Below are 72,089 nucleotides of genomic sequence, written 5' to 3' on the forward strand. Positions count from 1 at the left end.
GGATTTTCACTTTTGCTGGAAATGTTTTTCATCTTTACATCACATTGTAGATTTTTGTTTGCACAAAAAAGGATTTTCATTTGGGTTTTTAATTTTAATGAAATACAGACAATGCTTTCTTACTCTGACTATAGTTATCTGTTACTATCTGTTACTACCCTGGGAAATCTTCAGCACTGAAGCATTGTTTTCCTCACAAAGCAAATGCCAAGGATCTAAGAAAATTCTGAACTCCAATGCAGTATATAACTTCCCTTTCATTATAGTAATCTTCATTACTTACATTACTTATGCATTTATTATAACTCTTAGGTTTTGTCATATTTATTGGAACCCTTAGATTCATATTTGATAATACTACAGGGATTAGTAGGTAGTGTACATTGCATAGATACATTTCCTTGCGTATCTGTTGTGAAAATGATTAAGTTCTGGTTTATATGGACCTGGATGGCAGATTATATATACTAAAGTGTGTTTGAAATTATATAAGGCAACAGATAAATATTATCTCAGGATCTATGTAGTTTGAGATAGTGTGTATAACAATAATAAGAAGACTGCAGAATTGGTGTTCTCCTATTAGAGTTTGTATAAAACTTCCTAGGTTAGAAATGAAATAAATAATTTGATAAAAGAGCAACAAGCTACAGAAGAGTTTCTCTGCCTGGGTTCTGGAGATGTTCTGGATTGCATCTTTGAATGGTTTGGATCCTCTTTAGAGGATAAGTATAGTCCAGAACCTGACTAGGCTTCTTGTGTTAATATATCCAGTATGCCTTAGGAAGGTTACAGGGGGAAGTCTAGCACAGTTAACAACATGGGAGAGTGTTACTTTGTGAAGCTGATTCAATTTATATGTCTCTTTTGGGCCTCCTTTTTGTTTCACCTTCCAGACTCAACCCTTTTAATGGTTATCTTTGCCTGCCTTAATCTGTCATTCAATAACTTACTCCTCTTTCCTATACAGGTACGTGCTGCTTGTTTTCCATAACTTCACTGAAGGGGTGTAAAGCTGAAATTTTACAGTTTAGTTATAGACTTAGATATAAAGCTTTTGCCTAGGCAAAGGCTGTCTTTGGACAGCAGAGTTGTAGATGCTGGCTGGATGGGGGTTCTGTCCAAACCCTACTCAGAGCAGCACCAGTTTAGACGTTCAGATATCTCCCTTAGGAGCACAGGATTCTTGACCTAAAGAAATAATCCAGTATTTTCCAAACTTTTTAAAAAGTGATCCTCACCCTCCCTACTTTTCTAATGCATCATGTGTATGCAGCCAATTATTTAAGAAGACAAAATGTCAGATAAGTGACTTAAATTAAGGCACTACTAGCATTCAGACCTCTCTTTTGAAAACTTTCACTTCTCCTTTTATAGAGCAGAGCAGGACTAGATGATTTCCAGAGGTCCCCTTCAGCCTATATTTTTCTGACTCCATGATTCTCTGTAATTTCTAATTTTAATTTCTAATTCATCTTTCTATTTTATTTCTTTGTAGGTTGTTTTTATTAAAAGATGGCTAGTATTTGGATATTGCCCATGATGATATAAAGGTTATTCCTAATAACATCAAGAACCTCAGTTATCTAAACAACAGAAAATGAAAACAGATCTGTACATCATAATGCTCTGGACCATATTTGGATATTAATTATGCCAATGAATACATTCAAAAGATTCACTGCGCCCCTCTCCATCTTCTTACTCCTGTCCTATGTGAAAGTCTCATTGAAACAAAAACAGTAGATGATAATTGCATACCAGAAACAGCTGTGGGTAGTGTAAACCCAGCCACTATTTGCAAGAATCTTGATGATAGCTGCAAGTCAAATATTCCTGTGCAAAATATAATCATTCCCTCAACTGGCCATATGTGTTCACCTACTCTTGATTTATGTGATAAGGAAAGAGAAGATGTATTTCTAAACCATGAATGTTTTTAAGCAGTGTGAAGTGTTGGTAAGATAAAAATTAAAATGGGAACCCACCCCACAGAACCTGTAGGAAAAAAAATCTTCATACAAGACTTGTTCTTTGATGACCTTAACGTTGATGTTATCTGTATACACATGTCTAATATATTCAGATGCTCACATTCCTGTTTTTCCAGATCACCCAGGTATTTAAACTATCATTATAAAATACCGTACGTACAATTGTGTCTAGAATGTAAAGTGCACTATGAGAAACACATAGCATTTTTTATGTACATACCAGCTTAGTTTATTAATTCACCTAATAGGAATTAGGACAACAAAAATGTGGTCAAGGTTGGATATGATGTGAAGAGCCCATAAATACCTAGTGATCCCTCAAGTTACTAAAAATCAAGCATTTGAACACTGAAGAGAACCAGCTCTCTGCTTTGCTACCTGGGATTTTGAATCTTCCACTAAAATTCCTCTGAACAAAAAATAACTTCATGCACACCTTTTCCTGAAATAATAATATTCAGAATTAGCCTGAGATCCTTGCTCATGTGGCTGCCATTTGCTTCTCCAGAAAGAACCCAAAGGAAAAGTGCCTAGATATTAAAGATGGAAAAAGAAAAAATTATTGCATGACTAATACAGAAATATGTCCCATTTTCTTGCCTCCCTAAGGAGCATTGTAAACAAGAAATATGTGGAGATGACCCTATCAGTAATTGTACAAGTAATAGGAGAGTGGAAGTTCATGAGTGGTCCATTCTTTCACATGAAGTTAATGCTGATCAGAGGTGACCATTATGTAATATGGGGTATGTCATGGTTTGCTTCAATCCAGATATCAAGTGTAACTGAATGAACGTGACACCACTTTCAAGGGAGATTTATCAGGCATGCAAATATTTCCTCGTATCTGAAGTTTCCTAGGATTTTACACTGCCACCTATCCTCCAGACAAATGTGTGTTACAGCTTCACGTGGCCGTGTGTCAAGCAGTCTGCTCAGCAGGGGGATGGACCTGAAACTCACAGCTGAGACAAAATTATGTCAGCTCCATTACTGGGAATTGCAGAATCATTTTCTCCCCTTTCTCTCCACCTCACTCCACTGTAGAGCACATCTTTCTATTTTTGACACACCTGCCTCCTTCCCCACGGGAGCCATGCAGACTGTGCATTAAGGCCAGAGTAATTACTCCTCTGCAGCAGTGTGAGCCTACACTGAAGTGGAGCTGGAAAGTTTAAGCACCTTCTCTAGTGATGAACCACAGCCATTTTGAGGCCAGATAATTTCTTTAATCTGCATTTGTGAGTGAGGAGGTTGAGCTGCTGTGGGTGTGTGCACATAATTTTAGAAGGATGATGCAAAGTTTTTGACCCATTTTTCTTCTCCAGCAGAGTTTTTCTGTCTGTGCTGCAGTGGACCTTGGCACGGCAAAGGACTTTTGCTCGTCATTACAGGAACATGCTTAGATTTGGAAGATTTCCCTTTTGTTTCCATGCTTGCTCATCATCATACTACAGAAACCCCATGTCTCAGACTGAGTCTTGTCTTTTGTACCTTGTGAAAAATGATCTGGATTGCAGCAGAGGAACTGTGAATGCAATAAAATAGTTTAAAGATACAAGATCTCATGTTATGTTGTTCTGTTGTACAACCTGGGACTCGGCTGGAGCAGTTGATGGTATCAGGGCTTTCAGCTCTGAAAGGTCTGTTTTGTATAATGTATAAATAGTTGAATCAAATTGAAAGGCAGACTCAGCCCTATGTAAAATCAATGAATTTATATGCTGATCATGTGTTTTCTCCAGTGATACTTGGAGAGGGATCAGATTTTTTCTGCTAGCACTATGTCATTTTACATCATAAGGCTTGTCCAAAAAAAACCCAACAAAAAAAACCAAAAAAACCCCCCAGACCAACAACAATACAAAACAAAACCAAACCAAAACAAAACAAACTGATTACTTTATTCCTGGACCACAAATTACATATAGGACCTATTTGTCAAAACTGCAACATTTTTGCAAGCTATAGAAGGTCTTGCAAATAAATCTTGGCATTTCTTGTAAATACGTTTTGTTTATTATAGGAAGAAAACCTGAATTTTTCATGAGTTGCAGTCCCCAAATCTGAAATGTCTGATGTTTTTCTACACTCTAAGACCTCAAACAAACAAAAGCACTTTGCCTAAGTGCCTCAATGATGAAGATAGCCTGCAACAGAAAACAGATCAGAGCTCCAGCTTCTGATCTGCTACCCCTTAAGCACAGTACTGCTCAGTGAGGGCTTAGTTGGTTCTTCTTGTTGTTTCCCACATGGTATCTGTACCAGTGATACAACACACAAACATAGTGAAACTCAAATGCTTTTTTAATTTTGAAAGATCAAACCCCTCTGATTTTATTACAATGCACTTAACAAGACATTATTATTAAGTGTGACAGATTTTAATATGTTTGGTTAAATTTAAAAATCCAGCATTTTTTCACACCTACAGATGAAGGGGTTTGTTCTGATCTCTGTAATAAACATTGTACTTTTGCCTATTCCAAAGCAAAAACATTTTCTATATTGAAAGATTTATACCATAGGTCTGTAACAGACTTTGGGCTCTGGTGCACTGAATCCAGTGCCTGAGTCTTCCCTGACTGTGGAAAACCTGCAGCTACAACCTGGACTAAACAGGAGAAAGGGGTTTCCCAGTATGGCCCTTGTCCAAACCTGGTGTTTTTATAACCTTCAGCTGGAAGAGCCTTGGTTTTGTTATGTGTCTTGATTGTCAATAATGGAAATTGTCTTAACAGCCAATATTGTTTGACTTGAGGCTGGAAATTCTGGAAATGGCTTTTCACAGATTACCCAGCACTATAAAAGCAGGTGGGACTCCAAGACAAGAGGAAAATACTAAAGGAGAGCTGAAAAACTGGTGACACAGATCTTCTTTGTATCCAAGCACTCCTATGCACAGATATAATCCTCTGTCCCAGTGATGGGAACACAGTATTTGTCCCAAAATAGTTGCTGGATAAATTTCATCAGTAACATCAAGGGCAGAGCTCTACAAACGGGCCTGCTGCTTGTCTAAGAATTGGGAAAAAAAGGCAGGTGCTTTCTGCTGACCTCTCTCTCTGGCCCCACAAATCTTGCATGCCTGTGTAGCCATAGTAGCCCCCATTTCTCTCCCTGCCACCCTTTCTTCTTTCCAGCATATATCACTTCCTTCTCACTGACCTGTGGCTGGTGAGCTCTGCTCCATATGGTCACCAGGAGTAAAACCACCTCAGCCAAAGAAGGAATGCTTTTCACTTCCTGATGAGTGCTCCAACTTCTGCTCAGCTGTGCAGACACAGTTTCCCTTCTCCCCTTCTCCTTCTCAATCTCATGGGAACTCAGTGTTGTCCTTGTGTGGTTCCCACAGAACAGTAACCCATATGTGTGTGCAGCAGGGCGTCTTCAAGTGCATTGAGGAGCTGCAAGGAGAATTTAGGTGCCTGTGGACAAATGCCAGGCCAAGGATGCAGCGAGGTTTCACTCTGTTAACACACCCAAAATCTTGTTGCTTTGGAGCTGAAGGATGGAAGTAACTTTGTAACTCTTTCTCCACTTGCTGTACTAATTGTAGTAAAAACTCAACTTCTTGTTTCTGCTGGCATTTTCACTGGAGTCATTAACCTCAATTACAAGTACCCAGCTACATGCTGCCAGAAATAGGGAAATAGGGACAGACAGCAGTGAGGCATGGCAAACAGCAGTGGGGACTGGGAGTGAAACTAGAGACATTTAAATGCAGAAGCAGAAAATGATGTAGCAGAAAGAGAACTGCAAGAGGGAATTCAGAGTTTTAATAGAAGTCATGGACGTTGCAGAGAAGAGAGAAAATCTGAAGGAGTTTTTGCAAATTATAATAAGGATTATTCAAATACAGGGAAATGTGTCATTTGCAAGAAGATTTCCATTGGCTAAGTGTTAAAGTTTTAAGTTTCAGTGCTTACTGTGGAACAGGTAGTCTGAACAACCACTCCATGATTTTGAGGAGAGGAACAGGAAAGGAAAATCTCCATGGTACAGAAATAAAAGAGAATTTTCTTTTCCTTTAAAGTTTTTTCCAGAAGATTTGTGCATGGCTGAAATTCAAAATAATCCAGAAACTAGAAAGATGCCCAGTAAAATTAACAGTGACCTTTGGCTTTGTCTCATCTGTTGCTGGCTGCTCATGGTGAGTAAAATGAACTCTGCACTGCAGAGTACAGTACAGAGCACAGAGTACAGCAGGCACTTCTGCAAAGGGGCATGCACACACAGATATACACATATACACAGACATGTGTGACCGTCTGTGCTTGGAGCTGGCTGGCAGAGATGGAGCTGTGAGCTGCAGTGACATTGCCTTCCATGCTACTGTAGTAGTAGAAGTAGTAGTAAGAGTACCTCAAGTGCAGCACTGCTTCACTCTGGCTTCTAAGTGAGAGTTTGGGCTGTGCCAGGAGCAGGAAGGAACCACCATGTGTCAGATCCTGCCTGAGCAGATATGCCTTTAAGGAACAGTAGTCCTGTGTGATCCAAAGGAAAAAAACATTCACTAACACTTAGCTGCTCTAGGCATAACTTTAAACATTTTCTTCCTTTATTTTAGGAATGGCTGTAAAGCTTTCCAGGATTAATTAATAGGAAGTGTCTCCAGACTGAAGGAGCTCCAAATGCATTCAGGATTTCTGTGCCAGACTCCTGGCCTCGGTGCCAGGCTCCAGGGGCAGGGATGTACTCTGCATTCTAACGTGGCAGCAGCAGCAGAGAGCTGGCACTCGGCGTGCCTTTCACAAAACGTGAATAATACAAGAAGTTAAGGGAATACAGGAATAGAAAATACAGGAATACAGGAATACAAGCTGGCAGAAACGAGAAGGTGCCAAGCTGGGTGTGAGCACACGGTGCAGCTGTGTCCTGCAGCCCTAGAGATGCTGGGGGCTGCGGGCATCGCTTCCTCGGGATGAGCCTCCGCCCGTCTCCAGCTCCGAGCGGCTCTGCAGACCCACCTTAGGAACCGAGAGCAGCACGAACACAGCGGGACAGCGCTGCTGGGGCCAGCAGCCTGGTCCCGGGCAGGGTGTGCGGTCTGCTCGCCCCCGGTCCCTCCCGCGGCGCAGGAGCCGCCGCAGCCGCGGGCGGCCGGCGCCCTCCAGCGGCACCGCGCCCGCCGCGCTCGGGCGCTTCTCGAGGCTCGACTCGGTTCTGAACTTTTATACTACATGGCATAACGTGCTGTGACAAGATAGCGACACAGAATCACAGATTCGGAGAGATTTAAGCTGTTTGACTCGCCTGCAGTCTCTCTTACCTTGCATAGGGAGCAAGTCACCTTCAGAATTTTCCGTGGTGGAGTGAAATGAAAATAACGATCAGAGCTGCTGCTTGGGAATACACAGCTCTTCAGTTCACCACTAATGCTTCTCTCTCCTCCTCTGTGAAAGCCTTCAAACCTCCTTTGCCTTCCTCTTCATTCAGGACACTCCCTAACCCCCCCATTTACACCTTTAAATGTAAAGCTAATATTAGATGAGATCCATCCCCTGGAACTACACTTGTGCATTTTACTAGCAGTATTTATTGCAGTGCAACTCCAGACATCTGACCCACATGCATCATATTTTGCATGTGATGGCCTACATACAAAGCTCATGCTTACACAGTGCCTCAAACAGAAGATTGGAAAATATAAAAATTACAGCCAGTTTGTGCTGGGGACCTCAGTTTGATCTTTCCACTAACTCAGGATTTTGAAATTGTGTACTCTGGAGGCAGAGGACCAAGGTTAGGTGAGGTTAAAAGTTTTTTTGCTTTATGTTTTATCCGGAGATCACTAAAAATATAATTCTGACTTTCACATCATGTTTAGATATTGTGGAAAGCACTGACTACTGGGTGATAAATACACAGCATTCTTGCTTCTCAGATGTGGCCTGATTTGAGACAAGACATAATTTAGTCAAAGCTAAAATTGGCATTTCTTGATTGTATTGCACTGTGTCCTGCTCCTTTACACATGTGGCTCTGTGTGTGCATGCATGTAAAAGCAGGTGTGTGCAGACAAACCTGTATACAGGCAGGCAGGGCGAGAGGGGAAGGAAGCTTTTTGTTGCTAATCCATTCTCAATTCACAGCTCTTGTCAGCTGAAAGGAGTTGTAAGTGTGCAGATAATAAGGATGGTGAGGCAAGGCACCCTGAGAGCTCCTGCCTTTGCATGGAGGGTAGGGCAGCTGTGAGTGATACACATTCATGCACTGATATTGCACAGCCAGTGGGGAGAATTTGGGCCACAGTTAATAACTGCAGCATGTCCTCTTCCATAGCTTTCAGAGGAAAAGCCAGTGACTGAGGGCTGTCTACTGCATTCCTTGGCTGTGTGGCTACACCTGTGGCATTTTGTAAATGTAAAATACAGACAGATTTCTAGGCCAACACACAGGGCTGGTCACTGGACCAGCTGAAGCATGCAGTGTGGTTTCCTGGTTCATTCTGGAGTGTGTCCCCCTCCCAGGAAACAATTGTTTGCTGCAGCCCAGTTGTGTGTTAGGCAAGCACAGGAAAGATGTCTGGGAATGAAATTGAGCTTACAACAGAAAAAACCTGCAATCATCTGTGCTTAACAGCACTGGGCTGTTGCCCCATCACATTTACAAAACTCCCAACAGACTTGCTCCTGCTGTTCTGCATGTTTGCTTTTCACTCTTACCTTCTGTCTTCTCACTGAGCTCAACACACTTGGCTTTCTGTCACCTGCAACAGCCCCATTTCCTGTACCATCTATAGTGTCCTTTGGAGTCCAGCTGAGGAAGACTCTTCCAGCTCTCACGACTGAGAGGAAAGGTGAGGTTTCTGTTTCATTGATTGACACTGGTGGAAAGGGAGGTGAACAGATTCGAGTCACTGCTTTCCCCATTCTTCCTGCCTGTGAACTGCGGTGGTGTGTTTTTCTTTCATTTGATATTTGTTTAATATCTGTTTCCCCCCCCCAACCCCCCTTTCCCTGCCCCTTTCCCTAGAACCTTCCCTGTCATTCATTCTAGCCCCCTCCTCAGCTTCCAGATGTTAGTTCTGCCCTAAACTCCTCCCCTGCTATTCCCTCATTGGTTACTGTTCCTACACCCGTCCTCCTGAGTTCTGTATAAAACCTTTGCCCCCCCGCCCGCCGGGGTCTTGGGGCTCATGGAATAAAACCATCTCGTTCCCCCCCAAGTCCCGTGTCGCCTTCGTCTGTCCCTGCGCGCCACGAACTGAAACTGCAGAGCTTGCAGGGGGAAGCGGCCGCCCGTTCTCTTCCCTCACCGCCCAGCCTGGCACGGCTCGGAGTGCCGCGGCGAGGAGCGCATGCCGCGCCTCAACATATGGTAGCGGAGGATGGTTCCCTCCTTCGTCTTGTAAAAAAAACGGGCAAATTTGTGGGGGCGCCCGCCTCACAGAAGAAGAAGGAGGGAAGAGGAACATCTACGGCCGTAAAAGCTCTGCCTGATGCTATGAGGAGCTGAGCGCCGAGCGAAAAAGATTGAGGCTCCGGGACCTCTTTGTTCTCGCCATCTTCCCGCCCGGGAGCAGCCGCGCTGCACGGGCAGCCGGGCTGCAGAGCTTTTTGGCGGGCAGACTTACCCGAGAACACAGAGAGCGGTTTTGGCAGCGGCTCGGGGGAGCCTGAAGAGGGGCTGACCGAGAAGAGGTTCATTCCTCGGTCAGCATCTGCAGCGAGACCACCGGAGGCTGATAGTGGCCGAAACCAAGGCTTCGGGGACGAGTCTTGGTTTAACGGGAACACCCAGGCTTCCGGAAGGGCCAAAACCGGGAAGGAACATCCCCAGTTTTTAGCGCGACTTTTCCATCGAGTCGAGGAGAAGATTCAAGCCATCTCCGTCCGAGCCTGCAAGGTAAGGTGGGCTATACGGGTGCGGGGTCGCCCCGACGGACGGCTGGGTCTGTCACTTTTTTTTTCTCGCGTTTTAACCCCCGTCTGCGCCCAGACTGGGGCTGTAGCCGTGCATGTCCCTGGCAAGCGGGTGGGTTTTCTTTTTCTGGGAGAAGCTAGCACTGAGTGCTATCCTTCGCCTAGTCTTCTGTGGGGACCTAGATTAGATCGCTTTTTCTTCTCCTCGAAAAAGTTGTCTTCTCTATCCTCCCCTCCCCATTCTGGGCTGGACGGAGGGGGTAGAAAAGACACCAGTAGGGATCAGCTAAGAAGACGACACGTTAGCTATAGGAGAGTTGTTAAAAGGGGCCCTTTACACCCACGCATTGCGCCGACATCCAGCTGCGTCGGGCGGCCCCCCCCCCCCTCCTATAAATTTCCCCTTTTTGCTTCTGTGAAGCTCCCTATGCCCCCATCCCCTCGGACTTTCCTAAAACCCTTTCCTATCCTCCCTTGGGGATTGCTGTGGCCGAGCCGCCCCAAGTGCCCTGTCGGACACTGCTCAGGCCAAGTGCAGTGTGCCCGGCACCCCTCCCAAGATGGCGCTGGCCACGCCGCTCGGGACCCATTTCCCACCTTGACCCTTCTTTTCCGCCCCTGGCTTCCCGCCAGTCCCATCTCTCCCCCAATAGCCCTGCACCGTCCCTGCACGAGGCTAGTCCCTGTTGGGGGAGGCGGGGTTGGATATTCCCCCATCCTTCTTCGGGCTCTTCCTCCGGGGGGAGGGTCGGGAGGGATCTTCTCCCGAGGAAATGGAGCCGAAACCCGGGACTGAGGATCCGTCATTTTGTCTTCCCCCTGAAATGGCGGCGCCCCGGTCCACCCCTTACCGATACCCCCTGTTAATCATGGCAATCACTAATTAAGTGATTGTCTGATTCCCCTATCCTATTCCTTAATGTACCCTACCCAATACTCCTTTTTATTTAACTACAAATTCCTCTTTTTGCTTTTGATTATTTTTGAATAATCTGTTTGTTGAGTTATATTTTATAGAAAAAAAAAAAAATCATCCCAGTTAATTATTACTCAAGATATTATGCCCACCTCTCAAACGGACATTCAAATTGAACAAACCACATCGCTATCCGCTGACTCTGCTTTAAAACAAGCGCCGTTATCCGCTGACTCTGCTTTAAAAATTTAAGAAGCTGAACATCGCAAACGCCGCGACGCAGCAAATTCTAAATCAGATGAAGTCACAAATCCTGCTGTGCTTTGTACCCTTAATTTGGACTCTCATTTAGGACAATTTTATATATTCCAGATGAAGTTTTTATATGTTTCATATGTTGTAATCACAATTAGTTTATCATTTTCTAATGTCTTTCAATTTATGTTTTTTTAATAATATGTAATGTTACAATTTGATTTTATATTAAGTTGTTTTGTTGTAATTATAATTAATTCAGTCTTTTCTAATATTTTTTGACTTAAAGGCTGTGTTTAACCATTATTACTACAGGAATCACTCAGCTACTATATCGTTTCAGGCTTGCTGCATTGCTGCGAAATTTAAAAATTTATTAGTTATATTTAGTTGATCTTTTATTATATTTAATTCCAATAATTCCATTTAATTATTTTATTCAAATTAGATAGTTATAATTTTAATCATTCTAATTAAATTTTTTAGTTTAATTTCTGTCAATTATTTCATTCTATTTCAATTATTTACATTATTTACATTATTTTAAATTGTTACTCAGAACAGCAAAACAGCAAGTTTTGTGCAGTCTTGTGTCTAATTTAAGCTGTTACTACTCTTCCTGCCCTATAAATGCAATAATGTGTCTTTCATGTCCTTTAAGTAATTTACAATATTATCATATGATTTTATATTATTTGCATGTTTTATTAATTTGCTTAAACCACAAAATTCTCCTTCTTTTTGTAAAGTAAAAGAGGGAGATGCGGTGGTGTGTTTTTCTTTCATTTGATATTTGTTTAATATCTGTTTCCCCCCCCCAACCCCCCTTTCCCTGCCCCTTTCCCTAGAACCTTCCCTGTCATTCATTCTAGCCCCCTCCTCAGCTTCCAGATGTTAGTTCTGCCCTAAACTCCTCCCCTGCTATTCCCTCATTGGTTACTGTTCCTACACCCGTCCTCCTGAGTTCTGTATAAAACCTTTGCCCCCCCGCCCGCCGGGGTCTTGGGGCTCATGGAATAAAACCATCTCGTTCCCCCCCAAGTCCCGTGTCGCCTTCGTCTGTCCCTGCGCGCCACGAACTGAAACTGCAGAGCTTGCAGGGGGAAGCGGCCGCCCGTTCTCTTCCCTCACCGCCCAGCCTGGCACGGCTCGGAGTGCCGCGGCGAGGAGCGCATGCCGCGCCTCAACAGTGAACTGTGCCAAATCCTTTTGGAGGTCAAGGCACATCTTTGTGATCAACATACGAAACACAAACCACTCCTTTCTTGGCCCTCATCTTGGCTTAGGTCACAGTCCTAGGGCACTGCACAGGGTATAAAATTTACGTGATGTCTTATTTTTCACTGTGGAGTTGCCTATGGCTGAGAAGCCCAGAATGAGGCACAGGGACATACCTACCTGTAGGCACATAGCTGACCAATAAATACCAGACTGGCCACCTGGGGTTCCTACAGGCAACTTACAACCCTCACACATAACTAAACTCAAGATGATGCGTAAATTCCACTATTTCCTGCAGCCCCAGTGCATGAACTACCAGACAGAGAGTGATATGCCACACCAAAGCCTCTTGCTCGGGTGGGATTCTCAGGCCTGACTTTTCTGTATGATGCTAGGACCTCTTTCTCACTTTGTGACTCACAGGTGTCAAATGTCGCAGCACTTCGTGTCACAGTACAAATACAGGGGGTTGATACACTCCCCCTTCTTGCTTCATTCTGATGCCTGCTTAGCAGAGAGGAGGGAGGGGAAAGCCTTTTTTTTTTTTTTTTTTTTTTTTTTTTTTTTTTTTTTTTTTTTTTTTCAAAAATAAGGAAATTCCTAGATCATCTCTTATTTCACTGGGGTAGAAACAGAAATGATTCAGTGTCAGCAACTTCCATCTGCTTCCTTCCCCTGACTCAGGCAGAACTCTGAAGAGAAGTCCTGTGTAGCCATAAGCCATCTTTTCTTTGGACAGGGCTTTGCACACATCCCTGGTCAGGCAGGACAAGTTAGCAGCAAACAGTAAATACCAGCTGCCCTCTGCCCCTGTGTGAGCAGTGCATGAAATGAGCTATAGCACAGCAAAGGGACAGGACCAGCAGGTAGGTTTTATGCCATCTGCTGTCAAATATGGATGGAAGGTCTTGTTAGAGAAATCTGCCCTTAGGCACTAGCATAGTTTCAGTATTTGTTTTCCTGGTAAGATCCAGTGCATAGAAAAGACTGACAACACCGATGGATGCATTGATTTGGCAAATAGCACCCTAAGGACAGTCTGATACTGTGGTACCTGTGATCATAGCCCAGTTTGAAGACAAAAGAAGCACAATTTCATGAGGCATGGCAAACAGCATTTGTAAATCTAGAGTACATGTGATCTCCTGGATTATGAAGTCTGAGGATTTACAGTCAGTTTTTTTCACTCAGACAAAAGCATGTGCTTGTCATCAACAAGAAGTGGAAATAAAAGTGTGAGCTCCATCTTACAGCATTAGAAAAAGTTTTTTTCCCCCTAAGCTTGAATTCTGAATTCCTTTGCCTGGGAAGTTATGTAGGTGAGCATGGGTCATTGGGAAACAGTCATGGTTTAGTTATTGGCATGTGTTTCAGGCTTCACTGGCAGGTCAAGTTGGAAGAAAAGAAAATGCACCCAGGAGAGAGGGGTATGGATTTCAGTCCTGAAGAAAGTGAATGCTCTTAGTAATAGTCAAAGGCTAAATCACATGATACGTGCTGGAAAATCTGAGTTCTTCGGGTTGCACCTCTGGAGGTGGAACAAGGAGAGAGAACAGGAGAGTACTTGGGCCTGAGATGAGTGCCCAGAGGAGCCAGCAGCTTGAGGCAATAAGCTGCAGGGACCAAGGTGCACCTTCTTGATATACAAGGTGAGAAGGAAGGATTGCTGAAGGCTCCAGGTAACCACAGGTGCCAGAAGAAGAGGGAGAAAATGCTAGGGAGAAAAGGCATGGCTGTGGGAGCTGGGAACCCCTCAAAAGTAGGAGTGAATGAGGTGTCCACAGAAACCTGGAGATGAAAAATAGGGTACCATCGTACCTGGAGAATTTCCCTGTGGAAAGGAGGTCTGGAAAGATGAAAATGTAAGGAAAATTGCTGGGGAAATATGGGAATAATGTCATGGTGTTCCTTTGGTGAGCACTCAGCACAGTGCTGAGACAAGACTGCCATGGAGACAGGCCCTGGACCCATCATCAAAGGCCCGATCAGGATCCAGCAGATGGGCTGTTTGTGGATTTCCCCATCTCCTGGCTGGAGTAACTGGAAGATTGACACAGGGAAACATCTTGGCCATCAGCAGCCAGCACCTTCTGCAGCAACAATTGTGCACATTTGCTGTGTGAAAGAAGAAGTACATGTGTTAAGTAGCCAGAATGCAATTTTGAAATAGGAAGTGTGTGGGATATGCTGGTAGCTATTTCTGCTTTCCCATCAGTCTAACAGATGCAGAAATCCTGGGGATTTGGGTTAGCGAAATCCAGGCTGTCCAGCTCAGGCACTGGCCTTGTGCCTGACTGCTGGGACCTACGGAAGGAGCCCTACAGTGGATGCAAGGCTACTCAACAAGGACAGCAAGCCAGGTGTCTTTGGGGCAACCAGAGCTCTTTCTTGAGAGGGACAATTGATGAGTGGTGCTGCTAACATGTTGACTAATATAAAGATGAAACCTAATCCAATTTTTCTTCACTATAGGGAAGAGACGGCATCTCTTCAGCCTTCTCTGTGCATCTCATCCTTTCTGAGAAAGTCTGTCTCCATCACTCTTTTGTCTCTCAGGCTTAGAGATACTCCTCTGCTCAGTCTGCTGGTCTACATCTGGGATGTGCTTCCATTTGAACCATCACTGTCCTCAGGGCTGTTTAAGCCTCAGCTGGATTACGTTTTGCTATCCACACTTTTCTCTAATTACACATGATCTCATCCCATCATATTTTTCTTCTTCAGTGACTTCTCAATCTTTTGTTATACTTCTAAGTGGCCCTGTGGCTCTGTTTCAGTCACAGACCACAAACATTTTTTCTAGTGTGACACAGCACAACATAGTGGCCATGTTAATGTTCTGCTAACCTAGGAAAGTGCTGTGCCAAAGTATTTTCCTGTGAAAAAACATTGCAATTGCAGCTAGACATTACTGCAGTCCAAATCAGCTTTTAGGAAATCCTCTGTTATAGAAGCAAGGATATATCCTCTGTGCTAAGATATAAAGTAATACTCACATTCTTTTGCTTCATCCATGAAATACGTAGGAGGCCTAAAATCATATCCTATTCTAGTAAAATCATTCCAGCTTTTAGTTTCACCTTCTGAGAACTCAGGGAGGGGGAGCTTGATTCACAGTAACTCTTGGACAGAGATGAGAGCACAGTAAAATGGCTCCCAGGTGAGGCACATAAATTCTCCTTTCCCACACCATGCTCCCTGATGCACAACAGAGCATTTTGGCAGTCACTGACTTGCTTTGAAATGACCACAACACCACATTATTGTTGATTTATGCAAGGCACTCTGACCCCTTTATTGGAGGAAATGCTTCTTGGTGTTGTCATCTAAGGCAGTAGGCAGGCCTTCCTTCCTAAGGACCTGCCAGAACTTTTTCACCTCTTTGAACTGACAACACCTCAATAGATTTTCATCTCTCTTTTTTTTTCCTTCCCGAACACCTCCCTTAGTATCATCTTTCGCTTATGGAATAGCCAAAGTATTTTATTAAATTCTTTGCTTTACCATATTCATCTGGGCTGTAAAGAGGCAAAAATGGTTTAAAAAGTGAATAAAATAATCAGGACTAGGAGAAGAAGGGCTGGTAATATTGGGGATTTATCTTTGTTTCAGTTTGCCTCTATGGACAACTGGAAGTTGTGACATAGGGACAGTGGGAGCAGCTGTCAATTCCTCCTCAACTCCTGCAATTGTCCAAACAGCTCCATGATCATGCAGATACTGCACTGTTGACAGCATCAGCAACACAGTGCTGGGAAAAGACAGGCATGTGAATAAAATTATGTTGCCAGCTAAAAGCTAACATTGAAACATGCTCCACAAGCATTTTGCTCTGTTTCCTGGGCTATCTTGAGCAAGAATCTGTCCAACACTTAAGCTGACTTCACTGTTTCTTAATCACAGGCAGATGCTGGCAAGAAACTGGAATCAAGATGCCCTGACAAGGCCAATTCTCAGCCTGAGGAAAAGACCTCCAGGCAATGAAAAAAATTTCACTGGAAAGGATCATTGAAATAAGGCCTTCAGAAGACTGCATTTTTTCTTACTCGGTTCCTCCATAATACTGAATTCAGCACTTTTTATTCGATCTTGGCCATTGATGGGTGTGACACACATCCCTGGAATAATACGGACCCATAAAACTATTAAGTATTTGACATGCTTGCTTACAGTCACAACAAGACCTGTATTTGTGAGACCATACTACACCTAATAATTAGTATTATTCTGTTGTTTACAGTAATAGCTGTATGACGTATCATGAAAAATCCTGGCTTCAATGCACTGCATAAAGCCTTAGCAAAGCACTTCCACCTCCGGAAAATTCACAACTGAAACTAAGGAAAATACAACAAATCAGTATAAACAACAATTGGAGAAGAGGGCAAATTTGCTAACTGCAAGAGCTGGATGTTGGCACTGTATTCCTTTCAAACCTTAGAAATTACTAATAATAGTCTTTAAGTGAATTCTGCCTCTGAAGTGAGGTGGGCAGTTGGCTAGGAGTAGGTTTCTCTGCCACCAAAGCCCCTGAGAGTGCTCCTCCAGTACTGTCCTCAGCACTGCTCCTGCTGTATCCACATGGCAACATAAAAACTCACAGTAAAGAATGAATTTTGTTCATCACTGCTCATGCAAACAGAAAAGTGTGACAATTCCCTTTCCATGGCTGAAGAAGCAGGTCTCTTGCAACTCTCCTCTGTGAAACATGTTCAGCTCTCTAGCTAGTAGGCAGCTTATTCTGAACTGGTGTAACTCCTTAGTAAGTTTTCCTAACCCTTTTATGTTTACTCCTATGAAAGAATTCAGAGCTTCCATATAGGATTTTACTTCCTGCAAAGAAATTCACTGTAGTCATATAGCTTTTGTTTCTTAAATTCTTGGATATGCCTTATCACTTGGTTTAGCCTCAGAAATGACCAAACTCAATAATTACCCATAGAGATATGCTCAGGAAGAGTATGGTATCTTAGATCTGAGAAGCTTAATGAGCCTCAAAACTGGATTCAAAGAACTTGGCTACACCCTAAAGCCATTTAGAGGGTTTGTATACAGAAGTCATCCCTTTCTCTCCAAGCCACTTCATCACCCAAGCACATAATGCATGCTTTCAGTTTCATGATAGTTGCTTTATGCTATCCTAGGATAGCAGCTGATAAACACTCTCACCTCAGCAATGCTGAGAAAGCCTTGTGTTTACAGGTCTGTTTACCTGTGCCTTGCTTCTCACCATGTGTTCCTGTGCTACCCTGTGCTAACACCAGCACACAAAAACATGGAATTTTTATGACCCTCCTCCAGACCCAACAGTCAAATGCAGTATCCCTCCAAACAAAGAAAATAGTTACTCTTTCCAACTCGGGGCCAACCCGCAGGCATCTCACAACTCACTCCTCCTTACTTTAGCTTCAGCAGCAGAACATTTTAACCAGTTTTACCTGGCCTAGAAGCATGTTGACACCCCCAGGCCTTTTGCTTTCCAGCTTTACCAACTCATCAAGGATTTGATCTTACTGCAACCTGTATTGTGGTATGTAGCAATAATTAACAAGGATAAGCTGCACCGGCTCTTGGAGACCTGGACTGAACTGAGCGGATGTGAAGGATCAGCTCTTGATGCACAAAACTTGTCCAACACTCCCCCTTCCTGTGCACTGCTACTGCTTAGTGAGACTTGAACATTCATGAAAAGCCCAGCCAGAAACCAGATCAGCTCTTCTAAACTAATGAATAGTGAAAAACACATGCTCAGCTGCCCTGCAGGTTATCCCACAGAAGGATCATTCACGTCTACTCCTTCATAAGCACAAAATCCCTGCAAGCAAGGCCTTTCATGTGATTCAGTTGTGCACCCAACTTAAATGAGAATTTACTCTTGCATAACATTAAATACAGTCAGCTGCAAAAGCAGGCTCTTTCTCACCACACCTTACCCTGCATTGGTGATCTTGTGTAAGAAACACTAATCTTGCTTCAGAGCAGAAAGTAGGTAAGCTGTTTTTGATCACAGAAAAAATAAAGATTAGTGGAAGTGTTAGTGAGCTTAGTAGTGCTGTAAACATTAATATGGAGGTGAACTCATACAGGCCCAGGTAGCAGATCCTTTTCTTGATAATAGGTAGAGAAAACAGAATAAGAGAGCAAGAGAAAAATGCACAAAATGAGAATAAAAAATTCAAAATACTAACAGCACCTCACTGGAGAAATCAGAATGCTGACTTGTACTTTCAGGCCTGGGATTTCTCTGTTCATTGGCACTTCATAGCACTAACAGAAAAATGGTTTTACAGGTTTGAGCAGCTGCTCTACCTTTCTGAAGGCAAGGGCTTCATTAGAAGTAACCAACCAGGCAGGGAAAGAAAGCTGCTTTCAATTTCCAGCACTTCACCTTCAGGCAAGGACTCCATCTGCAAGTGTGAGGGTGGATTTAAACAGGAGCATCTCTCCTCACTACTCACTGTCTCTTCTCACATTTCTAAGTGCTCTGGAAAGACAATTTTAGAGTGGAGTAACTGGTGGAGGTGGCACTGGGTGACTGCATGGTGGCCCGTGTGTGAAGAGGCCAGGACTGCCCCATGCCAGGTACAGCTGCTTCCAGCCAGCTCCCATGGACACACCACAGAACAGGGCTGAGCACCTCAGCCACCATGATACTGCTAAAAACTCTAAAGAAATAGCATGAGAAACAGCAGCAAAAACACCAAGGTCAGTGAAAAAAGAAAAAAAAGAGGTGCTTTAGGCATCAGAGCACAGATTCCCCTGCAGTCCCTGGGAAGGACCTCACTGGAGCACATGAATATTTCCTGAAGGAACTACATCTTCCCGGAGAGCCTGTACAGGAGCATGTTTGTCCTGAAAGATTGCAGCCTATGGGAAGGATCCAAACTGGAGAAAGGGAAAAGTGTGAGGAGGCAGGAATAGAAGAAAGGAGCAGTTATGGACTGACAACAACCCCAAATTTCCCATCTGCCTTGCACCACTTGCGGCAGGCTATAAGGTAGAAAAATTTGGCATGAAGTGCAACGTTCAGCCTGGAAAATGGGTGAGTGATGTAAGAGAAAATTATTGGTTTAGTCTTTGCTTTTCACCACCCTACACAACTTTTAATTTACAATGCTAATTTTCTCCAATTCAGGGTTTTTTTCACCCATGAGAGTAGCTAACAAGTGATCTCCCTGTCTGTATCTCAGGCTGTGAGCTCTTACATCTTCTTTTATTCCTCTGTCCTCTTGAGGAATGAGGTGAGAGAACAGCTGGGTGAAGTGTGAAGAGCACCTAGCAGCAGGCCAAGTTAACTCACCACAGGCTGTTAAATTGAAGTGTTTAAAAGAAACTTAAAATTCACTGGTTCACAATAAGCATTTGCCATAACAATTTCAGATTAACATCTGCCTAAAACTTGCAGGCAAGTCTTTGCTATTTATTGTAGAACTTTTCAGGGAGCGATTTTGTACTTCACCACTTTTTCCCCGTTTCCAAAATTGAACACAGGCAAAGACTTCCAACACTCACTTACTATCTATACATTATCTGCAGAATTACAGAGATTAATCATTTTTACATGAAAAAATACAGTATTAAAAATCTTATATCCAAGGACAAAACATAGCAACAAAAGGTAGCCCAAAAAATTAACATCCAGTCTGTCACCATTAAGATGAAACTCCCATAGGGTTAGTTTTCAATGATAATAATGAAGTTGATGTTTGGTTTTTTTGTTTTTCTTTTTTTTTATTATTTTACCCCCCATAAAGGAGACATGCATTAAAAAGAGTAATGTCTAAAACAACATTATTTAACACTTAATCATGCATCTGAAGGTTTGGCTCTGAATATCTTCTAAAGTCAGCAGTCAGAGGAATCCAGTTTCACTGAGGTACCAGTGATGGAGTTTCTGAAAGAGTCCTTCGAGCTGAGATCCGCAGACATTTGGGGCAGCCTCCAGATTTGAAGCATGCTTTGTGAAAGCATGTTTTGCACTCTGTTTATGCACACAGAGTAGCATTTAGAGAAAAAAAAAAATAGAATTAAAAAAATGAATCAATAGCTGTGGTCTTTGAACGGTGTTCTATCATGTAGATATCAGCACAAAAGTAAACAGAAGCAGTGCAAGGCTGGGACACCACCACCACTGTAATAATTTACACTGAATGCTGGCAAGATCACATAAAACAGCTCTCTCATGCCTAGACCCAAAAAATAGCCTCCCTGTGTCTGCAAGCATAATCGTGGTCAGGCAAATGCCTGGTTTTACTCTCTGAATCCACTGGTAGGAAACAGCTACCACAGGCTGGTTTTCGAGGGTACATGCTGTCCACAGCTTCCAAATGCACATGCAGGATTTCAAATATGCATGCTTTCAGTGAAGCTAGTTGTCAACATTTAAAATAAGTCTAAATGGTTTTATACACCAAAATTCCCCCAAGGAAGAAAGAAAAACATTCAGTCTGGAACATACCTGGGCACCTTTTACATTTGGCAGTCTGATACGGAAAGAGCAGGTCTGCGCTCTGACAGAATTCACAGATAAACCCCTTCGCTTGACAGAGCTACAACAACAGCAAAAGGGCTGATTTAAATCTAAGAAAAAAATTACTTAGGAATGGCAGCAGGGATATTTCCTTACAGTAGCAACTGCAAGGACACTAAAAGCCCTGTTTTTTCCTTACCTCACAGACATCTACATGAGAGGTGGAGCTCTTCAAAATATCTTTAAGAAGGGGCAGTAACTGCCCTCGCTTGATCTTCACCAGATCGTCCAGTGAGAAGAGATGCAGTTCTTCTGTCAGATGGGTGGGCACCTGTTCAAATTCTTTCAGTACACTGCAAAGAGAAATAAAACCCAGTGAAAGTTACAAAAAGTTGTTTTCCACATGTATTTCCAGAATAAGCATCTTCCACTTCTCTATTCACATGGGGATTATACAAGGTAAGTTCCTGCTATCTACCTCCCTTCTCAATTTGAGATCACTTTAATAAAAATTGGAAGGTATGGGATTTAGAATAAACTATCTGCTTTAAACAGATCTTCCTCAGGCTTTGGAGTTGCCATACGCAGTTACCCCAGCAATCCTTAAATAATGTGTAAAGGGCTCTCTCCTACCTGAGGAATAGTAGGCAAAATCCCATATAGTATCTAATAAAATAAGCCAGACTTATTTATTCACTTTGCAAAGAGGACTTTGAGGGGTTTTATCCTGCACAGGTCACTATTGGATGATACTATATTTGTGCTGAGCAGGTGAACACTGGAAATAGAGATACTGGTCTTTATCACTTCTGCTTACTGCTACTTTCATTTGAATATTTTTATAAAATAAACTGAATTAAGCATTATGACAGATTTCTGGAAGAAATCTTTAAACACTCAAAAAGCAATCATATTTTTTTAAAGACAAATATTCTCAGAGAGAGAAGTATCTTTGACATTTTAAGATGGAGTGAGAACCTAGGAGAAACAGAACAGGAAAAATCCACACCTAACTAAAATCACTCAACATTTAAAACCAAACTATATTACAAGAAACAGCTACCACATAAAATTTGTACTTCTCTCAACATTTTCAGTGCAATAGAAGGCAGTTATTTTATTAGAGTTCTCTAATGATCATATCAACTTATTTAAAACTGCACCCAAGTTTCTCTAGAGAAGAAAGCTCTATAAGCACATCATGTACATTTTACTAAGCTATTTGTCATGCATAATCACAGTCCATACCTTTCAGCAAACCTGCACGTTTTCAAAAGCTTTTTTAAATGAAAAAGTTGTTCTTGCGCCTCCTAAAAGATGGAGGAGAAAAACAAAGCTGGTTTTAAATCAAAAGCTGTTTTTAAATCAAATTTTATATATTCCTAAGTATGGAACACCACTATTTGAGCCAGCAACCCTTGGAAGAACACCAAACTACACCTAAAAAAAGGGACTTAGCATAGTATTAAACAAATGGATTTTCTAATGCATGAAAGCCAAAGGCAGGCAAAGGCTATTTTTATTCCCTGACGAGTGAAGCAAGTCCTAATGCCAAAAATGGCTGTGGGTCTTGATGCATGCTAGACTCACAAATGTATAAGAACAGGTAAGCCAGGTAAATTCCTCAGCCAAGGAACACATGCCTCCTTGTAGTCTTCAGCAGAACACTCTTCCTGAAGATGTGGGAGGTACAGCTCTTACATAAGCCAAGGATGTTTCCCCTCATGGCCCACAAAATTAAGGAGTCATACCAAAATTACAGAACTTTCTAACAGCCAAAAGCCAGGAAGATGTAAACTTATTGCTGAAGACCAACTCCCTTATATGCACTGAAACTGGAAACCATTAAGGAAACACCTCCTAAAGAAAACAGGGCTAAGGAGACCTCACATAGGTTGGAAATACCTGTATTTGCTCTCTTCACCTAAGGGAAAAGAGGACAAGTCCCAGAAGTGGTGATGGGATAAGTCAGAAAGAACAACCCTCCTTCTTACTACATACCCACACAGGACATCCTGCCCTAACGACTTCTTCCTGAAAGTCTCAGACCCAAAAATTCCCAATAAAGAAAAGGCACACTTACCCTGACCCTGTCCATTTCTTTACTTTTCGTGTATAGGGTTTTGTTAATACATAACACATTGAAAATGGGGTGCTGCCATATGCTGTCCAGTAGGTGTTTGGAGAAGTTGCACACATAGTATTTTTTGAAATCCCACTTTGAAAGTATTCGAGCAGGAATAGAAGATTGGGCATAGCTGTGGCAGCAGTCACAGAAGTACTTCCCCAGGTAGTCACAATAGCGGAGTCTCCTGATATATTCTGCAGGCAAACAGCAAAGAAATTCTGAGTATTTTAAAAACTTATGGGACATAACTCTTGTCTGTATGCCTAGTATGTCTAAATAACTCAGATCTAGTGGAATTAAGGGAAAGGGATTTTGTTTCTTGTTCTTTACAGTAGAGGGTTTTATTATTGTGGTGAACACATGTACAGGGTTTGTACTTGGCATTAGAACAGAAAGCTTTCCTCATTTCCATATTTGTTCAACTGATTGTAATTATCAACATAAGATCTTAGACAAACCCCTGTTGCTTTATCACAAAAGAAACACTGGGTAAAATACACAACAAAAATACTTCCACCAATTTTGGAGTCATGTTTGTACAATACTTTTTCACATCAAGAGGTTTGTGGGGGTTTTCTCAGCTAATACAGCATCTCCTATTTGCTCAACTTAATATGCCATTATAGATTGTTGATACTTGACAAGACACCACTAATGCTGCTCTTGTGAGCTGACCCAGAATGAGACTGAAGAGCCGCTTCAAAGATTTCTTAGGTAAGGTCTGTTTGTCAGTTCTGTAAATCATTATGCTTTCAAGCAGTTCTCACAAAGTAACAGGAATTAAACAAAAAAAAAAAAACAAGAAAGTTTTTGTCATCAAGATCTAAAGAAACAAAAAGTTTTAAAAAGACATCCCAAAAAAACAAAACCACAGATTCCATACGCTTGCATACAGTCTCCAGAAAGAGACTTTTGTCAATGTCTAAATTGGCACAGGGAAAAAATTATTAAAATAAACAACCGGACTATACAAAACCAGCACTTTCCAGCCTGGAAGCATGATTTTTTTTCATATAGGCTTTTTTCTGTTTTGTGTCTGACTTATGAATTTTTGTTGTTTATGAGAAGGACATCTATCAAGTATTGTATGAAAAATTCCAGATACCAGAAAGATCCCATTGTCTGTTTTACTATTGCAGGCACATCCAACAATGAGATTTTCCTTCTACCTCAGATAATTTAAAAATTGTGGTACGTGTGTGTGGGTGAGTATTATAGTCTGATTACAGTACTGTTTGTAGTATAAGTACTGCACTTACTAGAGCTTTCTTGTCAGTTTTGGTAATACTTACTGCTTTCTATCGGGGTTCCACAACCAACACACGTAAAGTTTTGAGCAGCCACCACTGCATCTCTCCTGTATACAGAGGCAAATAGACCATTCAGCACCCAAAAGACAGTTTTAATTAACATTCTTCAAAAGGGCAAAAAAGCTAACACTGGCACCAGGGAGAACGTCCACCTCAGGAGCTGACTCCTACTCCTTCACATGAAGAAGGGAGATTCTGTAATGCTTGTTGAAAGAACTAAATTATTTTCCATTTCTTAAGGAGGCACCAGTATCATAAGGTTTGGAGAAAGGAAATCCACATTTGCAACTGAAAAAGCAACTGTACCTGCAGCAACATCGGGAACAGCCAGTTTGCTTACTGTCTGCACTTCAAGCATTTGAGACAGGATGAGACAGCCATTTCCTCACACATGACCTGCTGCCTCCTCCCACTTTCTGAAAACCAGCTATCCATAAAATAATAGCAGGACAGCAGGGAAAGGCAAGAATATTCTCCAGGCAGCGACACAAAATATAATTTTCAGGAGCTAAGTACCCTGTCACTGTAACACCAAAGAGTCTGTGTATTATCACATGGAAAATTGTACATGCTGTGTTAATCAGGACGTGCCAAGAAAGAGAAAAAGAAGTCATCTGTTTTCTAGTGAGGCTGGTGACAGACACTGCAGAAGGCTGTGCCATGCACCAGCTCTAGACCTGTTCACAGATCATCTGCACATGCACTAGATCTGTTAATCACCCAAGCTCCTTCCATCAGCTAATGCTATATTAAATCACAATCCCCAGATCCCTCAAAACTTACTTGACTGAAGGATGAATATTAAATATAATCTGTGATCTTGGTGGGGACCAGCCAGAAGATCCTCTCAACTTGGATATGATCTTTATTTCTTCAGCCAGATTCAAACTGGACTCAAGTTCTCTTGGTATCTCTTCTTTCAGCACAGACTATTGGGAAAGACAAGCTAATGAAGATAACCAGCCCATCAACTGGACATATGTTAAATGCTATAGGAGATGTTATCTCCCTTTATACTCTGGTATTTCAAAGCTCTGTTTTCACCTGCATGTAGTCCCCCCTCAAACTCCTTCATATCAATCCCAGAAGAAAGTATATCCTGATTGTTCACAACCACATGTTTTAAATGTGTTGGAAATTGCTGAAGAGAGAAGACATTTTCTAAAAATTTAGATCAAGTGAACTCATAAACTGTAAGCACTCATCTGTATTTGTTTTCTTTTTTTTTTTTTTCTTTATGTCGCTTCCCCTTTTTTCTAGCAGTGAAGCAGCTGCAGTGAGACCATGATTATTTGGGGAACTGAATAAAGAGCTCATTGTTTTCAGATCAGACTCACTCTCTGCTTAGATGAGCTCAGGCAACCAGACAGCTGAACTGCAGAGTCTGTCTGCAACCAGTATTTTCTGAAAGCTCTGCACAACTCCTGGGCTGTTGCTTCAGCAGAATTGCTGCCTGGTTCAAAAGATGATCTGAAAGGTAAGGAATACTGTCAGTGAAAAATAGCAGCATGTCATCAGCATCTCCACTGCCTTTTCTGCACCCCTGAAAAGTTTTCTCCCATTCCTTCATTCCTGCCCTCTTCCTTTTATACCTCCAGGCCCTTAAAGAGCCACAGATACCACCCTCAGCAAGACTAAGGGACCAGAGAAACACTGCTAAGCCAAGCACCAGAGACATTTGCTGTCAAGCAGCATTCCTTTCCCTTCCTTGAGAGGGCTCAATTTACCACTCCCACAACTTTCCCTGCCCCAGCCAGAAGAACCACCAGAAAGCTGCTCCAGCAGAAAAGGTAGAGCCATGGGGCTATTATAGTAAAGATACACACCTTTTATCAGGGGCGACAGACAGATTTTCAAGGTCTTCAAGTTCTGCAGTAAAGGAGAAAATTTTATCAAGCCATTTAAGAAACAAAGCATCTCTTACTCAGCACTGTTTTAAAAATACTTTCTGTGTTACCACAGTGTCAGTTTCAAATATATTCATCTTTCCAACACTCTTCCTGGATGTGGGATATAACCTCAGCCCTGGTTGTAAAACAGGCATAAGGAGCCCTATCTCCTCTGCATATCTCTGAAGTGATGAAGAATATTCCCTTTGCATCATATCATCACCATCAGTCTGCTTTCAAGAACTGAAAAGGTAAAGAGAGACTAAGTGCATGCTGGTCAAAGTCCAGACAGAAGTCACTCAACAGCACAGAGCCAAGAGAGGCCACACTAGCCTTTTTGGACACTAACAGATGTTTGGAGACACGAATCACAAACATAGCAGTTAATGCTATAAACATGTTAGTAACAGGTGGGATGAATGCAACTGAAGGACACACTTCATTATGTTTACATGGACACAATATGCTTATGCCAACAAGGTGTTCACATTGGTAGCACTAGTTTTGACCATGCTTATTGCTCTCAAGACAATAAGCATGGTTCCCCGTTTATACATCTCAAAGTAACTCTTGCTACTAGGAATGCAGTCTTTTGGGAGTGTGTTCTTCATTTGTAGATCAGGGAAAAATGAGAGAAAAAAAATAAATCTCTAAAACCAGACAGAACAATAAAAATCCATTTGTTATCAGGAGAAGATAAAACAAAGGTTAAAAGTTGCACAGATAACTAATGGTTTCTATTTCTGTATGTCTAAAAGCCAGAAGCAAACCAAATGAAACTCAGGATGTCCTAAAGAGAAGCAAACCACATATAAGGGAACAGAGACATTCTGCTCTAGTCCTGAAGCAGAGGGAGAGGCTGCCTAAAACTCAATCTGTTTCATTAGGAAATTATCATGTCCTAAATTCTCTTAAACAATGCTGCTATAGCTGACTGAGGTTGTGCCAGTTTCACACTTTCTTTATGCACATTCCTTTGGTTTAATCCTTAAACATAATTTCAGTCCTTCTGTTGGGCTTGCATGGAAATATTTTGATATCAGGAGGGGCTATGACAGTGGCTTCTGTGAGAAGCTGCCAGAAGCTTCTTCCATATCTGAGAGCCAATGCCAGACGGCTCCAGAATGGACACACCACGGGCCAAGGCTGAGCCCGTAGCCATGGTGGTAGCACCTGTGGGATAACAGAGTCAAAATGGGAGGGGAAAAACCCCTGCACAGCTGCAGAGAGGTGTGAGAATATGTGTGAGGAACAGCCCTGCAGACACCGAGGTCAGTGGAGAAGAAGGGTCAGGAGATGCTCCAGGAGCCAGAGCTGGGATTCCCCTGCAGCTCCTCATGCAGACTATGGGGAGGCAGCTGAGCCCCTGCAGCCCATGGGGATTAATAGGGGAGCAGAGATCCACCTGCAGCACGTGGAAGAGCCCAGGCTGGAGCTAGAAGATGTCTGAAGGAGGCTGTGACCTAGAAGGAAGAAGCCCATGCTGCAGCACACTCCTGACAGCATGTGTGGGAAGTCCAAGGAGGTAGAGAAATTGGAAGCAAAGTTTAGACCAAGAAGAAGTGAAAGGTGGGGGGGAAGGTGCTTTAAAATTTGATTTCTCATTACCCTACTCTAATTTGATTGGCAATAAATTAGTTTCTCCACATTGACCGTTTTGTCTGTGATAGTTTTTGGTGAATGATGTCTCCCTGTCCTTAACCCACAAGCCTTTTGTCATGTTTTCTCTCCACTGGAGAAAAGAAGTGACAGAGCAGTTTGGTGATCCCATGGTGTCCAGTCAGGGTCAGCTTACCACACTCTCAAACTAGCACAGATATTATTTCCTAGAAAGGAAATCCTGCAGCAGTCTGGTATTTCTGCATGTGTTCTAATAAGGAGTTATACAGACATTATTGTTTCCATTTTCTCGTATTATTTCTCCTACAATAACATCTACTAAAACAAGAGAATTCCCAAACAATGGAATAGACTCAAATGAACTATATATCTGTTTCTGCAGTTCCAATTTTAAAGCCTTACCAATAATTACATATTCATCCTCTGAGTCACTGTGGCAACAAAATCTGGTAACCTCATGATGTGATGGCAGATGCACCGGGGAGTTGACAGGCAGCAAAGCACAGCCTGCCCAAAACAAGGACAAGATCAGTTAAACATTTCCAGCATTTAGAAGTAGCTGCAATTATGTTTACATTTTTCATCACTTGCCAAAACTTTGGCACGCAGACTGCATTTATAGAGCAATTTTAATTGTTTTTATACATACACAGAGCAGACCAGTTCTTGGGAGTCTGTCATACAGTACATCCCTCAGTTTCTCAGTCAGAATCTTGTAGAGATAACCTCAAATCTTTTATATTGCCAGTGGTCTCTCCCCTTTTCATGTCCAAGAACACCATTCATTTCTCCACAGAATTTATATAATTTAGACTTTAGACTCATGATTCATCACTAAGATCTCTACAACTCAAGAGACTAAAATCTACTTTAAAATGCATGTGCTGAATGAAGCACAATAATGCCAGGCGTATTTATTATCTTGCCTTAAACTATATGGGAATGAATACTCTGGGGAGTCTCATTGAAACCAATTGTACAGCTTCATCTGCATACTGCAGAGGCAAACACAGAAGGAAAGAGCCAAGCTGCAAATACGACCAAAGAAAAAAATTGAAGCAGAGAGAGAAAAACAGCCAGCTACAGGCATGTTCCATGGAGAGTCATTCTTGGCTTGTGGCATTTCACCCTACATTTTCATTTTAATGTAAAAAATAATTATAATTAATAAAACATAGGTGTGAAGATCCAAAAGGAAGTATGTGACCCACAGGAAAACACTTGTGGCATAATGATCCTCAATGGACCCAGCTCTCCAGAGACTCAATGAAGGTAACAGAGGCTTTGGTTCCAAGCAATGCCCCAATTTGTTTAGTATTTTCCTGCACAGAAACAAAGGCTTTCAGACAAGGTTACATTCTAGACTAAGTAACTTGCCTTCATAACCACTGTCTGAAGAGGTAACAGAAGAATCAGACTTCTTCACTCCAGGATAAGAAGATAACTCTGAGTCAGTGTGATAGCTGCCATCTGATCCACTTGTTTCCTCCACACCCCAGGACTCTGCTTGTTGTTGGCTTAGGATATTACATTTCATTTTTTCTAGTGATGCTATAATCATATCTGCGACAAAAAAGTGTGCATTTTCCTGGACACAAGAATGGAATGCTCATTAGTACACAGCATATCTGATATTTAGTTAAGATGAAGTGAAATATATCATTTTCCCCCCATACTTTTTTAACTCTATAAATAAATATGCAAACCTGTCTGACCTTTTATTTAAACTCAAAAAAAACCACTCCAAGGGCAATTCAGGAACAATATGCAAAAGGCAACTGCCCAGATAATTGTCTCACCCTTGATTATAATATACAATCTACTTTTATCTTACCCATGAATTAGATAAAAATGAACTTGATTACATGAGTAACTGGTGTATATGTATGCATTTCAGAGATGCAGTCCTCTAGTTACACTGCCTTATTTAGTATGCAAGTGTGCATCCAAGTAACCTATTTAACATGATTTAATTTCAAGTCAATGTGTACAAACAGTTTTGCTCACATGCTAGCTGGAGGGGGCCAGAAGTGGCAAGTTTTGAATGGAGTGTAGGTCTTCAGGTGGTGGGGGCCACAGGAGATAGTAAAATGTTTTCATGTGTTAAGAATTAGGGCAGTGAGGTGGGGAATTTGCAGTGAGATAGCTTACATGGCCAACTCAATGCTACATAGAAAGTCTGTGGTAAGAGTAGGTGGGAATCTGGCTCCCCCGGGCTTCCCACTGGAATAAAATAAATAAAATAAAAGGTATCTGTTCCAAAGCTTCACTGTAAGATATCCAAATCAGACAACACTTCCTTGTGATGTCTCTTGCCATTTTGCCTGCCCTAGTCACCCATTCTCTGGGAAAAGAGGCCACTGAGATACACACACCTGGGGCTCCTATCCTAACATCACTGCTGTATCCCAAGCTTTCTGAGATCTAACAGGGCATCCCACCAGCACCACCTGAGCTACTGCTGATGGTCTGGGCAAAGATCCCACACCAGTCTCAGCTCAAAAGTGGATACATCATGGAGATGTACTCAAGCACCAAGGTGGTAACCCAGAGATACCCAAGACACTCTCTCCCCTTAACTGCCACGTGCAAACCTAAACTTACATCTAAAAAGCTATGGCAGTATCCAAGGCTAGAGATTATTAAGTGCAGGATAATTAAAGCTTGTACCACTTGATATCAGTGTTCATGATATCCCCTCAACTTGTATGGGAGCCATAAAGAAACACACAAGTGTTTAGGAATAGCTAAATCTTAAGGAGCACAACAAACAGCACAGCTTTCTTACTGCTCACAAATACACATAGACAAGATGAATCTCAGCATTAGAGCATACCCAAGTCCCTGTGGGTGTTTGGAGAGACTTATCTTTTTCCCACCACTAATTAATATTACTTGCCTAGTGCACAGCTTTTCCCCAGAGACAACTTTCAGTGAACTTTAGAAGTCCAGGAGTTTGCTATCTTTTCATTAGCAAAGAAATAATTTAAAAGCCTTTTTCCCTTTTGGGAGATATCTCCTACTTTGAAAATACAAAAAGTCTCAAGTTAGTAGCAGAACACAGCCGATCAGCATATCGTGCTGATAAAAGCAATTATAAGTGTATCTGAGAGAGCTGCATTGCAAAAACATGAAACAGAGCACATGAACTCCTGTACTCAGCATGACTATCAGCTTTCAGCTGTGCCTACTGATAGCTCCCTCACTCAGATTCAACTCAGCTGTGACACACCAACCTTCTCATTTCCTACTAACATCAGTGGAAAGCCCCTTTAAGATTATCTGACCTATTTCCTTCCTGGCACACAACTACAACTTCAGGACCTACTAACACCACATGTACCTTAACCTTTTCTCCTAAAGTTGAAAGAGATTCTTTCACAAGCTAAAAGTATTTGAAGTTTAGTGGGTTTTAGCTTGGTTGGATTTTTTTGTTAGTTGGGTTTTTTAAATGCAGCCTTGCTCATAATGGACTAAGTATTTGCTATCTTTTAACTTGTAATCACATCAGCCCCCAATCTCTGCGCAGTAGTAGCTGATAAGATCTTGCCTCACACAACACTCAGATTGCGGTTTCTAATCCAGATAGCTTCTCACTGGTCTCCTGGTGTCTGAAAACAATTTACTTTTAGGTGATGTCCCATATTACAGATGGAGAAACATTGTCTCCGTTGTGAAACACCTTTCATAAAAAGCAACACAAAAAGCTAGTTCAAGTTCATTGAGTTTTGGTGTGTGATTTATTGAGTGGGTTTTGTTGTTTGAAATGCACCTTATAGATGTTGAGAGCTTCAAACCAAAGGCAGAACTTGTTACTCTGGTAAAGCCAGTGTTGTGCACAAAGATGATGATTACCTCTGGGGCCTAGGACATGGAACCACATGCACACAGTCCAGCAAAAAATCTCCTTTTCTAGGTACATTTTAAAGCTTTTTTTGTATTAAATCCCACTCATTGCAATCTATTAACCCCACTTTTTACACTGTTGGAAAAGATTAACATTTAGCACACAGAGTTTTGCATTACAGCTTTAGCTCTTTTTATAGGCTTGAGTGGACCGCCTACCTGGCAACACATTTAAGACTGTTTGAGAAACCATGAAAAACTGCTTGAATTACTGCAGCTCTTAGAGTTATTGTGCTTGGTATTCATACTGTACTTATCTGATAACAAATCTCACATGCTTACCATCAGCACACACGAAAAAACCCCATCCTCTCCCCATCTTTTGATAGTAAAAGCATGAGGTAAATTCCATACATATGCATGCAGCTGCAACAACTTCTATGTAACAAATTCTAATATAACTTTAAAGTTACTAATGATAAAGTTTGTTTTCAATGAATGCGTGGGGAAATGATGGAATGAAAAGCAGAAATATACATTTTTCCTGTATATATTTCCATTTCTTAAAAATAATTAAAATGTTTAATTAATGGGTCAAGAGTAGAAGACAAATTATGAAATAGGGATTTTATGTTTGCAGCTTCACCCACAGAGGGCACAAAGAGGGAAAATAGAGTATTTGTAAAGATTAGTACATCTATCGGGAAGTTCTTTTATTGAGAAACACCTCTCGTCATTTGGTTTTGCCACAATAAAACATAGAAAACATTATGATTATACTGTTTGTTGTTCTCACCTTTTCCACATCCTCTGGAAGCATGCAGATGTCCTGCAATGAACGATTCAAGGGTATAGCACTTATATTCAAAGGAGAATTAGAACCTGAGGGTATAACAAGAACTTTTATTAGTTATTTCTTTCTCTGCAGCTCCCACAACATGTGTTGGAACTTCCACAAAGCAAAGCAAGGTTTTTTTTCCCAAAAACTGAACACCACTGGGGCTGGAGGCTGTGGTAGAAGCTAAGGAGGAGAAAAATGTGAGAAGCACACTGGCATTTGACCTATTCTGGCAACATGAAGCATGAACATCAACTACTAGAGAAAAACAGTTTAAATGCTGTGCTGTGACAGCAGCGCTGCACTCCCACACCAGTTCTCTCCAAGCTACAGCCTGAGCTGCTGGGGACAACCACAAACAGAACCTGAGGCTGCATTTGCAGCGATGCTCTGCAGTTGGCAACACAGGCAGCTAACACTGCACTCTGCTCATTCACAGTTGCCAGAAGAAACACAAATCCCACTGCTGTCTGGGCATGCAGAGATGCAATGGCCTTAAAAGATTCCCCACATCACTGCTGGCACTGTGTTTGGAAACATTAAGTTTGGAAAACACTTTGCTATTATATTTCCATACCTCGAGGAAATCTCCCTCCTGCTTCCGAATGCAACCCATACTGAATGGTAGTATGTCCAACTATGGCATTAGCCACAGTATTTCTTGCTTCCCAGAACCGCAGTTTTGTTCTCCTGTTAGTCTCTGATAAGTATGTAAAATAAATTATCTCTTTTTCCCCAATAAGAACTTTTCACTGTACAGCAGAGCACACATCAGGTTTTTACTGGTGCTTACTACCTCTTCTTCTTGGACCTTGAACTCACAGTTTCTGTTTCACCCTCATGATGTTTACAGGATAAAACAGGCCATATGTGGTGGAAAAGGGCCACCATGTAGACACCATTTAAAGCCTTTGCAAATAGCACAGCTTAATCAATGGCTCTTTATTTTTTTAAAAAACACCCTTCCTAAATTGGTTTAAAAGTCACAGGCTAAAGAGCTCCCAAAAAATATGATCATAATTTATGTAAAACTTTTCTCCAACTAAGGGACACTGACTGTCAGGCCTAGTTTGGTTTATTTATACTGCTGTACTTAGAGAAACCACATTACGCTGCCCTGAGCATTGATGACATCAGGCTGTAAAGTCAATACTGTGCTTGAGCAGAGCGACACAGATGGAGAGTTTTTGTAAGAATTATTAATACCTCCATTGTGTATACCATGAAGGAAAAACAGAAAGGCTGACAATGTGACTTTTCAAAACACATTTAATGGCCTAATTAAGTTATTTTCATACCTACCTGATGATTCATCTTACGAGGTAAGCTCTATAGCTTGATAAGAGACTACATTCTCATCAGCTAAGTTAACAAATATTACTCTCTAAACTAAAAATTATAAGCAGAAATAACGAAATGGGAAAATTATTCCTTTCTGTATAAGAAAGAATACCCAATTAATCTGAAATATCATTTTGAAATCTAATGGGAGTTCTCTCCTTTGCTTACCTCTTGCATCCCACTTGCATCTTTAAATAAATAGAATGTAAAAAAAGCACAGGGAAGGAGCCCAGCACATCAAGCAATGGTATGCAACTGGGTCTGATGCAGAAAAGTTATCTGGTTGCCCTTCTGCTCCTGAGCACTGTTGCCTGAGCCTCAAGAGCCAGAGAAGGAAGTGACCTTGATATACATAGAGATTAAAAGCAAGAACAAGTCTGTGAACTCCGTGATACACCAGCCGCAACAAAGCCCCCAGAAAACACTAAACTTAGTCACGAACTCTTCATTAACAGTGACAGAGCCTTTTCAAAAGGTTGAATAAGGGCCATTCTCAGGTGGCCCCAAACATACAAACAAGACCTAGTAGGAATTTTAAGTGACCAGCAGAAAATCCCACTAAACAAAAACTAAATTCCACTGAAAAAAAATTATTCTGGTTTAAGTGCTATTACATAGTTCTTGTATCTTGTGCATCCCTCAGTAATTCTTCTTTGAGAAACTATAATCTCAAAGACAGCAAGTCAGGAAATCCTATTGTGTAATTCCTGCCCTCAAATTAGGCATTATATTTATTGGTTTTTATTTTTCTATTCACTTATCACATCCGCATATTACTGGACAGTGCAGGAGAGAATGACACCTCATTACCCAAGCTACCCAGTAGAAAGTTAATGGTTAAAAGCAACAAGGAATGAAGAAACGCAGAAGTTTTCACTTTGTACAGAAAAGGCCGGAGTCTAAGGCAGACAGAACATATCACATTGTGAAATGTCTAACAGGATTCTCCCTCCTATGAGCAGTATTTTTTAGTAAAATCAAGGATGCTCTTGTTCAGCCACCTGGCTGACACATTCCTTTCTCCCTTTGTTTTCTGTAGTGCCAGCAGCACTACTACCCCAACACAAGCTTGTGACACATCCGACTCATGCCAGAAGGTCAAGTCACGGACCATGTATTTGCTCTTCTGCACGTGCCTCGCAGTCCCTGCTGACCCCGAGAGACTGGGCTGTGTTTTCCAGACCCAGCTCCCCAAACACGTGTGACTGGCCTCAGCCAGCCCCAACTGCTGGGTGCGGTTTCCTTCTCCCTGACGGGCACTTCTCAAAGGCACGGAGCCAACGCAACACCCAGCAGAAGGAAGCAGCCATAATCGTCACATACTAGCTGATGACAACTGCCTGTCCCAGATGACAGAGGTGTTACTAAGAGCACACAGTCCTGCAGTGGCACGTGGCTGTTTGAGACCTTGCTGCCAGCTTAGACCTTGGAGGAGCTCTGGGTGAATAGCTAGAAAGGCTCAGAAACTGGAAGTGGAGGTCAGTGGAGTGTCACCGTTAGGACTACTACTGACCAAAGGGAGAAGAAAACCCCAAATCGAAACAAACCAACAAAACCTAGACTTTGTATTATTCTTTTATAATACAAAGGCAGGATGAACACTCCCTGCTCTTTGCCTTTATTCCAGTAGGAAACTCAGACCTCAGCTGCAACATTTTTCTGAAGCTTTTAATTATCATCACAGAATCACAGAGGAGTTTTGATTGGAATGGACCCTTAAATATTGCCTTTTTCCAAACCCTTTGCCATGGGCCGGGACACTTTCCACTATACCAGGTTGCTCAAAGACCATTCACTAAGCCAGGTTGGTCAGGACCCCATCCAACCTGGCCTTGAACACTTAAAGGGCATCCTCAACTACCCTGAGCAACCTGTGTCAGTGCCTCAGCACCCTCACAGTAAAAGATTTCTTCCTAATATATGATCATCCTTCCTATTTTTTTTTTTATTAGTCTCCCTCTAAATACTGGAGGGCTGCTACAAGGTCGCCCTGGAGCCTTCTCCAAGCTGAACAACCCCAGCTCTGTCTGTCTTCATAGCAGTGGTGCTCCATCCATCTGCACATCTTTGTGGCTCTAAGTCCTTAGATGCCACTAGCACCCTTTATAAACAAAATCAAAATGCTTCATCTTGCTGTACCAAAGGCTGCTCCTGTCAATATTAGGTATTAAATAGGAGGGGACTGTTCTGCTGCCTCAGCCACAGGGCAGGGACCCCAGCCTGCAGCCCAGGAAGGCTGGCAGACCTCATGGAGGCACACGCAGTCCCAAGGCCAGGCCAGGTGCTCCCCCAGCCATCTCAGGGACATGTGCTGAACTTTCCTACTGAACAGCTCCTCACCTACAAGTCTACACTGCCCAGAGCCCCCTGACACTGCAGGGACAGAATGCACTCTGCTCAAAGGGCACCCTCTGCTATCAGCCCTCAGCCAGTCCTCTTCACAGACAACACATGGGATTATCCATATGGCTGGAAACTGGTGAAAGGTATAAAGAACCTGTTCTACGTCAGATAGAGGTTTGTGTCTCCAAGATCTCAGGTGCACTTGGAAAGGGGAAAAGGAAAAACAGTCCACCTCCAGAACAAGCCAATTTAGTCATAATAAACTGGATGATAATTCCCTGCCTCTAAAACCCTAGAATCCAAGGACACTCCCTTCTCCAGCTGCTGCTAAACACAGCATGACCCCACACACACCAATGAATCACTACCAATGCCCAGACCCATGCTATCTGCTACTGGGAAAAGAGAAAAGTAACAGTGAAGACAAAATAAAGCTAGCAGAAAGCTCATCCAGTGGATGTTCTACATTTCTCACAGCTCAGCAACTTCTACATTTTATCTAGCTGTATATTACAGAAGCATTTCTGCATCCTGAGAGATGCCTCCTGCAAAAGCATGAACATCTCCCATTTTACCAACCACCCCTCAGGTTCTCCTTGGTTTTTAAGCTCTTTCTTCCCTCTCTCCTATTTTGAATGACAGCATCTATCTTATTTGCAATCACCATAAATAAGGCCCACTTCAATTACAGTTCTTTCCAGAGATCTTACAAGAAAAACGCAGCTGTAAAGTTACCTGTTGGATTGACTGGCTCTGACTGGGAAAGGCCACTGGGAGAATCGCTGTCACGGCTGCCGAGAGGCACAGGCTCCACAGCACAAGGGTATTGCACTAGATCTGCTTTACCAACAGTTGAATCTGAAAGCAACCTTGTGAAAGCCAAGTCTCTTTCAGGGGAGGTACAAGATTCTTTTCCAGAATGCACAACAGCAGATGTGATGGTGCCTCCTGTTAGCGTCACTTGAGTGAAACCGTCATGCTTCAGGGGGGACATGCTTGAAAGAGTGAAACCATTCAAGGAGGAAGCAGCAGGATCTCCATCAGTATAACAGGGACAAGTATCCAGAGAAGGTTTGGGGGAATCACAGTCTGTGTTGTTCCAACATGCCCGGGGCCTCGTAAACCGAATGTCTGTTTGTGTACATGCAGTATTGTGATGTGCAGAATCACTGTCACTGTCATCATGGCTATCCCCGGTGCTGCTTTCTTCCCACTGCTCTGCATCACTGTCCAGATGCTCAGCTCCCTGCATTGTGCTCTGCTCCAACACCAAAGAGGGCTTCAAACCAGATGCATTTAAAACAGACATGAGAATGTCTTTGATAGCTTCAGCACTGCCTGGGTATGATCCAAAACTTCCAGCATGTCCAATCACTGCTGGCCTCGAAGATTCATCTGTTCAGAAATTAGAAGAAAACAAGAAGTTAGGGAACAATACTAAGAAAAGATTAATGCACAGCATGAATAAAATGCATATAATTTTTTACACAGGTGAGAAACAGGACAGCTGAATTCACCCACTACTCACTGCTGCCTCTTCCTGCAAGAAAGCTCTTGCTTTCTGCACTCAGGAAGCAATTCTGTCATTGATAAAGGCTAGGTAATAAACAGTAAAGAATTCTGCTGCTCTCCAAACACAATTAGCTAAGACTTTAAAGGTGACTGATTATCAGTGTGATCAAAAATATCACTGTTCTACAAAACAGGATAACAAAACTGTTACTGGTACTGATCCTATTGCCAATAGAAGAGAAGATTACATTATAGTAAGTCACATGGAAGATCAATAGAGCAGAAAGAGTAACAAAAAATACACTCAGTAATACAAGGTCAACATGCTTGTGTTTTTCAGTTCAGTCAGACTGGAAACGGCTAAAATAAACTTCAGTCCATTATTCATGGGGTGGCAACACTTAGCCAAAAACATAACAAACTTAGCTCTGTCACATCAAGATTATAATGTCTCTGAAAGAATGAAAAGCACTGCAAAGGTCTTATGTGACCTACTGCAAAACTCAGTTTGACAGAAAATGGAAAAACTGCTTTTAGTTTAGACTAAAAGCAACATTAGCAGGACACAGAAGCATGCACCACAACCAGTAGCTTTTGAAGAGTAAAGCTGAAGTTCTATACCTTGAACAAAACAAACAAAAAACCCAAAAACAAACAAACAAAAAAGCCTCAGAGGAACTGCCATAATCCAAGTAATTGAGAGATTAGACACAAAGTCTATGTTCCAGAAGAGACCATCGACTATATCAACACAATGAAGTTAACAACTATCTCCTTTGGAGAAGATAAGTCAGTTGTAAAATTCTAAGAATAGATACAATCAAGAAGAATCATTTCTAGGACAAAGAACTCCTAGTTAAGACCATGAGGATTGTTAAACACTGCTGCTGAAAAAAGCAGGAAGTCTTGCAGACTCCAGACTTTGACCAGAGGTTGCTCTCCTTGGACATATCTCATTGGAAAACAGTAAACTTCACCATGAGTCTTTCCCATGGAAGCCTGCATGCACACTAACAACATGATAAGGAAGTTTCCTAACAAAGGGATCAAAACCAAAACAAAACAAACCCATGTATTTTGGAATAGCAAGTACATATAAAGACTAGTACTCATCAAGAAAAAGCTGAAAAACATCTGAGAACATCACATATAACCGAAATTGCAAGAGCTGCTAGCAAAGCTATCCTAGTAAAGCCAGGTCAAAATCAGCAAGAGCATGTCAGTAATAGGGATCAGTCACCTGTCATTTACCAGGACTAAGCTGTTGCAGTAATACAATCAAAACTGCATATTTTACTTGCAAACAAACATCTTGCCAGTGTACACAGCAATGGCAATGTAAGGACAGGAATAGGAAAATTAAAACTAGCTGACTTTCAAACAAATAAATTTCAAACTTTTTAGGGAAAGAAATATACTTTGGTAACTACTGATATTTCAATTGCACAGGAATACTTAAATTTGGGCTGCAAACAATCTTCTCTGTGCAAAACATTGAGTGTTATAATCAAAAGATTGTAATATTTTATGGGCTGAAAGGGGCCTGAAAGATCATCTAGTTCCAACCCCCCTGCTGTAGGTGAGGACACCTTCCAGTAGACCAGATTGCTCAGAGTCCCATCCAACCCTGCCTTGAACACTTAAAGGGATGGGGCATCCACAATTTTTCTGGGCAACCTGTTCCACCCTAACACACAAATGTCAGCATTAACTAAAATGGCCAAACTACCATTAAAAGGCAAAAAAATAGCAAACTGTATAATGTATTTTGATGATCTACCACCCTTGAAGCCAATAAGCAAGGAACCCTCTTCAAACAACTAGACTTGTTTAGCATACACAAACACCAATAGCTTTTGCTAACACTACAAGCACCAGCAAAACTCCCCAGAGGGAGGCAATTTGGAACAAACTGGCAATACCTGAGAGAACAGAGATTTGAGGTGTTGGAGCAAGGCAGCTAATCCTCACGGAGGGATTTGAAGAACACGCTGAGTCGGTGAACGCCACCTTTAGGCTTTTGTGGTTTAACTATAAGGAGAACAGAGAGGCAGACAATTTGGTTATAAGATAACAGCACTCTGCTAATGATACCCTCAATCTCACAGTCATCCTAGCAGGAAGAACACTTTTCTGAAGCCTGCTGACAGTCACCTAACCACTGCCTACATTTCTGGCTGCCTGGAAATCTCCCCAGAAGCATGCACTGTCTACAGAGCACTCACATCTCTCATTTCACTCCAAAAGGCAGATGACCAAAAGAAACTCTCGACAGCAGGAGAATTAAACATGTGCATAAGGCACAAATGAGACAAAATGCTGAATAGGATACCTGATGAAAAACAACAGCAATGGAGTGGAAAAGAATTCAAAGAACCACCAATCTGTATCCGGAAGCATTGGCCTATTTAGATGTATACAAGTTATAAGCTAAATCTATGAGGATTCAACTCCACAAATATCTGCTCCATGTGCTGCTTTATCTCCCAGCTCTAAGAACTGGAAGCAAGTGTGGTCATGTCACCTAATTTGATATAATACAGTATATGTGGTTCATGTCAGCAACGTGACTGACCCAGCATAATGCAAGAGGTGATAATACTCAGCCTGGCATAGGAGCCTGCCAGTATAAGCTGACCAAAATTTTTAATGCATTTGAACTGCCTGAGCAGGTTTATACCAGATCAGCGCTTCAGTTTTGCAGTCATGATGCTTCCAATTCAGTATTTCTACCCTCAAAGCTGGATTTACCATACTGTCAAAGCAATGTAAGCTGAACCAGGAAAGCAATTTAATGCAGATACTCAGGGGCTAATTCCAACAAGAGATTATGATACACTCAGGACAGCAAAACAGGTATCCTCCCTAAGCTCATAAATTCCTTGTGATGACTTAAAATTTGTCCCCCCACCTCCCTGCTGCCTCAAATATGTCATGGACCTGCAGAGCACATCACAGAAACCAGGGAAATGAAAGGGCTGCCCTGCTCTGACATGCACATCGTTAAAAGGCACTTAACCAAGGTGTTGCGCCTTCCCCCCATATCAGTGAGAATGTCTGCACACTGAAGGACAACCAGGACTCCTCCCACCCTCCCCTGAACTCTGTGATCCCATAAAAAGAGAAGAGAGTTAAAGGTGTGCTGTACTCGTCCACCCCGGGTTGTTGACCTCTACGCTTCCTACGTGGAACAGTGAGGTGACTCAGAGTACAGCTCTTGTCCAGATACCCTTCAGACTCACGAAAAGCAGAAGAAATTAAAACCCACAGAGAATTTCCCTTTTGACTGAAGAATAATGTTTCCAGCCAAAAAGAAATATGTTTAATTTAAAATATTTAGCATTTGATTATGCCAGTGCTTAGAAAAATACTCTTTTCAGTACCTGCTAGTGTTTTCTATTTTTTCTCCCTCTGTACTTCATTAGAGAAACTGGCATGTAAACAGGCTTCATACATATAAATATGTGATCAAAATTGTTTTCAATACAGTTAACAAAATCTCAGCAATGAGCAGATTCTACCTCTTAGGATGCAAGTATCCCAACTGCCCAGCAAGATAAGTACAAGTACTTTAGCATAGCTGTTAAGGGTGCTGAGTTTCAAGACTTATTTGTTTTTAAACAATGGTCCCATCTCTGTTCTTATCAGAATGGTCTGACAATTCAGGTGCGATTTCCATTTACTCTCCAGATGCTACGATTTCAACTACATCACTGAAGGAAAAAAACAAAAAAAAAAAGCCACATAACTGTCCCCTCCAATAACCGAAAAAAAAAAAAAAAAAAGCTATTAAAGAACAGTGATAAGGAAATACAACAGAAGCACATGGAAAGCAAAACACACTGCCATAACAAAAAAAAAAAAAATAAAAAAAAAAATAAAAACCCACCAAAAAAACCCTGACAATTCGACATCTTCCTACTGTAAGTCTGCCTTTTCCTCCCCCATCTCCAGTACTGGGATTGTGTTTCCCAAGTTAACTCTACCAGCATTTAAAAACAACTTACTACGTCCACTGAAACGAAAAGCTGGTTTTTGAACCAAGATCCCCCCAAGCTAACGAGCACACTGAGCACTATTCAGGATCTCCCTTGCCTCACCTTCTCAGAGCAAGGGTGCTTGAAGACTTCTGTTCTGCTGAAGCTGGCGAGCGCTACTGCATGGAGAGACATGATGGGAAAGCTTTCATTTTTCAGTGTCGTTAAGTACCTAGAAGCAACAGAGAGAGAGTTACAGTCACCACTACGTTATCCGCGCTTCTCCATCTGTTTTGCAGACTCTACAGTTTTTTCCGTCCTGACTTGGCACGCTTATGGAAGCTTACCGAAAAGCAGAGCTCAGCAACAATGGAAAAGTGCTTTTAAAAAGCGCCTAACTCAGAGACGAGGGGTTTGTTTGCCCGTTTGTTTTTTTACTAACACAACGGGAACGCCTTCCACACGCCAACGAGGAAGATTATTGATCTGTGGTCCTTCACAGTTTGCTGTAAAAGCAGGAAGAGAGGGAGCGGAGTGGGCAGCAGCGAGCTCCGCGCTCCAGCCCCGCAGCAGAGGCTGCACCCCAACGCCGAGTACCAGGCAGGGGCAGGCAGCGGCGATGGCTCACGGCAGGGCTCTGCTGCCATCAGGGCTCGGCAAGCGCTGAACCCGGAGGGAGATCCCGCACCCCTCGCCGCCCCAGGCAGGCACCGACCGCGCTCCGCTCTCCCGCCCGGCCGCGCTCCGCGCTCCCACCTGCGGCCGCCGCTCCAGCGCCGCCCGCCCTGCCGACGATGCTGCTGCTGCTGCGGCTGCCTCCTGCCCGCTCCACGTCCCTCCCTCTCCACCTCCCGGCCCGCCTACCTCCCTCCCGAGGCGGGGCTCAAACCAAACGACGCCGAGCAGATCTAAACAAAAAGCTGCTGCCGAGGGGTAGCGCGGGGGTTTTGCCCTTGTCTGGTTTGGAGAAAAGGGGCCGGTGACCTCGTTGCTCTTTGCAGCTTCCTGAAGAGGGGAAGTGGAGAGGGAGGGGTTGAGCTCTTGTCGCTCAGCGACTGCACACGTGGGAATGGTTCAAAGCTGCTCCTTTAGTTTACACTGGACGCTGGGGACTGTTTCTTTGCCGAGAGGAGCGGCGTTCCTGGAGGTGGTCAATGCCCCAAGGCTGTCCGTGTTTGAGAAGTATTTGGACAACGACCTTATCAATATGCTTTAACTTGGTCAGTACTCAGTTACTCAGGAAGTTGGACTAGGTGATCACCGTAGGTCCCTTCCAAATGGAAGAGTCTACCTGACAACCAAACAAACTCAAGAGATGTCAACTGGGAGTGAATGAAAGGTGTTCTCTTGGTCGGTGTGAGCTGGGGTGGAGAACAATGAAGCTTCCAGGCAACATATGCAGACACAACTCTAGAATCAGCTGTATCTGAGGGCTTGGTGACTGGCTGATTAGAAGTGACAAATCCATTCTCACTGAACTTTTGGAAAAGAATTGAGCCATCTGCCAGGCTGATCTGCGAGTCAGCTGCCCTAGCAGGCTCAAAACTAGTAGGCTGTAGATTCTAGTAGTCAGTCTGAGCTAAAGATAGTGAAGGAATGCTGAACTGTATTTGTGAAGCCAAAGAAATGCTGATTATTTATAAAATGAAAAAAATATTTGCAGGAACTTAGGAAATCGCAAATCATGAGGAAGTGGGAAGGAGATAGAGTCCAGATGGTACCATGCAGAAATAAGCAGAAACAGTAAATAGAATGCAAAACAGAGCTGCAGCTGAAAGTGTGGCTTTCAGATGTTCTGCAGTAATTGTCTCCTTTTTAAGCACAAATGGTGACTTAGCCAGTAAATAGGACAGGAAACTTAGGAGGAACTGCTGGCCATGTTGCACAGTTGCTTGAATTTAGTCTGGATGGGGCTCTAAGCAACCCTGATCTCATCGAAGACATCCCTTCTTATCCCAGGGGGGTTTGACTAGACATCCTTTAAATGTCCCTTCTAACACAAACTATTCTATGATTCCATGTTATCCTATGGTGTGAGTTTCAAAGTCCCAGATACAGAATGGTAATTTCATGTTATAATTTGTAAAAATAAATTTGACTTTTTTATATTAATGACATATTAATGTCAGGAAGAGCAGGTAGTAAAATGGAAGATTATAGACTTATTTGTAGTTTTTACTAAAGCCTGGCAAAAGATATGCTAGGGAATTTGTGTTTTATTCCCATGACGTTTTCCAAAATCTTTACAGGAAAATAATTGTACAAATGGAAGACATTAAATATGTCTGAAAGCAACACAACACCAAAAAATAATTGTGGTAGCATTTTCATGTCCATTTAGTGCTTTTTTCCCCCTCCTTGCTGCACTCCTTGTACGTGTGTGTGTGTGTGTGTGTGTGTGTGTGTGTGTCTTGTCAGGAACCCTTGTATTGTATCAGACCCCTTGCTCAAGACATGATTAAAAGCACTTTTTGCAAATATCACCAATAGAAATATTAGAAAATTGTACAAATGTAAAATAACAAGGAAAAGGGGGAAGAAAATGTCCAACTGTTTTAAGTTGATTAGGTGGAAACTGAACCAAGATAGGGTGCACCAAACTGGCATCTCACCCCAATACAAGTATCACCTATGCTGGCTTAGGAAGAGGCAAACCCAATCTATTTTGTCTGGTCTATATACCAAAGCAAAAAACATCAGCAAAAATGTGTTCCAAACCTTATTGCAGAATGTCAAAACCCAGAGGCTGGGAGCAGATTGCAAGAGACAGCAGATTAAAGGCCCATCAATGGGCTTCTGTAGAGGAACCTTCCTACTTTCCATTTCTATATGTTTCCAACTGAGAGATGGGACGTCCATGGATGTACATGTCCTGTAAACTTCAGGGTATAGACCACTGAGATCTTTGAGGTACAAAAGGATACTGGGGGGAACTAAAGTAGATCTACCAGGTGTCTCTAATATAGTTTATTTATTTTATGTTACAGACATTGTTCCTGACAGGGACTCAAGAAAGTCCCGACTCTGTAATGTTTGGATCAAACTGTCTGAAAGTAATCAGGAAGAGAAGGATTTTAAATCACACCTAAAATAGCTCGAAGTTAGCAGTTATTTTGAAGACTTCTACAGAGAAGCCCCAAAGGCTTTTTTTGTTTGTTTTATGTTTTTAATTTTAAGGCTAATGTTGCAAAATGACCCAACTCTACCTTTGCAAAGACTCAATATTCCTAATTCTCTAGAAAAGAGCTACCAGGAATAGCTTTAAACATGTAAGCAATATAAAAGGAGGAAGTGTACAAGTAATTGCATGTAAAACCAAAATAATTACAAGGATAGGAGAACTATTCCAAGCCAAATGTACATCCAGGAAATTGTTGGCCAGCTGACCTTCTAAAGAATTCCAAACATGCTGATTTACAGGCATCCACTCAAAATACAAAGTATGTCTGAGGCTGTTGGTCCCCTGGCTGAGGATGGCAGCTTGAGACAGTGTCCTCAGCTTCCCATCCAGCTGGGTGTGTGGCCACACTACTCCTGAGTGAGCTCCCAGAGCCTCAGCATGCTGGTAGACCTTACAGTGCTGTGGCACTTCTCCATCAGAGCAATGCACATCCTGCTTTCTTCTTTATTTATTTTTTTCTGGCAGATACTTAGTTACACATATGTAATAAATTCTATGCAGCCAAAGACCATAATTTCTGTGGCAATGACCTTTAATCCTAGTAGTTGAATAGAGGCTGATGAGTGACTCGGCCACCCAAATCAGAAGGTCAAGGAGACCGAAGGCACTTTAGTCATTCCTGTTCAGAAATTCTGACTCTGCATTACTGGCACTGTGCAACTGCCATAATTGATACAATTCATATTTTAGATAAGTTTAAGCCTTTTTAAACACCCTGCAATGAGCTGAATGATTCTCAGTAGAAGACTGAGTCAAGTGTCCTTCTATACATCCTTTTAAACATTGAAAATGGAGCAGAGAAAAGGACAGAGTGGAGCTGCTTTCAGGAGGAGTAGAGCTTGATTCTAAAGACTGAGGAAATAATAAAGGGAAAGACCTTCCAGTTTTCCATTAAAATCAGTCTGTATAGGCTTTCCAGTATTGTTAATTTCAAGGCATATTGGAAAACTGGGCATCTTGGGAAAAGGCTAATCCTTACAGCTATGAACTGAACATCAGAAACAGTTGCAAAAACATCACTTTTAGATGTTTTTAAAAGTAAACTCTGCTGAGTACAAAAGTACAACTGCTGAGGCAAGGATTATACAGGATATTTAAAGTCAAAAATATACCATATGTAGATTCCTATTTCAGTAACTTCTGTTTTGAACCTATCGTTTAGCTGAGGATGCAACTATTCCTCATGAGTACAACTTTAAAAAACCCTCACTAATGTAGGAACACAATTTGCATGGCAATTTCTGAAGTGAAGTGTGTGTGGAAGGATGGATCCTGGAGAAAAATGGAGAAGAGTGAATCACAGAGAGGTTAAGGACAGAGGAAATAGAGACATTTAAGAGCTATCTCTCTACTCTGCTGTTTACTTGAGGTGGAGAGTCAAACTCACACAATGCTTGCCAGTGATGATGGGGCTCTTTGGCATAAATGTGTGACAGAAAGAACAGATACTGTTGAGGTAGATCATACTTCTCACCTCAGTAGAGACATCGGATATTTTCTAGGATAGCAAAAGTGGCTTAAGTAGTTCTTGTCCTTGCTGCCAGGTGTCTTGTCTCATAGCTCTGTATTCCCATATCTGGTCTGCAGTGCATTGCTCCTTCACTTAGCAGTACCACTGTAATTCAGACTATACATTAAAAGGAAGACGACTAACAGCTATTATACCTTAATATTAAATTTAATTATTTGACAATCCGATGTACAGCACAGATCTGCAGGACTGTTAGAGATTAGAAAGCATGTATATGAGAAGAATACTCAGATGAGGGCAAAACATGGGGCTGAATCCTTGTTAAACCAGTTTTTTCATCATATAAAATGGATCAAGGAGCTACATCTGTATCTTTACACCAGTCACCTGTAAAGAGATGGTTTTTCCTCTTGCATTTTGCTCACTACAGATGCTGAGTGGTTTACTACAAGGAAAGAATTGGTTCTCCTCACAAAACTTCAGTAGCAAGTAATTTCACCTGCATTAAATAATTCAGAAAAACACCCAAAATAAAATGCTGAGAACCATAGTTGCAAAGAGGAAAGGTGAAAGATCAAGCAGAATTAGTGACTGAAAGTCTCTGAAGTAGGCATGCCTAAAAAGCACAGATTCTTTTCTTCCAGTCTTTGCTGGGAAAACTATGTGAATCAAATGAAAACAGGAAGTTGATGCACCAAATTTACATTGAGGTCTCTCTTTCATTTAAACAGATCAAAAGCATGGCTATGGTTCTTTTTGATTCAAATGTTTAGCATTCAACAGATAAGTAATAGATGTTTCATTCACAGTATCACAAGTTTGACTTCCGATGTCTGAGCTGTGTAACCACTGTAGTGCAGAGCTGCGCGGTGAGGAAATGATGCTTGGTCTGTTCTGGTGAGATGCCAGACTGTGTGCTGGAAGAACTGAGTATTTTCACAGGATGTCTTACCCAGAGAAATGTTAGAGGTACCATTTGTCAGAGACAGACCCTCAAACACTTTCATATTGTAATGCAGAAGAGCAGGCTGTAGGGTCTTCTCATGCCATTTCCTTAGCCTGCGGGGCTGCTGCTTAGATCAATTTTTAAGATAAGTCCTGGTGACATCTGCTGTTTGTTGTGAAAATAAATTCATGGAAACACCATGGAAAAAAATGACTGCTGAGTGATTGAGCAGCAGAACCACGACAAATTACATCAGACTGCATAATATTTTCAGTTGCTTCAAGATATTTTGCTCTTGCCTCTGTCATCAAGCTTCTAGGTCATTATCTACATAGAAAAGTACACAAAATGTGTACCAGTTCAACAAAAATGTTCTTTTTTCCCTCCAAGCATTCTGTGTTCACAAATAGTGGCAACATACTTAGAGTGGGGATATTTCATCACCCCTGTTGGTGGAAATGCAGATATTTGCAGTTCAGCATCTTTGAAGCAGATGACTATTCAGTCTCTTACTTCTGCCTTCCAATTTTAAACAGGAGTTCTGCTGCTTAGATATCCCCATGTCCTTTCAACTGTAACATGAACCAATCAATGTGCAAGGTTATTTTATGAACTTCTGCTTTTCAGTATTTAACACACTAAATTTTTTTAAATAAACAAATCTTCCAAAAGCAGTTCAACTTTCTCCCCAGGACAGTGGTGCATTTGTTTAATTAGACTGATTTACAAACAGGTGTGGTGTTTGTATTGTAGTAAAACCAGAAGTCTCATTTTTGAAACAGCATCATGCTCACAGAGTCCCCTGGAAATCATGAGGAGTATAGGGAGGCATACCTCTCCACCCAGACAAACATACTGGGAGCAATCCAGTTGAAGGCTCCTTCCTGGAGAAATTTCCTTGTGATAGAATCTCATTTATATAATGGACATTTTCTGCTCACATACTGTTCTGGTGATAGAGTGAATACGGAAATGTCATGATGCTCTTTCAGGGTGGGAAACTTTTGAACTATCAAGTGGCTACAAGTGAGAAGCAATGTCTACAGTGAGAAATAATATCTTTTTAGACCAGATGAGGCAGTGGCTAAGAACAGGCTGGCTTTCATGAACACAAAAAGCCCTTCATTTTATTGAGGGTGGAGGCCCAGTTCATGGAACCTGAACAATGGAACCATCCAAGGCCATAGTTCCACGTGATGAAAGGCTGGGTCCTAAGGCAAAAGGGATCAAAACCACTGCAGTTACTTGACATACAGTCATACAAACTCATAATGCCAGCTGAAGTGTAATACATATTTTGCAGAGATAATTTTGTCCAAGCATATTTTACAGTGGATCAGGTATCATCTGCCAGAACCCAGGGACATAGCATGGGTGTAAACACTATGTCCTGTGCTTTAACATGACAGAAGTGGTATTGTGGGCTGGCACTTCATATGGATGAAGTTTATACTCTTTGGTGATGCTGTAGCACCAATCTGGTATCAATGAGTGAAAAAAAAAAAAAAAAAACAGTCTGAACCAAAAGTTCTCGTTTTAAATTACTTTGTGTTTGTGAAAGGTTTTCTGTTGTAAACACATGGTCATATTCACACACTGAAGTTCCCTGATACTTCTTGGTAAATGTTTGTTTAAAAAAAAATCAGTGAAATGCTTAAAATTTGTAGTTCTAATTAGGCATAGGAAAACCATCTTCTGACCATCACCAAATTTAGTAATGATGGAGAAAATTAGGTTTTTATTTGAGACAAAATAAACACATTTAGTGAAGTTCACATCTTACACTGATACTTTCCTACATGTGAAAATACATCAGAACATTCAAGCAGGCCTAAAATTTATTTTTCAAATATGGGGGAGTGGTGTGCAGTAGAAAAGTATTGTTACAGAACTAAATTCCTACTACATAGACACTTTTATATGATCTAGGATAATGGATATGTGCCTGTCTGCCATGAATAACTATGCAATGCTAATGGATAAAGAGTAGAAAAAAATTCTGAATTGTCAAGGATTTCAGAATTCCAAAAGGATTGTCCAAGAGATAAACTGTATGAATACACTGGCATTAAAGTTTTTCAGCCTTACTTCCACTCCAGTTTGTATTTTTCCCACTGGGACAAGGGTAGAATTTGGTAGTTCCCCCCATGTGGTTTTAATCACAGGGATTCATTAATAATTGGTCACTAATTTATTAATGTCACATAATCACATGGTGGTCAGTGTGCTACCCATATGGAATCCATGTCAGCATTACAACAGATAAATCATAATGTTAACAAACACTGACAAATGCTTGAACACCCTTCTATGCGAACTCCCCAAAATTTCAACCCCCGCCCCCCACCCCGGTGCAAAGAGCTACAGGCACACATAACTCACATACCCCATGGCACGATGCCTTGCGTTGTCAGGCCAGGTTTCTCTTCCCTCATTGTGAAGTTTTATGCTTTGTTTAGACTTCTTTTGAAGCTGACTTTTTTTTCTTTTACTTGAGAAGTCTCAGTAATTTCCTGGTTACTATTTAATCCAGTTGATGGCCATCTCCTAAGCAAACTTCATTATTGTTATTTCCCTCTTTAGCATGACCTGCTCTGGGGCAAAAGCCTTTGCAGGTGTATTTGGGGATACTGTTCATTCACACTTTTCTCAGTTGCATGTGGTCACATCAGCAGCTGTTACCCACCCCATGGCACTGAGGTGGGGCCTGCACATTGCCTGCATCTCCCAGGTGAGAAGCCACGTTTTACCCAACACCTCAATTCCCACCTCTGAGCCAGTTGTCCTCAGCCAGGCTGGCACTTGTGCACATTTAGGATGTGATTCAGTTCCTCCTAAGAGGAAACAGCCAGAAGAGGTCAGAAACCTGCCCTGTAGGCACCTAAATAAGGGTCCCAACTCCAGACTTCAAAGAATGCATACTCTGCTTAAAACATTTTACTAATTGCAAAACTAGAAGTCAGGCTGGCCTGGCTTGTCATGCACAGATGAAACTAATTGCAAGCTGCAGGTGAGGTACATAATTTATGCAGCTTCTCCTTTACCAAGATATATCATGAGAATTTCCCTTCCTGAAATCTCTTACATGGTGACCTAACTTCACTGAGTTTAGTTACAGCTCTGATTTCCTACCATTTTTCTTTGTGTGGACCAAGGACTTGTGTAACAGTTATGAGGGATTTGGGGTTTGGCCTAAAGTCTCCTGCACAAGGGCAAGCCAGTACAAGAGCTAGTTTGTAATCTAACGCTTGTCTGCACACTATCGTGGCTCCCTTTATTTCTTTGCAACACATACAGTGGCAGACCCTGGTTTCATATTTGGTAACAGTGCTGCCTAAGATGTTTAATGGGCTTGGTTCCTACTGCTCTACTCATGGTTTCTTGTTCCCATTGCCTCCCTGAACCACCCTTGCAGTGAGGGTGTGAACAAGTGGTGGAACAGGGACAGCTTGAGATGATTCAGAAAAAAACCTAGGTTGCTTTCCAGCCAGATCAGTTTACCTTGCAGCTGCATACACACACGCCTGATTTGGCTCAGTAAAGGGGTAACACAGGCCTGAGAATTTGCAAGGGGAATGGGAAATCCATGGGGCACTATTGCCCTTCAAAACAATGCCTGGGTAACCATGTCCTCCAAGGACATAAATTCACTTCAGTGAATTAGATCTTGCCAGGAATATCTCTGAGGTGCTGTGTACCTGTTATTGAAGCTCCAGCCATGCCTGCAGGATGAACTGCAGGGTATTTTTCAACTGCCCAAGATTTGGAAGGGATGCTGGAGTGATCTGGCTCTGCACTTCTCTTGAGCTTCTTAGTCCTGCTGCTCTTAGTAGGAGCTGAGATTTTGCAGAACTTCGTGTGACTGTCTTCTCAGGGCTCAGATACTGAAGTCAATCTTGGCAGGGCATTGCAAGCATGGTGCAAGCCTTTTTCGTGTGCTTTGGAAATGAAAAGATGTAGTGGCATATAGCAAACAGCCTTTGCAGCAGCCACACTTGTGTTGCAGTGCCTGAGCTCTTGTTGCTTAACTGCTTCTTCCAATACATAGTTTATAACTGTCACCTTAGTGTTTACTCATGTTTAACCCCATTAGATCCATTGGAAAGCTGAGCTGTAACTCAAAATTGTCACATCCCCTGTAAAAACTACATCACTCTTTGTTTGTGTATCACTAATACTTTCTTTTAAATTCAAAGCTAAATGTGACTAAATATTTACCAGCAGTAGGCTCCTGCTTTCCTTCCTTAAATATGTATATCATCTGCCCTTAAATATAGATATAATTTTTTTGCTAATTTGTGCAGGTCAGAGTGATTTTCCATATGTATTATTTTCTCTCAGAAGAGTCCTCTGTTGAAGCTAAAATATTTCCATGAAATCATGGCACTTTTGCTAACAAATTAGTTGGGTTTTTTTTGAAGGAAAAAGAATGATAAAGAATGTCAAAATTTTAATTAAATATTATTGAGAGAGTATATATAATGTTCTACTGTACATAGTGCCACATCAAATTATTTTTACTTTTACTGCATAAATGACAATATCAGCTGTTTCTAATATCACTGCATGAGGCTACATTACTTCTCCAAGATATTAAAACCAGATGGTTTCCAGGTCAGGTTTGTAGCTGACCAATTTTGCTCAAATGTTACTACAAAAACTTCCTACTGTGTGTGCAGCTTATACCAGTTAAATGAAATCTTAGCACACACTACCTATTTCCAAACCTAAACATTGCACAACTGTTTAACTACCTGACCTAGAACAAACTCAATTGAAGAACTTAAGAAGTAAGGCTTCAGTCTAGCCTGCCCTAGTGTGTATTTTCATACAGTGTGTTAAATGGTATGAGAATTGTTAGACATCACTGTAATGTCTCCCACCATTCTCCAGGACTGCTTTGAAGCACTTTACTGGGCAACTTTTCAAAACCACCAGCAGAAACCTGTGCTAGCAGGACTTCAGCTGGCAAAATCCTTTAGTCCAGATAAAATCTACAGTGCCTTTAAGATGTAGGGAAACTGGTTATGAGAGAGGCAGCTTCTTCTTTCACAACACAGAAAAGAGAATCTAGGTGTCTGCTTAGTTATTTATCAATTAGACACCAATTTGTAAATCCACAGTGGGCGGTGTATGGCAGAATTTAGAAGAATAAAATACCGGGTGTGCCCAGGTTGTCAGATGAGTTTGAGTTTGAAGTCGTTTTCAAGTAGAGACTTGTAACTGAGCTTCCCTGTGTGCACAAAGTACAGAATTTATCCTGGGTCTGGAGTCTGCTGAAAACAGAACTTACATGAATCCAAACTCTCATTAATAATATCTATGCAAATGGCTGAAAGCTAAACCGAATAATCTTTGCATTTCACAGCATCACCCACCAGTCAGACTTGGGATGAATTTCATGTTATGTGGGCTGGGCAATGTGTGCAAAAAGGAAAAAAAAGAAAAAGTTAAGGAGTACATACTTATCCAAAATATGTGTCTTGTGTCTTGCAGTCTGTGTCTCTCCTTAGTTACACCAGCTTGACACATGTACAGGCTCACTGAGAAAAGCAGACCTGTAGTGGTTGTAACACTACAAAACTACATTGGAAAAAAAGCTTTTTGAAGTAGGCCTTCAAGTTGCATTGTTTTAAGAACATTTAACATGTAGAATGTGTGAATTATGTTGGAGTTTCAGCTACTGGTAGCATTTCATAGAATCACTGAATGACAGAATGTTTGAGGTCAGAAGCTTTAAAGATCAGCTTGTCTAACCCCCTTAATATTAGCAGGGACATTTTTCATCAGATAAGGTTGCTCAGAGCCCCATCCGATCTGGTCTCGAACACAGAGATGAGGTATTCACATATTTTCTGGGCAATTTGTGCCAGTGCCTCAACACTCTCAAATTAAAGAATTTCTTCTTTATATCTAATCTAAACCTGCCTTCTTTCAGTTTGAAGCCATTCCCCCTTGTCTGATCACTGCATCTTCTTGTAAAAAGTCCCCCACCAGCTCTCCTATAGCCCCCTCTAGGTGCTGGAAGATGCTCTAAGGTCTTCCCTGCACCTTCTCTTCTCCAGGCTGAACATTCGTAATTCTCTTAGCCTGTCTTCATAGGAGAGGTTCTCCAGCCTTTGTGTCCCTCCTCTGGACTCACTCTAACAGGTCCATGTCTTTCTTGTTCTGAGAACCCCAGAGCTGGATGCAGCACTCCAGGTGATGTCTCACCAGAGTGGAGAAGAGGGGCTGAATCCCCTCCCTTGCCCTGCTGACCACACTGCTTTTGTTGCAGCCCAGGATACAGATGGCTTTCTGGGCTGTGAGTACACATTGCCAAGTCATGGCAAATTTTTCATCTGCCAGCCATTTCATGACCTTTTCCTCAGGGCTGCTCTCAATCCATCCATCCCCCAGTCTGTGTTGGTACTAGGGCTTGCCCTGACCAAGCACTTGGACCTTGCACTTGGCCTTGTTTAACCTTATGAGGTTTACAAGAAGTCACTCCTTGCCCCAGCCTTTGTTGTCCATCTAGTTTACCAGTTTTCACATGACTATTGAAAATCACTTCATAATGAATGTAAATTACTGTACTAGCTAATGGGAGCTATTTAACAGGATGGGAGAGGATAGAGCACCATCTCTGCAGGGTGTGGTTATATTTGACACCTAACAATGATAATAATAAAATGATCTGTTAGTAGCTACTAAGAACTTCACATTTTGGAAGAGGCAATGTTGAAGGGAGGGGCAACTTTTCTGGACCATTGGTAGGACTGGCATTAGCTATATGAAAACAGACAAACTGTTGCATTTGCAGTCTTTTATCAAGTCTCAGAAATCTACTGCAACCAACTTACTGAATACATTAACTCTAAGTCGGTGGGTTTGTGTCAGTACCTGAAGCCTTTGAACAAATTCCCAGCTAACTGACACCTGAGTAAGACAATTTGAATGAAACATTTTAATTTCACTGCCCATCTGAACAGCTGAAAACGCATATCTTTTTTCCCCAATTAATAAATATTAATAATTCAGGGGTTTCTTTTTGGTTTTGTTTGGTTTTTTGGGGTTTTTTTGTTTTTGGTTTTGTTTTTTTTTTTGTTGTTGTTGGTTGCTTTTTGGTTTTTTGGGGTGTTTGTGTGTGTGTGTGTTTCCTTTTGGGATTTGAAGAAAACTAACTTTCCATTTCAGCGAAGCAGAGAGGTAGGCTGCCAGAAAGGGGCTGACTGAGGCTCTGAGTGAGAAGACTGCAAGTTTGGTGGGTGCAGTTGCTTCCTCCTTGTGTGAGGTCTCACACACTTTGTGCTTAGTGTCTTCAGCATTAAAGTTTAGGTTGCTGTGACCTGCATGTGGTCACTCCTTCTGAATATAGATGTAATGTGAAACAATAATTTATTGGAAACCCCAAAACCCACTAATTTGAGTGTGTAGCTTTGCTGTCAGGGCATTCACACAAAGGAGGGGATATTGGGAGGCAGACCTTGCTTTGAACATACCACAGTATAAACTGCTCTTGCCAAGAAATCCTGTGTCAGTGAAGCCCTGACCTCTGCTGTATTAATGACTGAACAGGGAAGAAAGAGACAGCAGACATCCTCAGTTACCTGAGGGGATATTAATCTGGCAGTGAAGGCTCAAACCTTAGCAATGAATTTTTTGAAATCCAGTGGTAGAACATGTCTGGTTATATCCTTCTGATCTCTCTTCTTTATAATGCTGACCTATTAGGACAGATATCTCTCTCCACATTACATCTTTCCCTCTCTGTCTTGTTCCAATTCTGGGTTTTGGGGTTTTTCTCCTGATTATGTCTGCAGTGCTTTTGAACTGTTCTGATATGCAGGCATCCTACACTTTTTTCAAAGGAGTAAATTTCTATGGTGAATGGAAGCCTGTTGTCTGTATCCTTGCTTTTCTTAGTTATCTTTCAAGGCTAAAATAGTCCATCGACTACTCAAAGAAAATCAGTGAGCTACTCTGAGATCTTAATATCATAAATGAGACTAAAGACTTGACTTAGCTGTAAAGAGAGAAGTTACTGAGTTTTGTTATGACCATTGAAATCCTTGAAGCCCGATGATCCCTGGCAGATGAGTGGTAGTGAATTTTCAGTATGGAAGGGTTATTTCAAATGGAAAATATAGGTATCTCTTTTGCAAACTCACAGGTTTCAAACCAAGGTATGATTCTGTTCTCAATGAAATCAATGGAAGTTTTTATTTTTCTAATTAAATGCCACAAGTAAATGTGTTTGTTCTTGTTCTTCAGGCATACAGTGTTTGTTGCATGCTTTTTTGGCTATTTTCTTTTCCTATTCACTTTCTATTCTCTATTTAAATGATTTTTTTGTTTTCTTTCTTTCCTTGATATTTTGATTCCTTTCTGTAAAAGCTAATGGCATGTGGGAGCGTACAGAAGAGTCAGATCACTCTGCTTTCATGGCATTTAAGCCCTGGATTAGAAATCTGGCTGTGCTGAATGAAATAATGTTCTGTGGGGCGCTGCTGAGGCTGGCATTGTGAGGTGGTTTGGTGACCCCACTCTTGGCCAGGGCTTCCTGTTATTTTGGTACTTCTGCAGTGGCAAGGCAGCCACAACAGACCAAGTTTTCAATAAGTAAATCTTGCATATATTGAGATAAAAGAGACCAACTTAATGGCTGCCTTGACTGTGAAAATGTCACCTCATATTCCTACCTCATAACCTGTGGAAAACCGCTGCTTATATGGCTCTGTGACAGGCACCTCAGGCCACCTCAAGACCTGCCAGTGTCTCCCTGTCAGCTGATGGCCAAACACAGAAAGGCTCACAGGCTCCATGGGAACAAAATCCATGCTGCAGTACCGAATGGTTCACATTGTCAGCTGAGATCCTGAAGGAAGCAAATCACCTGGAATAATTAGTAATAATTAGAGGCACTGGCAGAAACATGGGCTTCTTCCCATGGAGGTAAATGAATGCAGAGTCCCTTTATCCATTCTCAGCATTGCTTAGCAGCAGTGAGATACGTGTTAATAGCTGAGAAAGGATGTGCTAGATTTAAGGGGTTGATAATTAAGGCATTTTAGGCATTTATAGCAATGAAAGGAGGAATTAATCTTTGGAGATGAAGCTGAACTAGTTACCTATTTCTAATAGAATTTCCAATTACCAACTTCCCAGAAAATAAAGGTAATGAACTCTCCAAAAGGCTTTCTGTTCTGTTTTTGACAAACCCAATTTGTACGGGTCAATTGACTTAGGTGATCTAATAGATCTGTACAGAAAAATGCACCTGGATCCTGAGGGCAGAAAGTGTGCCAGTGTTACTGATTTTATTTACGAGAAGTACTAACCTAATCAGAAAACTCATAAAAGGGAGCTTTGTACAAGGATTTACCTGTAGTTGCAAACAAGCTGGTTGTAGCTGCAGAATGTTTGATGTTCATAGTATTAGTCTGAGATAATTAGACAGTCTCTATAAGAGAAAAACTCCAAACATAAAAACGACTTGCACAAGAGCATTATCAAAACATCACCAAGGTTTTCTTTAAGGTTTTTATGTCTTGAGGAGGGGATCACATTTGCTTTTAACAGGCTGCTGGGTAGCTCCCAGTGCAATCTAATTAGCAAGAAATGAATTTTCTGGCTTCTAGAAGAAAAAAAGGTAATTAATGCTAAAAGTACAATTTTTGTATGTCATAGAATGCTTCTGCTTTTGTAGTTTCCCAGTTTAATAGGCTGTTTGGAATAATTTCAGTCTGTTGTTGAATGGCAGGGGATGAGGAATAAATAGGTATATATACATATAGTATAATAGGTATATATGCAGTGTATATATATAGTATAGTATAATAGGTGTGTATATATATATATATATATATATATATATATATATATATATATATAGTATAACAGGCTGCCCAAAAGCTATTCCACGGTTCTCTCTAAACAAAACTGAAATCAGACTCCTTAAATTCAGCTGGAGGGCAGATGTCAGATTCTGAGAGGGGAGGGAAGGAAAAGAGGGAGGTGACTATGGTAGCCTCAGATGAGATAGATTTAAGCCATCATAGAAAAGTTGCTTTTTATTTCACATTGTGTCAATTTGCTTTGGCTGGTGTGTGGTTGAGAGTGCATGGCTGTGGGATCTGGCCCCATGTCATGCCTGTACACAGACTACCCAAAATTGGAGTGTTGAGATTGAGGAAAGGGAAAAGTCTGTGGAGGAATCCTCACACAGTCATGCTTGTTTATAGGTCATTAAATAGTAGCAAATACTTTTAATTCCAGCAGCAGACACATTCTGCAAATATGACTCTCTGGTACTTCACTGTAGTTTTTGACAGGTTCACAGATTCACAGAATATTCTGGGTTGGAAGGGACACACAAGTACAAGCTGTACTACAATTCACCTTCCATTTTAGGAAGACAACTTTTGTTTTGACAAAAAATACTGGGCTCTGCTTTTTCAAAAATGGACATTGGGTATTCATTTCCCCTGGAGTGCCTATGGGAACTAAGATCCTGATGGTACTTGTGTTGGTATGATGTAGCCACCTGTGGCTGGTGAGTACTCAGATGAACTCATGTTGAGTGGGATGCTGGAGAAATGCAGTTCTGCCTTAGGTTTAGGCCACATTTGGTTAAAGAAGAATCAGAGGCTGTGCAATGACCTGTGCCATTTAAAAAACCTGCCTAGTACTGCTCTCAGGTGCTTATGCCATCACTCTGTATGGTTGAAATGAGTTATTTGGGTCAAGGTTTGTCCCTGTACTCAGCAGTGGTGAGGCCACACCTCAGACCCTGTGTCCAGTTCTTGGTCCCTCACTACAAGGAAGACATTGAGGGGCTGGAGCATGTCCAGAGAAGGGCAATGGAGCTGGGGAAGATTCTGGAGCACAGGTCCAATGAGAAGTGGCTGAAGGAGCTGGGGCTGTTTAGCCTGGAGAGAAAGAGGATCCAGGAGACCATATAGCTCTCTACAATTGCTTGAAAGGAGGGGGAGCCGGATGGGGGTCAGTCTCTCCTCTCAAGCAAGAAGTGATAGGACAAGAGGGCCACGAGTCCCACCAGGGAGGTTTAGACTGGGTATGCTGAAAAACTTGTGTATGGAAAGGATGGCCGTGCATTAGAACAGGCTGCCCAGGGAAGTGGTTAACTCCGCATCCCTGGAGATGTTTAGAAGTGTAGATGTGGCACTGAGGGACATGGTTTAAGCGATGGCCTTGGCAGCGACAGGTTAATAGTTGGATGATCTTGGATGTCTTTTCCAACATAAACGGTTCCAGGTTTGCACAGTCTCCCCACTGGGCGCCGGGCGGGGAAGGCCGGAGGCTGCGGCAGGAGCGGGTGCTGAGGGGACGGCGCCACAGGCCCGGGCGGGAGGCGGCCGTGGCGGGCAGCGCCCGGCAGGGGGCGGCAGAGCCCGCCCGCAGCGCCGCGGAGCGGAGCGCCTCCCGCGCAGAGCCCCGCTGCCAGCGCTCCTGCATTCCCGGCGCTCCTGCATTCCCGGCGGTCCTGCATTCCCGGCATTCCCGGCATTCCGCATCCCAGCCATTCCTGCTTTCCCGATGCTCCCTCTCCCTCACGCCCCGCACGCCACTCCCCATAGTGCGGGGCTGGAGAAGAAAAGGGCGACTCATAATGCCCGTGCTTCTTAGGCCAGCTAATAGTCTTTGTCCACTTCAGAAAAGGAGGTACAAATAGAGATTCAGGACTAATACTGTCCGACCGGGGAACGGTGAATATACAAAAGCCCATAGATAAGCAGAGAAGTAACGAGCCATTGTGCTGATACTAGTGGCAGGTGGGAAAGAAATGAGGTCACTTGTCTCTCTTACCTCGCCTCACCTGGCACAGCTTGTTGGCATTGTCAGTTCTCAGCTAAAGCTGCCATTCACATATAAAAGTGGGGTGTTTGCAGGAAATGTTGCTCCCTCCAAAGTTAGACTGTTTATCTAGCCAAAATGTGTGGGGAGTTCTGTTTTGGTCACAAGGATGTGAACCTACCTCATAATGTCAGCCTTATCAATATTGGGTTTCAGGGGGAAAAAGTTCAGACAAAATTCAGATGGCCTGAAGAGGAACATCCATAGATAAATGACAGAGAAATGCTTTTCTGAGTTGACCATGGTGTAATTAGGAAAAATAAAAACCCACCCAGCTTGCAAAGTAAGAATTGTATTTCCCTGTCCTATGGAGAGTTACAAGGACAAACTCAACAAGCAACGCTCAGATCTTCTAAATATAATACCTTCCGTATGCTCAAGGCTTAAAAATAATGTACCTGGCCCCACAGGGAGAATTAGAATTCCTTATCTGGATTTCTAGTATCCCTTTTACTGTTAATAGAGGTGTCTCTGAAGGAATACGATGTCTAGAATAGTCATATGTGGAGATGACCGAAAGGAAAGAAGGCATAGCTGGTAGGAAACACTCATCTTCTTTCTGCAGTGTAATAATCTAAATATTGATGTCCCTTTGGAGAAGCATTTGCCTTTAAAAAAAAATAAAATAAATTGAGAAATGCAAGTGGTGGCTGAGGATGTTGTCTGACTTGTCAAAGTGTAAACCTCCATTTTAATAAGTTCCTTTCCTCTTTAAATGCCGTGCCCAGAGTTGTCTGCTAATGTTCTTCTTCATGCTGTTGTCCAACTCAACGGAGTAAGTCAACCAAACTCAGGACCTCCTGCTGAAAAAAGGCAGAGAAAATTTGGGTTCAGGTCAGTAGCAACTTAGGTACTGCTTAGACACAACATATCAGCCACTTGCTTAGGTTGGATGAGCTTGTGACTAATATAGCTCACCTTCCTGAAGGTAGCCACAAGTTCCAGTAGAAATACAGTTCAAGCATCTGCCCTGGGGCAGTATCATTTAACTTCCTGAAGGTAAGCCACACCTTGAATCCAAATAGTCAAAATCAGTATAAAAATTATATGGTAAAGGTTGTGCTGTAGATCCAGCATATAAATTTGCCTTGGCTCAGACAGGCAGTGCCAAGGCCATGGCTACAGTGACATTTCCAGTTCAATCAGGAAATGGCCATCCTATGGTTGATGTCTGTTGTCTTTTTCATATAAACAGGTTAGCTGAGCTGAATAAAGTATTTAATAAGATCAGTATTTAATAAGACCAGTGGTGACTGGTAAAAAAAGGTGCTTTATTTTACATATTTTGTGGGAAATAAATCCATTAGTCATTTTCAGATTCATGGAGAATAGACAGGGATAAAGACCAGTAAGTTTATCTCTGTGTCTGTCTCACCTATGAAAAATTATTCCCTACGCTGTTGTTTGATTATTTAATTCAATATTTCTAGAATATAAGAAATTCAAGCTATTTCTCATGCAAGATTGTGCAGAATCCAGCACTTCTGTTTCTATTTAATGTAAATTTTTCATTCTTTAGTTTCACTTCATTACTTTAAGTTACACCTGTTTTCATCACTGAGAAATCCAAAAACTGTAGGGCCTCCTTCAAACATGCTAGGACTCTTTTTCAAAATATAGGCCTGATTTACATGCCAAATTCTACTTATTGAACTGAATTCCAGATAATTGGGAGTGTGGATGAGGTAACTTTGTCTTTGCAGTCTCTGCAGGAAAGGTATTGCTTTCCATGCCGTAAGATAAGGTTAGCATAAGTATTTAAAGATTAAACAGTCCATGGTGCATTATTTCCTGAATTCAGTGCAATGGGGTGTCCATGTTTCACTGGGCATAAATTTCTACTGCTACCTGACCAGCTCAGTGTTAATGGCCAAGGAGCTCCACATAAAATGGAATATCCAGGTCACACTATAGGAACATGAAGGGAGGACAGGGCTGTGCTACAGTGAAAGAGTTCCTTAGCCACAATTTTTCTTCCCAGCACTGTCTCTCCACTGAGCAATGTACCAGCTTCTGTGGCTGGACTGGAGAGTGGATTATTGACATAATTTAAGATAAAGAATAGGAAAAAAAAAGGTTTATTTTTAAACTGAGATAGTCGAAGTGATTTTGTTTGCAGCAGTCCCCAAAGCAGCTGCCTTGGCATAAGTGAGGGGAGTATGAGCTGCAGCATGTGGCTGGGAAGGAAGGGGCTGAAATGGAGAAGGGAACAGTTTTTCTAACCCATTTCCCACTGGCAGAGAAGGCTTTCCAAACCAAGAGCCTCAGCTTCTAAGGTGCCAATTGTTAGCTCTGCACTGACACCTCTCAAGTCTTCCCCACAACCTTGGTTATTGTGAATTTGAGGAGACTTGCTGAAGGGTGTGGCACTACCACGGCTGCCCTTTCTGGAAGAGTATTTTGAAGCAGGGATGAGAGAAAGGTGACCTGAGCTGCTGCATTCCTTTTATTCTCAGCTGTTGCAATGCCCTTGAGGGAGCTGCCAGCGGGGGCAGGGATGCAGCAGCTCCCTGCAGCTGAACAGAAGTCATCGGAGAGCTGAGATTGTAGCTTGTGCCCTGGTGACACTGGAGGCAGTCCAAGGGAGGAGAAAAAGGCCAAAGCCCTGTCTGTTCCTTGCCTCCTGTTCCCTGCTTGACACAATTGATTTTAAAAACTGGACAGGCCCAAGGAAGCCTTTTGTTCACAATCCTTAACTTCAGGAAAAGCAACTCTGCTATAATTGCACCACATGTTATCCTTCAGCGTGGCCTTTTCAGAGCTCAAGATGCTCTCACAGCATTGAAGGGAAATAAATGCCTGAACAGGGAATTACAAATAAAGAGGGTCAAACTATGTGCTCTAAATCCTGAATGCTAACGCTAAACACATTTTTCTTTAAATGGATCTCATCTGACTGCTGCCTGCAGGCACAGCTCTGAGGGTGAAATGAAGACATTAGGCAAAGTCTAGGATGCAACAATAAACTTTTCATTCCTATTAGTGGGAATCATGTGGTTAAGCTACCCTCCAAAGTCACTCACGGTAATTAAGAAACATACTCAGCCCATAATGGAGAGTTAATGGATTATAGTGATGCCTTATTGCACAGTGGTTCAGATTTACACAGCCGCTTTCATCCTAAAACTCTTGAAAATCCCTGGGCTCAGGCTTGTTGTTATTGCAATCAGTGCTGAAATTATGACTGACTGTCCATCAGCCTTGCAGAGAGACTTCACAATTCCCAGCAGTTCCGAAGGGAACTCCCTTTAGGAATCCTCACTCCCCCAGCCCCATCAAAGCTCATGCCTGCATAAAGAGGGGTACTTTCATTCTAGTTCTTGTTCCACAGGCAGGTTACCAGTTTTGCATTCATCAGCATAAAACAGCCCTTGAAGAGATTAAACCAGTTTTCTTCCCTTCTGGGTGAATCTCTTAATCCTTGGACTACAGCTATGCTCAGTTACTGTCACCTTCTTTTAGTCCATGCTGCAAAGTAGGTCAGCTTCTTAGGGAAAAGCAGGGTCTTCCCACCGAGTGGATGAAGAGATGGGGGTCTGAACCTCCTGTCTCTGCTCCTGAAGATCAGAGTGGCTGAGGGCCATTGTTGTCTGGGTTGTAGGGGCTTTGGCATCTCCATCTTCTGTCTTCTCTGAATGAATCCCTGAAGCATGTAGTGGCACAGCAGCCCATTTCATCCAATAAGGAATGAAGCTGATTCTGCTTGAAGATATAGTTTTAAAACAATCTGCATAAAAATTGGGCCTTTTTGTGTTAAAAAATAAAGAAAAAGCACAAAGCTTTTTTTATAAGCTAATAAATCTAAGTGTTCCAACCTTACCTGCAGATGAGCAAGTCTGCAAGAGGAAGACCTAATTTGCCAGTGTATTAAAACAGGCAAACACTTGTTCTGTATTTATTATTCAGTTTATCTGTAATAGTAATTTATATATTCATTTTATAAAGCTCTGGGTTAATAACAAGTTTGAAATTCTGTAGTACTCACTGAAACCCTGAACCTATTCTAAAAAGGAGACTAAATGAAACTTGATGGCTCATTTATTCTCACCATTATCTGCCTATTTTGATTTAGACTTAATGTGGAGACAATGGAACTATACATGAGGTGGTTACACATGATGCTCCATGATCTTGCTTTGATAGATCAGCAAGCCCCTGTACAGTGATATTACCACAATAATAGCCAGAATTTATTAATAATGGAGTTTGGTAAAGCTGAAATGGAACAGACAGGTCTCATTCTGGTTTTATTAGTCCTCCAGTAAAGTTTTTTTATCAGTTAATTTATGCATTATCAGTTGAATCCTTTGAAGTCTGCTAATCACAAATGGACATACAGTAAGTCCCCATCTACCAGTTTAATAAAATGGCATTCCTAAATCCTAATTTAAAAGTCTCTTACTATCCTTCTAGGAGAAATAGGATTCTCAGAAGGCATTTGCAAGAACCTCTACTGATCTTGGCAATACTTCTTTCACCTTGTCTTTCACAATGAATTCAAGAAATATCACATGTCCAGGGAAGAGGGTAATTCAGAACTTTAACAGATTGCTGCTGCTGCCATTCATGAAAAATTATACTCTGATGCAACTGAATTCAAGGGAGCCAATGATCGTGAGCAGCAAGATACTCCAGGGGAGTGTGGCAGACTTTATCCAGGGATTGTTGCTGCTTCAGGACGGAGACAATGTTTAACTAGACAACACATACAGTCTCCATCTCAATCTGACTATTCCAGGCACTGCTGTAATACATATTAATAGAAGTTTTGTTGAAAGGCCTTATTGTAATATTTAATTTGCTTTGGCCCAGCCACATGAAAGGATATCCAAGTAAGAACAAAGAGAACACACCATGGCCAGGGACAGAGTCAGCTAGTTAGGAGCAATCTGGGGCCAAGAACTGAGGGCCGAGTAAACCAGTCTGGCATCTGATCGGCATGGCTCATTTCAAACAGACTGATAAAAACTACAGACAGACCAGAGAAATTTTAAAGAACTGAAAAAACAAAAAAAATCTGAAATGAGGAAAACAGAAGACATCTTTCTTTTTAGCATCTCAAAAAGAAAATTAAGACACCAGAGCATTGTACTGCTTAGGTACCTTGACTGAGAGAAAATGCAGAAGTCTTTAGGATGGCAAGGCTCTACAGAAACGCTGTAATATGACTCATTAAACCAACAAGTAAAGTTTAAAAATGAGGCAGTGATTTTTACATTATGGTCTTCCACTGAAGCAACAAGACACAAAGGAAAGAGGTGAATGCCTCTTCAATGGCATTTTCAAGTGAAGTCTGAAGTGTGACTTGTTTGTATTTTCAAAGTTTTTCCATTATGGTAAACTTTTATTTGTGTACTAAATGACACCTGGATGTATCACACTGGGTTATATTCAACAGCCTGACATTTCCTAACTTGCTTAAGTTTAAAGTTCCTGCTAATCTTCCAGAGCACAATTTTAGAACATCAGCTCAAGTTTTCTGCTTTCCTTCATGCAGAATTTGAATTGGGAAGAACTTGTAGTATTTTGATAACCTTTCTGAGATTAAAGAAAAAAAGGCTTTTCTTCAGAGACATAGTATGGAAGGAGGATGTTAAGAGGCAGAAAGATGACGAATTTTGTTGGAGGAGGTATTGAGCAATGTCTACAAGAGGAATGTCAATTTTCAAGGCTGCATAAGCTGCACTGTTGGGAAATGACTCAAATTGCAGTAACCCATCAGCCTGCTGTGGTCTCACAGATGGGCCATTTCCCATAGGATCCAAATGATTAGCCCTGCTCCATTCCTTGTCTGCAGAGATAGTAAAGGATTCCCACCAGACCCCACTTCTACAGTTATGCAGGAGCCAAACTCCAACAATCACAGAGCAAGGAGTCCATAACTAAGTGTCCAGCTAAAAATATACCAGGAGCCATGGGGAGTAAGCAACTGAATTGTGATGCTGTGAATAAAAAGCCTGATATATGTATGCAGTGCACACACTTAAAGCAACATTATGGAGGAGCAGGGGGTCACTTTCCTGTGAACTGATCCTGCTACGATCATTACCATGCATTAAGATCCAAGAAAGGCTGGAGCAGAGCAGCACCAGCTGCACAGTCACAGGTCTGGGGATATGAAACAAGAGCCAGTCCAGGGGATATGAAACAAGGGCCAGTCTAGGCAACATCATGCCATTCAGAAGAAACAGTCACAGTGGTCTTCAATGTCATTGCTGCTGGGTGTTGATAACTTGTGTTTTCTGTGGAATATTACCATAATGCCTCTTCCTGCATATCTCTGGGGTTTCTCTGGCTAAAAGTGGTGCTGCAGCACAACCCTACTCTTTGCAGGCATCTTCCAAAACCAGGGTTCCACCCTCACCTCTGTGGTGGAGCTGTGTAAGACTGCCCAACTAAGGAAAAACCAAAGCAGATTGTCATGCACAGTGCTACAAACCATAACGACAGGCTGCAAATTATGACGGCTATTAAAAATGAAAAGAAAAGCAAAAGGAAACTGTAAATCATACCAGTTCTACTTAAATCAATCCAAATAATTTTAGCAACTGAAGAAACACCATGAGGATGATGTCAGAAGTCTAATATATTTGACCTCCCTGGCTGAGGGGGAGCAACACACATAAAACATGTATAATAGGTGGCTTGACAAAAATAAATCTTAGACACAAATCATGTTAATTGAATTCCTTAATGCAGAGCAGCCTTTCTGGCAGACACATTGATAGAATTTATCTGTAATCATGATGCAACCCAGTCAACCCCTAAGTACTCTGTACATTTTGTAGATGTGTTTTATAATAGTATAGCTTCTGGAACTCCAGCCCCTTTAGTGCACAAAATTCAGTATTTCTGTATTTAGAGTAATGTAATCACCATCTGTTCAAATAGCTTTCATTTAAACTTCTCCAGCCCTTTCTCTGGACTGAACTATAGAATTGAGTACCATGGTTGATGATAAAATTATTTCAGTTAGATGTGCTTATAATTTAAAAAAGCTGTTTATCTTTCAACTTGTGTATGTTTTGTTCCAGGGCTATACATATCACTGATTATACCAGCATTCATGCATAGTCACAAATAAGCAAGACAGTAAATGTTCTAGTTTGCATCAATACCCACAACCACAGAAAAGGCTGTGGAAGGTGTCAACTGCATCTGGATGGATTTAAGACTCCAACAGAAACTGAATTTTCTGTGCATTTTAATTCTCATTTTTGCTCAGGTGTTTTACTGGTAGCTTATAATACTAAAGCAGGCATGCCAACATTAGATAGATCATGTCATATGAGGAAAACTGAGAAAAATTACAAGGAAGACCACATCCTGATATAACAGAATTATAACAAGAAATATCATTATTATAAATGAAATGAGATGAGGGGGCAATGGGTGCAGTGTCAGTGAAATGTGGACTTTTATTAGATCTGACTTTGAGCCTTTAACCTGCCCAAGCCAAAGGGCATTTATAAGCATATGGGCAGGCATTAGCCATGAGGTGGAGGAACGCTTTTCTTGTACAGCACCACCATAAACATCAGGTTGACAGATCTATTTACCATTGTGCCCAAAGGGCAAACGAGTTTCTTCTGCTTTGACTCACTCCAGATGGGCTGATTTCAGCCCTCAGTTTATGTAGCCATAACTCTGCTGGAAGGAAGCATGACTGCATAAATGTACCTTGAGGACAGACCACAGATCATCATAAAAATGACCTGGTGAGATCACCTGCAGAGCCACACAGGGCAGCCAAAAGCACACTCAGAGTCCTCTTCCTCACAGCCTTCAAGACAGGACTACCCCTCTAAGGAAAGAGTCCTTTCAGTAAGAAATTGCTTTCCATTCTTATTGCCATTTTATTTTCCTTTCCTGTATAACAGGTTTGTGGCTTCTTTCCTAAGTCCTGATTATGTATAATCCAACATGTTCTTGCTACTGCTGCTTTGTCTCTGAACACAACAGGTCTAGCCTACAGACAGGGCTGGCCTTGCCCCTTCATAGGGCTGATCCTATGGTCCTGGGAAGGCAGCAGACTGCTTGTACAGCAAGCCCTTGCAAACAAGTCCATGTAACTGATGAACCAAAAATGTCCCTTTTTGTGTGGGAATCCATGTGGCAGATAGCCAAGTCACACTGCAGCTCTGAGAACAATTTCCTCTAATTTGTCTGTCCCAGGCAAGTGCGTGGTTTGCTCACAGAATGGACCCAGTCCTCCTGCCCCTTTCCATTGTATGACTTGTGATTTCACAGGGTCTCAAACTATGAGGTTTGCCAAGCTCCCTCTCCATACAACACACGCCTGGCTGGAGGTGCACATCTGAGTGGAGCCCACACTGTGCTTGTAGCCATTAGAGGACATTCTGGCACCTCTGAGGGAAGCTGAGTAGCTGTGGACATCCCAGGCGAGCATCCATTTAGCAAGAGACCAAAACATTCCATTCATATGTTTCTTCTGTGTACAGAGAGTGAAGGGCTGGGCTTTAAGTCATGGTGTCAAGATACTTTTTTTACAAAATGGTCTGGAGATGTTAAGATTGGGGTTTCAGCAGGGCTCCTGAAAATAATTATCCAGCTCCAGCAGTGGGTTGCACCAGGGGCTCTGTGATACTAAAGCAGTCATTGGAAAAACAAAGCTCCCTGATAATCTCAGCATGGAAAAGCAAGTGCTTCCCTCTGAGTTCAGGTCAAGGCTTGGGTGAGGATTTTGTAGGTTAACTGAGATGGGAAAACCCTCCAAAAAAACTTAAGTGGGTATGCCCATAATTCTATTGTTTGCAGAAGAGAAAACATGTCCTGGATAGGTAACCTCCTGGGAGAAAGGAGCAAAATAACCGAGCAGACTCCTTCCTCCAGGAGGACTTCTGAATTAATTATGTAGTTATCTCTGCTGGACACATCTTCATTTCCCCTAAACTTCCTGTTGTGGCTCTGTGCATTTTTATTCCAATTTACGTTCATGTTAAAGAATTATTTGTAAAATCAAAGGGTCCTGTTTCTTTCCAGTCTTTCACAGAGAAGCAATTTTAAGCAATGTACAAATGTAAAAATATCAGGTTTAAATGCATTTCAAGGAATGATAGAATCAATCATAGAATCACTAAGGTTGGAAAAAAACCTCTGAGATCATTGAGTCAACTGAAGATTTAGCTTACTTGAAAGAACATTTAAGATTACCTTCCATACCTTTCCTTTTATCATCTAAAGATAATTTGTCCTACACAGTTATTAGGAGATAAATACGGAGCTGAATTAGGCACAGTACATGGTATTGCTTCAATATGCATAGTGTATAGAGAAGACAAAGGGCTTTTTAACAGAAAGAAGACTAAGAGCAAGAAGAGCTGATCACAAGAGGAATTATTAAAGTATGAAATTTTTGAATTATTTGGTTTATTGCTAACAGAGAGCTGTCTACTGCTGCTGCTGCTAGAGCAGTATTACTCATAGTTAAATATGCAGATCTCTGTCTTGACTGTAATTTAAATAATATTGGTCCCAAGATTAGCCAGGAGCTGATATGATACATTTTGGTAGGTTGGAAGTTTTCTGTGTTGTCCTCAAGTGTGAGCTTCTTTTCCAACTGAGAAAATGTTGGACATGTTGTTGAATACATCTTATCTTTTTATCCATGCTTTCAACTAAAAATGTCTAATGTTTTCCATGGTAGTTCATTATTACATGGATATGAAAGGGGAGTAACCAGTCATGGTTTTATTCGTATTTTCAAGATGGTACTAAAACTATACTAAGAATATGTGAAAGTGTAAAAAGTTAACTAAGTTCAAGTGATGTGAACTTTCTCAGTGTCATGAATAGCTTTGGATAATGCAAGATGTTAACTTTCTCTCTAGCAGAAAAAAAAAAAGATATTTTCTTCTAGCTGATCAAACTTCTCATATAGAGCAAAGCAATTTGATTTTAAAAGCAGTTTAGCAGCACTTAGAGATATTTTCTCAATTCCAAGAGTTTTATAATTGCAGGAGAGATCTCACTTTTGCTAACTTTAGACATATAAAAATATGTAGGTATATCTTCTGATGATGGTTATCTCATAGAGTTGCATTTAAAGGAATTAAAAATATCTTTTCTAGCTCTTAAAAAAAAAAACAACCAAAATTCCTTCTTTATCTCTTCCAGTGTTAGATAACAATTTTCCACTTGCACTTTAAAATTCTTAAATGATAACTTAGATGCATTTGACAAAGGGAAATTATTAAAAGTTAACATTTCTTTCACAATGTGTCACAAGATTTTTAAAATATGATAACATTAAAATTGAATGATGTAATGATGCATGTGCTGAAATTAACTGTCATGCATTTATAAGAGGTAAGTCACAAGACAGAATTGGCTGTTCCTCAGTAACAAGTACAGTTTTTATCTAAAACACATCTTAGTGAACAAAAAAAAAAAAATCTTTTGTCACATACCCAAATACTTGCTTTACACTTTAGTTTTAATCTCAATCTGACTAAGATGATTTCTCAAAAAAAAACCCACTGACTTTCAGGGCACTATAAATTCTCCTGAGTGACTTCAATCTGATAGAAAGCTGGATATGACATATTTTCATACGACTTCTTATATACTGGGAGTCTCAGCACAGCAGCTTTAACATGTTTCAGGAGTCTTTTATTAAGAAATAGGCTAAACCCTCCTCCTTTCATGATCTTAAGCCCCTTAGAACTCATGATGCCATTCCTACTTCAGATGCAGAGAAAATGCTGAATGTTTTTCACAAGTGAACCTGTTAAAAACCTAGTTATGTAAGGCTTCAAACTAAAGTAATTTCAGTCTTTCTGAGGAGAATTGTATTATCTGATTTCAAGACATGCAGGATACATTAAAATGTCTTAAAACATGTTATTGTCAATAATAACAAAGGAAATGTTGCCCTGGAGCTCAGTAAATTGACTGGCTACTGGAGGTATTTGAATGAATGGTTGAAAGGCACATCCACAATTAAAAGGAAAATGTCTCCCCTATAAAATATCCCATAGCAGTCATGGCTCACTTACAAGAGGTGACCACCTGTGTTACCAAGGATCTGCATTCATCCACCCTCCCAGTGAGCCCTGCCCCAAATGGACACCTAGGTGTCTTGCCCCACCTTGGTTCCCTTCTCCTCTCCTGACTCCCAACCCCAAAATCTCCTAATTCCTGCTGTCTGCTTCCTTTCATGGCAGTTTCTCAGCAAAAGCAGTAAAGGAGGTTGCAGGAGGAGTTGGTTGAACCTCTTTGGCAGGATGTGGGTGACCCAAAGCCACCGGATGCTGATGTGGGACCTTGAAGTGGCTGGCAGGCATGCTTGCTCACCTCCTGTGCCGTGCTGCTCGCTGAGTTGCAGCGATTGAACTCCCTTATCACTGCCAGACCAGACCCTAAAATAAAAAGAGAAGTGAGGTTCTTTTAATGTGCTTAAGCAGTCTAGGGTGGCACTTGTTATGCAGGCAGGTTCTGCATGCAGTCAGATTCTGGCCTGGGTGAGCATGTTTTTCTCACAGGGGAGAAAAAAAAAATTGTCAGTAAAATGCTATTTCTAAACAAAGCTTGGCAGGGGATTCAGGATAAGGTACAGTGCTGCACTTAATCTTTTTTCCAAAAGAGCAGATTTGAAGTTAATGACCCCTGAAGCACATTTATTTGCTTTGTGGTAAAAACCAAAACATCCTTCTTTTTTTTCTTTATTTGGAGACAAGAAAGAAGGTTTGCAGCACCAATTACTTCTACTTTGCTACTTGAAAGACAATTCTGTGTTTCATAGGAGAGTATTTGCAGGATATTCCTGACTTAGGAAATATACTTGGGACTGCAGGGGAAGGAAGTAGCTACTGCAGATATTTTAGTAGAGTCAGTGGGTTGTTGGCATTGCTGCAAGCTCAGGTCTGTCTAGAGACGAGGGCTGTGCAGTTTTCAGTATGACTTTGTCTTGATGTTGACATGTGACCTGCCTGACAAAGCCAAAGCATGATAAGACTCACAACGTGATTTAGCAGTGCAGGAAGAAGGAAAACAATGATTGTTTTTGAGAGTGTCAGGAAAAGAAATCCCATTCCACTCAACTTTTTTTTTTTTTTAATTGTTTTCCAGTGTAACGCAATCTTAAAAAAAAAAAAAAAAAAAAAAAGAGCTTGTTCTCAGTGTGAATTTTTCCTGTGGGTAATGATCTGGACAAGCATAAAACTGGATCCATGTTTCCCACTGTTTCCAAGCCACGTTTGCCATTGCTGGATTTCTGCCAAACTTATCAACTTGCCTTGAAGCGGAAGAACTGTGGGAGATCAGACCTCTATAGCCTTGTCACTCCCAGCAGCAGTCACACTGCAAGCACAACTATCTTGGCAACTACTCAGATGCTTTTTACTGATCCACAGTTGTTGAGACATAGCTGAAAGCTGGGCCTCCAGTCCTTGCATCTGTCAGGGTGATTTAAAAATATACATAGTCAGAACCATGAACACTGAATGATGGGTACTTGCAGAACCCAGTGAGTAGTCAGAACAAAACTCTTACGTCTCTGTGTGCTGACAGATCTTGTCACTCAATGATCTTGGAGTGCACTGATGAAGTATTTTGAAGCTTCTGCAGTAATGCACTCCACTACAGTTCAGTGACATCTTGCTAATAAATATCTGAACACAAAGCTTACTTCTTCTACCGAGCACTGGTCATACTTGTTGCCAGCTGAGGTCTCTGGGCTCATGACCCCAGGAGGGATGGGCAACATCTGCAAGAAAAAGCATTTGACAAAGACTAAGTCAGCTCAGCCACAGTGTTATGCTACAAACAGGTCATAAGAGTATGTGTCTAGATGTATGTATGTCTGTCTAATGAGAGATATCTATAACTGCTAAAAGCATTGGAAGATAACAGCAGGTATTTCACAACCTATACGGCCAAACTTTGTAAGCATTTCCTCTGGCAAAAACCAGTAGCATTTTAGGGCAAAAGAAAAGCAGTTTGGAAAAATGTATGTTCCATCCCAGCATTCAGATCAGTTCTATCAGTGGTATGTGACTCCCCCATGTGCCTTCTGTTCTGCTCATTCAATGAGGTTACCCAAATAAAATGGAGCATCTTATATCATCTAAAATGTGAAACAGCCTT

At 41.7% G+C, this 72,089-nt stretch overlaps 1 protein-coding gene across 1 annotated transcript; it reads right to left on the minus strand.

Moving 5' to 3' along the window:
• Positions 1-19,753: 19,753 nt before the first annotated feature.
• On the minus strand, positions 19,754-42,364 carry RUBCNL (rubicon like autophagy enhancer). Its single transcript, XM_021528445.3, has 16 exons — positions 42,285-42,364; positions 41,652-41,760; positions 39,474-39,582; positions 36,775-37,434; positions 32,314-32,399; positions 29,049-29,259; positions 28,074-28,178; positions 25,989-26,031; positions 25,500-25,632; positions 24,946-25,091; positions 24,145-24,209; positions 22,808-23,046; positions 21,973-22,034; positions 20,924-21,077; positions 20,713-20,803; positions 19,754-20,235 (listed from the first exon to the last, which is right to left on the minus strand). Exons 2-16 carry the CDS (start codon positions 41,721-41,723, stop codon positions 20,123-20,125), a joined length of 2,289 nt encoding a protein of 762 aa, XP_021384120.2. The 5' UTR covers positions 41,724-41,760; positions 42,285-42,364; the 3' UTR covers positions 19,754-20,122.
• Between the last annotated feature and the right edge of the window lie 29,725 nt (positions 42,365-72,089).

The sequence above is a fragment of the Lonchura striata genome, chromosome 2 (assembly GCF_046129695.1).
Source record: "Lonchura striata isolate bLonStr1 chromosome 2, bLonStr1.mat, whole genome shotgun sequence".
NCBI classification, from domain to species: domain Eukaryota; kingdom Metazoa; phylum Chordata; class Aves; order Passeriformes; family Estrildidae; genus Lonchura; species Lonchura striata.

What these genes read in the sequence shown, in the direction of transcription:
- RUBCNL (XM_021528445.3), bottom strand. Translation starts at nt 41,723, where the DNA reads ATGTCTCTCCATGCAGTAGCGCTCGCCAGCTTCAGCAGAACAGAAGTC. An exon ending in GGATGAATATGTAATTATTG is followed by an intron (nt 26,032 to 28,073) that starts GTAAGGCTTTAA and finishes CCTTTACTGCAG; the next exon opens with AACTTGAAGACCTTGAAAAT. An exon ending in TGAGCTCATCTAAGCAGAGA is followed by an intron (nt 25,092 to 25,499) that starts GTGAGTCTGATC and finishes CTTTCCCAATAG; the next exon opens with TCTGTGCTGAAAGAAGAGAT.